The sequence below is a fragment of the Lipophrys pholis genome (genome assembly GCF_963383615.2).
Source record: "Lipophrys pholis genome assembly, chromosome: 15".
Classification (NCBI taxonomy): domain Eukaryota; kingdom Metazoa; phylum Chordata; class Actinopteri; order Blenniiformes; family Blenniidae; genus Lipophrys; species Lipophrys pholis.
In genome coordinates, this window is record NC_137642.1 from 2,022,373 (window position 1) to 2,094,461 (window position 72,089).

Consider the following 72,089-nt stretch of genomic DNA (forward strand, 5'->3'; position numbering starts at 1 on the left):
TCATGTGCAAGCTGAATACAGCTCAAGAACATGATTGGTTTTGAGAAATCCGGAGCTCCAAACACTGGATTCTGTCTTGAACTGTGACCATGAACACAGTTGACCTTATTGAAGCTGCTTTCATCATGGAGCTCTTCTGACTGCTGGCGTCAGGTGCACTTTACCACAATTAGAAAAGACATTGCACAAATTTGAGGAGACATTGCGGTCCAAAAACAATATGAAACTTGACAGATGAGCACACGTTGCAGACTTCATGCAGGCCGAATCGTTGCAGTCTCTTTGATGGCTTTAAGTCATAAAAGCTACGAGCTCTCACACAGAGGAACTTCTTTTTTTCCATCAGATAAATGTGATATTTTCTCATTATAAAGATTTCAACACACATTACATGACTCTCAGGTAGCTTTTATAACTGTGGGCATCAAAGTGCATGAAACTACAGGTAAATAGACATATCCCTGTTTGGACTTGCATGAGATCAGAGTGTTAAATAAACGTTAAAATTACAGTGAAAATGCATTATTTTCCTCCTGCTCGTGTCATATTTGAGAAAGCTTTTTTTTTTTTCAGCTGTGAAGTATTTCATAACTGGAGCATCTGATCTGAACAGGAAGCTTGGAGGGTCAAAGTTCAGGTAACTACAACCAGAAAGACTGTGGTCTTAGACCTGCATAACATACCGGTAAACAATACATTCTGACAAATAGCATCTAGTTAAACCCATCTAAATCCTCAATATGTATGAATCTCTTTGTGTTGACTGTCACCTGTGTTGATAAGCACCGTTTCAGTGAGGATCAAAAGTTTGATGATTGGTGGGGATTTACTTCCTCTTTCACATCTATGTGCCTGCCAGAAATAAGTGAAAAAACTAAAGAACTGAATCCATAGATACAAGAACAGACGTCTCCTTCGACCAAAAGAGTTTCACAAACAACCAGGCGATGGGTTTTAAGAGCTACTCCCAAAAAGCGCAATTATATAGCCAAGCTAATATGTCATCTAGCACACTGGTAAAAACAATGTATTCCTCTTTATGCTCGCTTTACAAATAAAACATAGCATCTGTAATAAGATAAAGATTAAATAATTATTATTTGATCATGAGAAATTACCTTCCTTAACAACATTTAATACAATAGAATAAATAAAAAAAAAAAAGAACAAAAGAAAGAAAACATTGAGGAGCGACCTCTCTAGGCTGTTAAAGTAAAAAGAAAATGAAAAAAATATTGTAAAAACAGGAATTGAAAAAGTGGTTACTTTGAAAGGCACTCGTCTGCTAAAAGCCGTGTGTGTGTGTGTGTGTGTGTGTGTGTGTGTGTGTGTGTGTGTGTGTGTGTGTGTGTGTGTGTGTGTGTGTGTGAGTGTGTGTCTTTCTGTATCTGTGAGGAGCCCCGATATGGACAGCGTGATTGCACAAACAATCCAGAGAGTTTCAATTCTTCTACTTACAGTTGCTCTTCCAGGGTTAAGGCGTGAACCTTAAAATGAAGGGTCGTAGGGACATTGATGGATTTCCTCACAGGTAAAGAAACACAAGTGTAGTGTGTGTGTGTGTGTGTGTGTGTGTGTGTGTGTGTGTGTGTGTGTGTGTGTGTGTCGGTAACTCCATTTCCATACTTGGAAAAGCGACCACAGTGCATGCACAGTGTTGTGTAGAAGTAGTAATAGTTGTCATAGTAGTTCTAACTGACATCACCATCGATGTTTACAATTACCGACCTTTGAAGAGAGTTTAAAGAACAAACAAACAAATATAGCAAAAACAACATCCCAGATTTGTCGTTCCAGTCTGAGCTGGGAGTCAAACCGTGTCTCCCTCAGAGATGACATGGAGTCACGACCCCACCAGCACCTCCATAATGTGGTCCAGTTCTGTGAGATCGATTTTAAAAGGCTGATTGGTTGAGACCTGGGGGGCGGGCCCGCTGTACGGCGACGCTAGCGACTTGAGGAGGTCATCCGCCGTCACCACCGGAGACAGCTTGGCGAAGCCACCGCCCGCCGCCGCGCTCACAGCCCCTGCCGTCGTGCAGGGGTCAAAGTCATACATGGACGTATCGATGTCAGCAAACAAGACATCATCCAGCGCCAAGTCTGAGAGGAACCCCGACGGCGAGGCGAAGGAGGGAGGGGAGGAGAGTGAGGGTGAGACGTCTGCCAGACTGGTGGGGGTCAGCGCCATGGGGAGAGGGTCCAGCGGCCGGAGCTCGGAGCAACGACCTTCCACCAGGAAAACGCCCGCCGTGTCTGTTTTGGCCCATGTGGTCCTGCAGTCTCTGGAAGGGGCCAAGGGGAGAAGGGGAAGGGGGAGGGGGAGGGGGGGCAGGTACGACGAGGGGGCAGTTGGCGTGAGAACTGGGGAGGTAGTCAGGGTCATAGTATTAGCTGCTGCGGTCCTTGTTATGGCTGAGGGTGGACCCGACTCCGTGGGGAAACCGTCACTGTGGGCAAGAGGCACGGGGACACCGGTGGCTGCATGACTCAGAAGTGCTGAAGGAGGGGGCGGGGTGGGCGGCGGCGGCGACAGAGGAGGAGTGGGCGGGGACGGAGCGCAGAAGGCCGACTCGCCGCTATCCTCCTCCAGCAGAGATGCCGGGGTGAGGCAGGCCTCCAGGGGGGGCGGACATGCCTCCAGGCGGCCGGGGAAGGCCGGGGGCGCCGGAGGCACCATTGGGTGGGGGGAGGGCGGGGGTGCGATCACCGGCATCAGGAGCGCAGAGGGTGGGGACGCCTGTGCCGTCGCCGCCAGGACACCGAAGGATGGTGGCGCCTCGCGGAAGCCCTCGTCCATGGGATCGTCAGGCGGTGGCGAGGGCGGCAGCAGCAGCGGGCGCAGCGAGCCTTCCTGCTTCAGCTCGTCCTGGATGCGGCGCAGCATATTGTTGATGAGCACACGGCGCTCAAGGCTGGGCTCGCCCAGCGGCCGCTGGCTGTACAGCTTCATCAGGGAGATGTTGAAGATGGTCTGCCGCTGCAGCGTGTACGACACCTTGGAGAGACCCTCCGGGACAGCGCCTAGTCCCCCTCCCACCACCGCTGCCTCCAGCGTTTTGCCTTCCAGCCCCTCTTCATCCTCGTCCAGCTTCCGCTTCGCACCTTTACCGAACATATATCTGCAAAAGACGGGAGAGAAGAGGATGCTCAGAAGACACAAAGACTGAAACCAGGTCGGTATTTTCAGTGTGTTGGACAGAAAATAATAAAAGATCAGTTTCGGTTTGTCGGTACAGTAGAACCTCTGAAAAGCAAACCCAGTAAGAGCGGACACGTCACTGTGCACGGTCGCATATTTAACTGTGAACACACCGTAATGAGCGACAACCTGCTTAAAGAGGACAACGGACAGGCTTTCCTGGTAAATTTCAAACTGAGCGACACTAAGACAGCCAAAATACTTGGGCTGGACCCAATTATTGGAATATTCAGACGTTGTGGTGTCAGGAGATTAGTTTAGAGATCTGAATAATCGCTGCTTCCAGGCAGTGGAGGGTGCGGTGCTGTAAAGCTCCTCTCCGTCAGCCCCTCCATGATTTCCGCATTGCGTATCAGGTCGCGGGTGCTACACGATTGCCTCCATACTACACTCTGGGTTCACTTCCATGCGCGTTCCATAACACAGCGTAACAATCCTGAAAGTATCTCCACTTCTGCTGCCTGGTGTTCTCCACCTTTCCTGAAGTAGTTTATGTTTCACTTCAGGAGTTCTGAGCTTCTGGCTCTTTATTTGCTTTTAAATTGTGATTGTTCAGACGGGGAGACAGACAATCTCCTCACACAAGCGCCCAGTAGGCTCTGGCGCACATATCGCACTGTCAAACAATTTGGGCTGCACGGTCGACCGAAGAGGGTCGGAGCCTAGCGCACAGGGGTGGATAATGATTTGATGTCACGCGTCCCCTGCAGAGGACATAAGGCCCGTGGGCCAAAACAGACCTGCAAGAGGCTCTAATCTGGTCCCAGAAACCCACCAAGCAAGGTTGTTATATAGGATTTATACAAGTTTTATTTTGACATTTCATTGTATTTTGCAGCAGAATGTTTCATTCAAATTTACTTTATGTTGAGATTGTAGTCACTTTCAGTACTAACTGTTTGATCTTACAAAAATAAAGATAATTCCATTACATACACTGTGAGCACAACAAAGGAAACCTTTCAAGCGTAAATTTAAAGGTTATTATAGCAATATTTTATCAGTCTGGTCCACTCAAGATGAAACTGGACTGTATGTGGTCCCTGAAGTAAATTAAATCTTATTTAATAATTATTTTGTACACATCTAATGTACATGTCTATATATTGTATACATATTGTATTGGTTCAGTTATGTGCTTTAAAATAACCATAACATATTTGGTGTTTGGTTCCTTCAATATCAACTGGTCCTACAATTTGTCCTTGTTACCCAATCGCTCCGAAGAGAGGACACCTGTCTTCAAGGGACACGTCCCCTTGGATTTTAGGGTGTCCCTACATCAGAGGTTTTACTGTAGCTTTAAAGACCCAGAGTTCAGTTTCCATCATGACATTGTTAACATGAACTGTGTTTAATTCTGTTTTATCACGAGAGAAGTTTTTAATTTTCCAGTTTGTTTAAAGTTGCCATTACCTGGAATGTTCCAATTCATTATTTTCAAGTAAGGGACGTCACTTACGTTTGCAGCTACGACATAATTGGTGTGTAGCGCCATTATTTCACAGATTTATCGATTACAAATCTATAATGACTTTGTCCAGATGATTCATATTTCTGATTCTATATTACTAAATTTCCCAAATTCTCAAAAGTTCAGGATCCTTCTATCCATTACTCAATCCGTTCTGAGATCTGCAATCTTTAGAATGTAATAAATACCGTAATATAATAGAAAAAACTTTATAAAAATATCTCTCAGCAACATCAGGCTAACTCTGCTGGTCCAAATGTCTCCGGTTATTGAGTTGCTAGTGTTGCAAGAACTATCTTTCTCCTCCTCTTGATATTTTTCAGAAATATAATTTACAGTGTGCGTTACTTTCGTCATTATCATTGATATTAAAGAATCTCCAAACTGCTGACATCGCTCGTGCTCATATAATTCAAATAACACTGAAGACTTATTTCAAATGAGAAAAATAGAAATGTCAACTGGTATAAACTACGGCAATTCTATCAAATATTATATAACAGTTATTTTAACAGGATTTAAGTGCCAAAACACTGAATAGCTTATACAAAACAGTCAATTAAAAAAGCAAACTAAAGTAACTAAGGTTATTTCATTTCATTACATTTTTTGTTTTCAACTTAATTAAATTGAAATATCAAAATCAACAATGCACACCAATGAACCATAGATATTTAACCAATCAGTGACTTAGTAACAGTAAAATAGAATCATGTCTAAAAAGGAGTGGGAAGAAGTAGAACTTATTAAATCCCACCCCTTCTCCATAAATAGTTAATTTTTCTTAGCACTATTATATTAAGGTGAATTATCTATTGAAAGGGTATACATTACACACTTTTTAAAAAATAGAATTATATATCACATACATATATAATATATAGTATAATGTACAGTCATGTTTATGGAATGATACTATTGTAAATATAACAAATAAAGACAGATACATGTATTCTACTACAATAGACTACACATCCACTACCGACATGTAGAAGCTGTCACATCTGCTACACAACTGAACTTCATCTGAGGTTTTCTCTTAAAGTGCAGCGATTTAAATAATTAAACTCCAATGTCGAGAACCTGATTATTAAACATCCAACAGCTTTAGAACATTTTACTGCTCAGACATCTGACAGTTTTTCTCTCCTGAAAAGGAGGCGTATTATGACAGATTACATCTGAACCGTGTCTGTTCACGGCAGCTACGGGAAAATCATCGTTGTTTGTGTTTTGTCGTCCCAAAAAAGCCAAACCGTTTCCACAAGATGGATGTGGAGTTTTTTGTGGGACCAAGTCCCCGTTTCTCCTTCAGCTATGCCTCTTCGCTACATGACCAAAACACACAAGGTCGAATTGTTTGGTTGGTCAGGTGCACATGAAACTTCTGTGCGTCAGCATAGAACTGCAACATATAGAATGTCTTCTACAGACGATTCTGCAATCTTTCTGCTTTGTCAGGTCATCAACACGTTCTAACTGTATTAATGCATCCCGAAGCATAACAATTCTTCAACATCCAGTGGAGACTAAAAACCTATTGAACACCTTTTCATACCTTTCACTTGGACTTCAAGTAAAACCAAATGAGTCTCACTTGCTCTAGCAAGTGAGTTGTTACAATAATCTTCACTTGTTCCAGCAACATTTTCCAGGTTTACCTTGGAGATTGTGTGCAGATTTTCCTTCTTTTGTGTGTTTTCACGCAAACTTCTGCAGTTGTTACATGATTAATTCACTCGTTTTGTGTTTCAGTAAAACAGGGAAACCAATCAGACTAATGGTACAATATTTACACTTTAAACCCACAGTGTTGAACAATTTACAAAATCGAGTTTTTACCAAATCTCTCTCTCACACGTACACACAGTTATGTAATAGCAGCCTTCCTTACTGTAACACAAGATCATAGCCCAACCCCCCCCCCCCCCCCCATACTGGAACTGCACAGAGAGAGAGAGAGAGAGAGAGAGAGAGAGAGAGAGAGAGAGAGAGAGAGAGAATTGCTGCTGTGCATTTGACTTTAATCCAGGATGACAGGCTCTTGCAGCCAGTTGCTCTCCACACACACACACACACACACACACACACACACACACACACACACACACACACACACACACACACACACACACACACACACACACACACACACACACACACACACACACACACACACACACACACACACACACACGTTTCCTCGCAGCACACACAGGAAGTGTGGGCTGCAGGCCCCCTCACCACGACTGGTTGGTTGCCATGACAAACAGTCAGCTGGGAATTCACCCAAACAGATGACAAAGAGGAGGAGGAACAGGAGGAAGAGGAGGAGGTGCAGCTGGGCGGGAGGCGAAGGAATGAAGAAGAGGGAGATGAAAAGGAGGTGAGGTGACAAGAGGAAGTGGAGGAGGAGGTGAGAGGAAAAGGTAGGAGGGGAATGAGGAACATCATTTCCTCTCCCCTGTGTTGCAGAGCTGCCGTCGAGCAAGGCACCAGGACCTGAGATTTACGAGTCTCACACACACAGTTTGATTCCAACCAGACCGCCTTTAATACCACCACCCTCCTCATGGAGGAGTCAGGAAGTGATGCGGTACAAGTCGACAACGGAATTGGAAATTTCCAATCCAACCTGCGGAGGTTTTCCGATCCATGAAGCCTTGTGTGCCCCTGTGCTTCACTGTCTGCTGAAATGACTACAAGTGTTTCCCTGCTGCTGCTCTGCTCGCTGGCTGCAAAATGTGGAATGGATTTCCTGAACGGAGGCGGGTCTCAATAAGAAGCAACAGAAACGTGCAATGTTTGCAAAGCCGTTGTACAGTGAAGCGGCTTCTCTGCAGCCAGATGTCATCGTTTTAAAACGCCAGCTCACCGAGAACGACACTGACAGCGGCATCAAAACAATGAAAAGCAGCTCCTCCAGGCTGTGGCAGGCGAGTCACACCTCCGTGAAGCTGCGTCCTACTCCATGGAAAACTCGGTGAAAATAGTCCCAATTGTTCGTGCTGCGTCAGTGCTGGAAATATTGCTGTTTATGCTGCTTTGCTACAGAATTTCCCCAGGGATTAATAAAGTGATTCTGAGGTTTTAAAGATATAACAAATTTATTATGAGATGATAATGTCATGCAGACCTCCACATTGTCCAAATTGAAGAAAAATAGTTTGTACTGCTTCCTTTTCTGAGCTTATACTAACCTCAAGTGGCCTATGGGGAGAATACATGCATACGTTCGTACATTTCATACTTTCCTGTAGAGAGGAGTTTATTACAGCCTCATGATAATAATAATGTTAAAGCAAACAGAGCTCTGGTATCGGAATAGTATCAGTATGGGCAGATATCCAAATTCAGGAATCGGATCGGAAGTGAAAAAATTTGGATTGGTGCATCCCTCGTGGCGGGCTATAGTTAAATGTTAATACCTGAGTTTTTTGGATGTTAAGTCTATATTCAGTGTATGTACCAAATCTATCAAGAAGATCCAAAAGGACAGGAAGGCCAACATTTGGATTGCAGACATAGAGCAATTCGTCATCCGAATACAATGCTATTGTATGTTCCCTGCTGTTGACCAAAATTACCTTTATATTGGCGTCTTCTCAAATGTTTTGGGCCAGTGGTTCTATATAGAGGGCTAAAAGATTTGGCGAGAGTAATTGATCTTTCTAATGTTATACAGTCTGGTGGACAGCCATTTATTTTCACTCTTGCTGTAGGGGCAGTGTATAAGGTTCTAATGCTATCAATTGCTTTTTTGGCAAAACCAAATCTTTCCAAGACCAAAAATAAGTAATTCCAACTAACGCAGCCAACATCTAGACTGGCTAATCCAGCATTTTGTCCTGTTTTGTTGATATCGTGGATTATATGGTGTGAACGTCTCATACTGTATTATCCTGTGTTTGGCGACCTCGGACAAAGCCAGTTTGGTCATAGTCAGTTCAGGCAAAAAGGAATCCAATCTCCCTGATAAGATGGATGCATACAGTCTATAATCTTGATTTAGCATAGAAATCGGTCTGTATAAGCTACACAGAATTTTCTTCTTTCCTTCTTTTGGGATAACTGTAATAATGGCCTTGCTCCATGAAGGAGGTATTGACATTTTTTCATGTGTCCAGTTAAAGGAATTTAGGAGTGCTTTAGAAAAATCTTCTTTTTAATTTATTCTGTGCAGCGTCTAAATCTTTTTTCTTGTTTTGGTTGTGAATAGAGAGATTTTTAATATGTTTGAAATGCAGCATCAATCTCATCCAGGTTACTGTGTGTTTGTCCTGTTTTGGGGTCTGATAGTTTATATATTGATTGGGGAGTTTGTCTTTTTTGTATTTTTCTTTCTAATAATTTTGTATTTGTAAATAAAGTTTTTAAAGCAGTCATATTATGAAGCAGGACCTAATCCTGCTTCATAATATGACTGCTTTAAAAACTCTTTTTTTTTTCCAGCTCCTCTTTATACATATCTAGGATTTGATTTCTGGTTTCTTTAATTGTGGCCAATACTTGGGGATCTTTTTTTTTTTTTTGCTGTGCTTATTTTCCAAGTCTTTTAGCTTATTTTCAAGTTCTTTGAGTCTATTTTCTTTTGCTTTTTCAATTGCTGTGCTAAGGGATATCAATTTTCCTTTATGTATCCCAGAGTATGTTTGAATTCACTTCTCCATTGTCATTAATCTCAAAGAAGGTCCTGATTTCAGATTTTATTTGTTGTATCACTGTTTCATTGTTAAGTAAGCTTGTATTGAGTCTCCAAATTGTTTTCTTTGGTCTACTGTCTAAATGCAGTCAGATAAATTGGTGAGTGGTCAGAGATATCCCTAATTCCTATCTCACATTTTGTAACTCTATGTCTTTCATACTGAAACTAGGGCTGCCACGATTATGTCGACTATTAAACGTTAACAGTTGTGAGCACTGAGCACAAAATGCACTTATGTTATATTTGAGTCAGTGAGACCAAAACTTTAATAATTCCTTAGTTACAGGTGCCTACCTCATCGTTACTGTTTGATGCCAAAGGCAAATTAAGGAAAGAAAGAACCTAAAAAATAAACCTGAAGTATATATTTTTGTGTTGTTTATGCAAGTGCCTTTTCCTTATCTTATTCAGCTGTTTGCACTTTATGCTCCACAGTTAAACAAGTGTTTGTTGCTATAAGCATATATAAGAGCAGCTTCATGCTGGTGCAAGAAGCTGTATGTTTTACACTCAATTTACATATGATCCGATTCGTCGACTAATCGAAAAAATAATCTGTGATTAGTCGACTATCAAAATAATCGTTTGTGGCAGCACTAACTAAAACATTAAAAAAATGTCTAGCTTTGAGTAAACGCCATGGGGGCCAAGTATAAGGTATATTGTTTGTCTAATGGATGTAGGTCTCTCCAAACATATAGAAGTCCCCTTTCATCCAAACCTCTTCTCAAAATCCTACTTTAGGGGGATGTTTTCCTATTAATATTACTTGTATGCCACTTGTCATTTATCATTGTGTTGAAGTTCCCAGCACACATCATTATACCTTCAGATTCTGTGGTTATCAGTTGAAGAATTTCTTTATTTCATTTTGGTAACTTTGTGTGGAAAGGTATACACATAGAAAAGTGGCCAGTTTATTCTCTATTTTTAGTTGTATTAATATAGATCTGCTCTAATAATCCCGTATCTCTTTAATCAATACAGAATTAATAGAATTGAGGATTAATATCGCCACCTCTTTTATGATCTCCTTTATATGTACTATAAAAAGTATTCCTATATTCAATTTTTTGGTTTTTTTTCATGCTTGTCCTGCGAGAGATGGGTTTCTTGTAGAAAAACAATCTTTAGCTTTTTTTATTTTTGCCATCACTTTGCTTATTTCCACTGGGTTATTTAGACCAGGGGTCTCCAACCCAGGTCCTCGAGGGTCCCTGTCCTGCATGTTTTAGCTCTCTCCCAGGTGCAGCACACCTGATTGCAATGAGGGGCTCGTTATTGGGCTTTTTCACAACCTTTGTGATGACATCATCATTAGATTCAGGTATGCTGAAGCAGGGAGAGAACTAACACATGCAGGACAGGGGTCCTCAGGACCAGGATTGGACACCCCTGATTTAGACCATTCATATTCCAAGTTACTATACTAAAATTGTTGTACAGGGCCTCATGGTCCTTCAGACTTTTTGAATTTTAAGCAGGAGGTGTCAGAAAAGTTACTACAGGGATAACTAGCTTGTGGCGGCCAAGCGTTCATCACAACGTCGCTTTTTGGTATTTCGTTGTCGGCTCTTCCTATCATTGTGAAGCAGAATTCACCAAGTGTTGGATTGCACTGTCCCAGGAGCGGGTCACTTTTAAGTTTTAACCTTTGCACTTTTTTAAGAAGTCCCTTTTCATCTTGTTTGGCTATTACTTAATAATAATAATGCATTGGTTTTATATAGCGCTTTTCTGGACACAAGATCCTTTACATTGCATTATTCATTCACTCCATACTCGATGGTGGTAAGCTACGGAGGTAGCCACAGCTGCCCTGCGGCAGACTGATGGAAGCAAGGCTGCCATTTTTGCGCTATTGGCCACTCACTCACCCTCACACTGCATACACACAGGCAGTTTGGGGTTCAGTGTCTTACTTAGCCAGGAGAACCACATTGAGAGTAATAATCTCTTTTACAAGTGTGTCCTGGAGAGCTGGAGAGTGCATGTTTTTTGGACTGTGGGGGAAACCAGAGTACCCACACAGAAAGGCCCTGTAACTCACGACCTTCTTGCTGTAAGGCGAGAGCGCTAACCACTGCGCCACTGTGCGGTGATTTCACCTGTTCCTGCAACAATAACACATTGACTGTGACAATAGCGAACAATGTTAACAATTTTTTTTACAAAAGAAGTAGAAAATAAAAGGAAAAAAAAAGAACTGTTGACTTCCAACCTCAGGGACTTACACTGCCCTCCCATCATCACAAACCTGCACCCGGCCCCTGGAGAATCAGACCCTACCTGCTCCAAGCAAAGTCTCTCTTTCTTTGAGCTGAACAGTCACATAGTCTCTTCCTGGTAAGTTCTATTTTTTCATGGATGCCCAGTGCTCAATGGGGAAAGTTATTATCCATATTGCAAAAAAGAAAAATTTGTAAAAAAGAAAAAGGGGGGCAGAGTGAGATTAAATCCACGGATAATAAATGTTTGTGTGCCTGTGCGGCAGGGTGTGTACCTTATAATTGTGTTAAATGTACATATGTACCATCTCTAAAAACTTCAGAGCCTCTCCGATCCTCTCTCCGGCAGCGCTACGTGCGGTCTCCGTCTCTCCTACTCCACCTCTGGTGAGCCTCTTTTCTCAGTTGGCGTCTAACATCATGAATTTTCTTCGGACGCTTCTGCAGCACTGTTGTCCCAGAAAACTCATTTTAGCAAGGTATGGCATCTGGAAGCGTACTTGTTTGTTTCTGACGATTGTCTATATTTCTTTGTATTGTCAGAGATTTTTGTTCACCTTAGTAGGTAAATCGTGCGCAAACGACACCACTTTCCCCTCATATCTGATCTTCTTTTCCCAGGCCGTTTTCAGTATCTTGTCTTTGATGTCGTACCTTTGAAAATTGACCAGGATGGATCTCAAGACCACTTTGTTTTGGAGTTTGGGGCAGATTGACAGGTGGGCATGTTGAATCTGCAGATCCATGTCTTTATCGAGTTGTAGCTCCGTCTTTAAAAATTTATCAATGAAGATTTGCATTGAGGTCCCTTCAGTTTCTTCTTCAATGCCGTATATGCGTATGTTATTACGGCGTAACCTGTAGTACGCTCACTGTAAGTCCCTATAGCTACTTTATTATTCGTCCTCTAGTAACAACATCTTACATGTTGCACAAGCTACACACCCCGAACTCAGACCATATCTAGTATTGACACATTGTGGTAAGCGACTGTGTATTGGGCGAGGAGCTGTCAGCACGGCTGTTTGCGTTTGTAGCTTCACCCTTCCCAGAGATGACCTGTCAATCAGAGGCAGAGCCAGACAACTTCAGGCTCGGCTGAACAACGTTATTAAGGGTTTTGTCATTGGCAATGCGAGCAAAAAGTAGAAACGTGTGAGCTTCCACATTTTCTACAGTTGCTTGAGGATCTTCCAGGAAAATGGCGAATCGGGCGAGAGAGAGAGAGCAAGAGCGAGAGAGAAACAGAATGAAAGAGAGCGACAGAGATAGTTTCAAAGCAGTTTGCGGGTGTGTGATTGAGAGCCGAAGCAGCTGCGCATGTGTGACTCACTCAGTCATGCGCACGGCACGCGTACACGCACGCACAGACAGACAGACAGACAGACAGACAGACAGACAGACAGACAGACACACACACACACACACAGCAGGGCTGACATACCAGAGGTGCCCCACCCCTTACATTCCACTTCATTATCCTCTTCTTCCCTTTCCTTCTCTTCCACCTTCTCTCCTCTCTGCTCACACTTTCTTTTTGTCTCTTTAATTTAATAATTCTCATCCTCCTCTTTTTACATCACCTCTCTTGACACTACCCCTCATCCTCCCTCTGACTGTCACGAGCCCGGGGGTCCAGAACCGTCCTACCCTTCACCGCCTGGCAAAGATAAAAAGACTGAAAATGAGAGTAAAGGATATAAGAGAGAATTTTGCTCCAAAAATTAAGTCTTTCAGTCAAGGGCAATGTTACTTAATGCAGATCGCTATTCACAGTCTTGTGAGGTAACGTAAGGCCTAAAAATTTGATTGTTCCCTGAAGGTTAACACATGGAGGGTATCCTCAGTCATAATTGGTCACTTTTTTTTGAATGTCTATGTGCACGTCTGAAGGTCGACGCCACAGATTTGTTTCGTCTTCCTTTTTTGCTTGAAAATGGCCTTTTACACACAGAAGGTGCAACTACTGTGACTCAAGAAAACTAGTCCAACTATTTACAGAGAAGAAAAAAACCCTTAGAGACAGATTTACACTGTCACTGAATAAACCATCTGTGAATATAAACCTGGGCTGCTGATCATGTCGTGCTACGGACTCAGATCTTTACGATGGCCCAGAAGGGCCAACGGCACAACAAAACAGCAAAAGCCACAACACAACAAAAATAAAGTTGAATTGAAACTGATCAATCACGATCATTTAAGATTGGGGAGGTCATTTTTCAAGAGATCTGATTGGTCAGGAGGCAGAGCTTTACACTGAGATCTTATCGAGAACGCAACCTGCTCTGGGCCAGGTTAGACATTCAGCATAAATTGCCGGGGTGATTTATACCAGTGAGAAGTGAGCGAGTGTTGTGGTACGGAAAACCCAGAGTTACTCGTTGAAGTTATCTCGAAAAGAGAAAATCCAGTGTTGTAGTACACCCAGGTGTTGTGCCGGGGGAAATTGTGGCTGCACCAGTTCTCTTCACTAACAATTATTTTCATTTGAGTGGCAGGATCTTAGAAACATCATCACGGAACTGGAAAGATTGTGTCAAAACACTAATAGCAAGATACACAAGTCATGTTGTGAAAAAAACCCAACATATGTATAAAAACAGGTTGCAGCATCTAAAGCGATTTCCCAAAAATACCCCCAAAAGTTTCAGAGACCTGTGAGTTTTGTATTGATTTTAGCTCACACCATAGGAAAAAACCCTTGGTTGAGTGTGTTGCTCAAACACACAGAGGACCTGTTTATACAACATTTCCAGTGAAAACTAATGTGTGTTTTTTGTTTTTATTTTTCCAGAAAATCTTCGGTTTACAAGGCAATGCTTTGAAAACAATATCCGTTCACAAGGAGAAACGTCAAAAACACGGAAAACGATGCAGTCAACATGCCAGGCCAAGAGTTGGTGCTGTTGGTTGTTTTTGTAATTAAACCTCAAACACACATGCAAAGAGAACAATACGCTATAAACATTAACAATGGTAGAACACGGACATCTGTTTAGACAAACGACCAAGTTAGATTGTTATTACGGCGACTGCCAACTATAAAACGACCAAGTCACGGAGAATATGGACTCGGAGTCATGACACTGGAGGAGCATGGTTGTTATGGTACATCTACTAATGCATGTACAGGAGAAATATTTACTACGGCCGTGGTGTACGTACGCAGGAGCGCTTCTGCTGTGTACACAGTGACTGAGTCCAAGCATTTCCAAATAGCTGTGTTTTCATTAGCTCAAAACCCCAAATTCTTTGAAAGTTTTGAGTTTTCTCTTTAAATCGCTGTCGTGGAAAAAGGGCTATAGACACGTGGTCAGACTGAGGGTGGGGGGCTTGTAATGCAAAACCATGGCACAGGAAGACAATCTGCTCTATCAACTGAGCCACAGTGCGTCCAAAAGTGTGTCATCAATCAAACAATCAATACAGAGCCTCTGCGTTGTTTACGGTCGAGTGACTCAAAACATGACAGGAAATATTTTTAGAAATAAAAAGCCTTCTCTGACTTCGCCTGCAGCCTCACATATCAGCAAAGTCCTCAAATAAAGTAGACTGCGCTGCCTCTGCACGTGTATTCTCTCCATGATGAGGGACACAGCTAGAACACACGCCGCCAGACCAGAGGCCGGTACTACGAACCGTGATCAACATTTCCAGGATCTCTCTCCGTTTCCTGGGTTGACTGATCCAGACACGTGCGATCCTGATAACCGATTCTACGAAGCAGGTTCAATTCGCTACTTCAACTCAGACCTATGTGTGCACATTCACATGAAGGGGCGGAGTTTGCAGCATCTGACCAATCACACACACAGAGAAACTCTGCAGCGCAGTTTACATAATGGAGGAGCAGTTATTCTCAGAAAATATGAAGAATTCAAACACATCCAACAGGCTAAATGCAGCACTACTGCTGCAGCCAAAGCCAGAACATTCCTGACTTGATAATGCTGACTTGGTGAGATTATACCAGATTAATTCAACAGACAAAATAAATTGACAGCACGGCACTGAAATCTTTATTACAGCAGAAATGTGTCGGGCAGAGCTTCCTCACTGCTCTTCTTTCAGTTTAGATTTTCCATCCAGTTGATTTGAGGCTGAGTTTTTCTTGTGTGTGTTTTGTGTTGGAATATTAATTCATCACCGTGGCGGCACAAGTAGTTCTGCGCTCCATGAAGTCATGTTTCTGCAGTTCTGTCAGCATGACCATTATCATTAACCTCAGTATTACAGATTAACCCTCGTGGAGCTAAACAGACTTGGATCAAGTCAAGAACAAGAACAAATACATCTTTCAAAGCCTCATTGACCAGGATTTATTTTATCATGTCAAAAACATTGTTCTAAATACCCTTTCGTTTCAGCTGCTCCCAGGGCTGAATCTGTGTTGTATTTGGTGCTATATTAACCAAGTTGAATTAAATTGAAACAGTGCACCAATCACGTTCATTTAACAACGGGCAGGTCACTTTCCAAGACATCTGATTGGTCAGGAGGCGGAGCTTTACACTCACTGTGATCTCATCAAGACCGTCACCAGCTCGGGAGCAGGTTAGACATTCAGAGCAGAAACCGGGGTGATTTATCCCGGTAAGAAGTGAACGAGCATTGTAGTGCAGAAAACCCAGGGGTAATCCTTGAAATGATCTCGATAAGAGAATATCCAGTGTCGTAGTACAGGCCACTGGAGATAGGTTGTTGTGGCTGAGTGCTTTGTAAACAAAGCGGTGATGCCTTCAGGGAAGTGGGACCTTCGTTGTCAAATTAGGACCAACGGAGTGGGAGCAGCGAGCATGAATGAAATGTAGCTACACAATCATGGCAAGGAGTGTTTTCCTCTTCAGAAGGTGAGCTCAGGTGTGTGTGTGTGTGTGTGTCAGCCTGACAACTGTGCCTGCAAACAGACATGTGGGTTGAGCATGCTACTCCAGAAGCAGGCTGTGTGGTGAGTGTAAGTGTGTGTGCAGTGTAGTGGTAGTGGGCCAACGCTGCACTGATATTATGATCCTGTAACCGGAGACGCTGGTTTCCATGCCTGAGTCACACACACACACACACACACACACACACACACACACACACACACACACACACACACACACACACACACACACACACACACACACACACACACACACACACAGGGCTATTTCAGGTTCTTTGGATGCAGTGAGGAGGAGGCACAGGGCTGTGCAGCACACTACTGCTGCAGGAGTGTGAATGCAGCAGTACTGTGCTGCATGCTGTGTGTGTCTGCACACTTGCAGTCATGACCGTGCTGCTGCTCCTCGCTGTAATGCACCCAGCTCCACACATGAGGATGACGAATGAGACTTCCCAATCCTAACTCACTCGTGTGTGTGTGTGTGTGTGTGTGTGTGTGTGTGTGTGTGTGTGTGTGTGTGTGTGTGTGTGTGTGTGTGTGTGTGTGTGTGTGTCTCTGTCTGTCTGTCTCTCACACTCATTGTGAAACGAGTAAACACATTCCAGACCGAAACCAGAGGAAGAGTGTCGTAGCCTGAACAGACCAACACAATCACAGCTGTTTCCACACTAGGGTTGTTCGGTATACCGGTACTGTATTGGTATCACGGTACTGATGCCTTTAAAACGATACTATACTGGGCCTGGCTGGTATCGGTATCTTTTTTTTATTTTTTATTTTAACGTCGCCGCAGAGCGTCACTGTGTTGTAATTTGCACCGAGGAGAGTATTCAGTCTCTCTGTGGGGGACTTGTTTTGGATGTTTTGGACAATCGAAAGTGCGGAAAACAGCGCTCCAGTTTCTTTTTTTTTTGCAATTCAGTTTCTCCGAGACGGGGTGCGCGAGCGCTCCCGCGCTCCGACCCGAGATCCGCAACTGAATAAGCGCTTCACTCGACCGACACAACTTCAAAATAAAATTCAAAACAACGTATTTTCAAAACAATCTTCTCCCAACCGAGCTTGTACTTTGAAAAGAAAATGGATGTACATGCGTAAGTGACATGACGTTGGCGTCCACGTGAGAGTGCGAATGCGTAACTGATTAAAACGACCCGTGGAAACTGCGTAAAAAGAAATAGAGTGCATCACTAACAGAGAGAGAGAGAGAGAGAGAGAGAGAGAGAGAGAGAGAGAGAGAGAGAGAGAGAGACTGCTGATACATTCACAAGGCCGTAACTTGTAGAAAAAAAAAGGTGCTAAAAGTGCTATATAGAAGTACTTTGGCTTCAAAACAAATGAGCACGGTGTCGCCATTAACACCGAAGCACCAATGTGCAAACAGCGTTTAAGAACATATCTGGCCAAGGGTGGAAATACTACTAACCTGGCTAAACACCTGAAGGACCAGCACCCAGACCTGCATAAGGAGTTCAAAGAACGACAGGTAATAACTTGTATACCCATGAAAAAATAGCTCTGGAAAAAAATGTAAGCTATTATAAATATTAGTATTATAAATATAATAAATAATATAAAAGAATATAATACGAAAATGTTTTATTTTAGCCATTTAATGTTATAAAGATTACGGCATATTAAAATACCATTTAAAGACATTGGTCCTACTTAAGACAGACCGTATCTAATGACATTTTTTGTGCTCTTTTTTTATTTGGAAAAGTATCGAAAACTATCAAAAGTATTGAACTACATGGTGGTATCGGTATCGATACCAAAATGTTGGTATTGTGACAACACTATTCCACACACAACTAAAGATACTGTTACACCCGTTACTAGGCCTGTCACGATAACAAATTTTGCTAAATAAAAATAAATAAAATAAATCGTCCCAGAAATTATTGCGATAAACGATAATATTACCGTTTTGATACATTTTTTCCACTAATATATTAAAAATGGTATAATAATGCAAGTATACCCTTTTAAAGATAAACAAACTTTTATTTCTTAAGAATATTTAAAATTGGAATTGTATTATGAAAAATGACATTGTAAAAATCCAAAATAAAAAATCAAAACAACCTCTCTCTCTCCCCTCATGTCTCCCTCTACTCCTCATGGGGCTCTCATGCTGCACTCAGGTGTGCCAGGTGCCCCGCCTCCCCACACAAGAGTGATTGACAGGCAGTGTTGGGAAAGTTCAGTTTCTACATGAACTAGCTCAAAGTTCAGTTCACAAATTTTAATATGAACTAGTTCAGTACATAATTCTAAATTCATAGTACAAAAATGAACAAGTTCATAATTCTTTTTTTTCAATATATTGTTGCGAGCATTGGAGTTACGTGATGCACCTGAACGCATCACCAATGTATCAGCAGCATGAAGCTTGTTAACCCTTAAAAAGTCGAGTCGTCTGCCACAGGGTTCAAAGCATGTAAAAAAAAAAAAAGTATGGAAAGTACGGTAACCATACGAAGATGAAGTATTAATGGTGGAGACAGAGTCTGAGGTAGTGCTGCTGTCTTCTATTTGTTTTTGTCGTGATGCTTCGTATTTTGATGACGTTTGCGGCGGTGCGACTCTGGTGGTTTCTGTTGCCATATTGGCTGTTTTCCCCCTACATGTTAAGGCCCGTTTGCAGTGTGCCTTACCCGGGTTTTCCACTGGAAGGCTCAGAAATCTGGCAACTCTCTAAAACATTAAACTGTGAGAGCGCTGTTCACTAACACCAGAATGAGCGCTGCTCACAGTGACGTCTTTGGTAAATGAAAAATTATCAAGCCTGCCAAACTTATCGAGGTCATTTTTAATAATCGTGCAATTAATTGATTTATTGATTATCGTAACAGGCCTACCCGTTACTACTACTATTCAGGGTTTCCCCTACATTCATTTGGGAGTGGCAGGCCGCTATTCCTAAATCCTCGCCCGCGCTCCTTGAAATTTCTCTCGCTCTCTGTTTTTTTTCCCATTTGACGCAAATACAGCACCGCCACAATTCAACCACCGTCACAGCAGAGTCCTGACCTGCAGTGTGTCTGGTACTCGCGATCATGTCCTCCGATAGGGGACGGGGTGCTCGGTGGAACAGACTGAACGCGCAGGCAGTATTTTGGCTGCTAAAGCCAGTTTAAGTAGTGCACAGAGGTTTTAATTGTTAACACACTAATGAGCGGACAGCTTCCAGCAGCACTGTGCTGTGACTCCTCTAAGTTTCACTTTCACTTTACACCGGGAATCAAACATAAGGCCCGTGGGCCAAATCCGGCCGCAAAAGGCTCCAATCTGCCACTACAACCACCGAGCAAGGTAGTTATATAGGATTTATAGAATGGGTTTTTTTTACATTTCACTGTATTTTGCAGCAGAATGTTTCATTAAAATTGACTATGTTGAGATTGTAGTGATTTTCAGTAGTAATTGTGTGATCTTGCAAAATTATAGACAGTTTCATTAAAACTTTCAAGTGTAAATTTAAAGGTTATCATAGCAATATTTTACCAGTCCAGCCCAATCGAAATGAATCTGGACTGTGTGTGGCCTCTGAAGTTCAATTTTATTTAGTATTTATTTTGAATACGTCTTTGTATATATGATATTCATGTATATAGATTGTATGCAACTTTATATTTGTTCAGTTATGTGCTTTTAAATAAGTATGCTTATTCCATAACATATTATTTGGTGTTTGGTTAATTCAACATCAACTGGTCCTACAATTTATCACATCACAATGTAGTATTTTGTAGTCCACAATGCTTTGGAATACACCATTTAAGGTCTATTTTTTCCAAAAGTTTATGGGGGTCTAAAGCAATTTTGTTTTGCTTCATTTATTTATTTTTAATTTATATATACTTGTTATGTTATGATTGTATAGTAATATGACCTGCAAAATCCTAGCGGAAACACTGTTATTACTATTAATCCTACTACTACTGCTACTACTGTCATTATCACTACCACTACTATAGGTACCACTACTACTTGTATTACGACTACTACTACTCCTGATGTAGAATTTCCGTTGCTTTCCCAGTCATGCTCAGGTTCAGAAGGATGAATGTAGAAGAGACATTGGATTCGATGAAAGTGACTTTATTCAAGGGAACTGTCAGAGATCTCACAGCACAATCAGACAGACACATCATGGACACCGACAAAAAACACACATGGACAGAGAACAGACCAACAGACAGACACGGACAGACTAGTCCCCTGAAGGACCCCTCTGCTCCTTAAGACACGTTCCCCACACAATGCCTGCTGGCCCGGCTCCTCAAAGTCTGACAATAACGTTTGTTTTACTTTGTACAAGGACACACAGATGCACCAGTCGGACAGGGAGCCGTTGTTAGATAGTCAATACAACCCATCCTCTTAGTCAGAGGTGCCAGCTAATCAACAGGAAGGAATAACAAACTGGGGAGACGCGAGGACAGCTGCAAATACCTCAGTTAATATAATATAAAGATGTCTCAGTAGGTCTTCAAATTGTCTCCGACACTCCTATTACTAGTACTACTTCTACTGCTGCTACTCCTATTACTACTGCTACCACTATTATTACTCCTGCTGTTACTAGTACTACTACTACAACTACCGATACTACTCCTATTCCTTGAACTACTCCTACAACTACCACTCTTACTCCAATTAACACTTATTCCTCCTCTTACTATTTCTACTTTCTACTTCCTCCACTACAGCTCTTTCATAGGTTGATGCTTGACAGTTCCACCATCAATCTATTTATTCTTTTGCATTGGTATGCAATAAGACAAGCAGATCGGCATCAGCAGACTAATAAAGTGTTTGTATCATATCTCTGGAAGCATGTGTGGCCCTCGAGAACTTGAAAAGCAAAAGTGACAACAGTGAACTGCTGGAGACTCTCCGTCAGGACAATCAAGGTTATGTGATGTAAAAACGTGGTAGGAGAGGTCGTTGGATGTGGGTGAGACAGAACGGAGCGAGCTGCAGAAAACTATCTAAGAAAGAGCTGAAACCATAAGAGTTCTGACCCGAACCTGTGCTGCAAGGCACTTTCGCTTTGGCTGAAATATGTTCCAATGTGTTTCAAAGTCGCAACGAGTAGAGCGAACAGATGGAGAAGGTAAAATAAATGCGTGCCACGAACATGCGTGCGTGCGTGGGGGATCATTAATGCTCACGTGACCAGAGGTCAGCAAGGTATCGGACTTGAGATTCACTTTGTTCTCTTACATAATGACGGACATGGTTACAAAACCCTGCGGCTCCTTCCGGGCTGCGCCCCAGTAACAGAGAGGCTCTGTGGATGCAAGCTCACGTTTGGACGGAACTACTTGGAAAGGTAGTGTTACTTTTAACTTTGTAAAAGACGAAGTTGAGCCGCACTGTTCAGTTCACATCTGCAGCACGCTGAGAGGAAGGAGGGGGAAAATCAGAGACAAAGAAACAGCGTCTGACTCAACCCATTTTTTTCCCCGAGTCACGATTAGTCTCTACAAAGCTGTGAGACAAATGGAACTTTTACAGCTTTGCATTTTCAATCCACCCTCAATAAGAGGGCCACACTGTGGGAAATGTAAGAGTAACTTCCTCCAGAACGCAGCACTATTTAAATCTGCTTATTAATGGCATGCGTAATGGATTCAATGGTTCTCAGTAAAGTATTGAAGCATTTGGTTTGCCCTGCACTATTCAATGTGCCCTTATGAATAGCATTTTTTCAGTTTTGCAATTAATTTAGCATTTATGCTTTACAGACCACAGTGTGTGTGTGTGTGTGTGTGTGTGTGTGTGTGTGTGTGTGTGTGTGTGTGTGTGTGTGTGTGTGTGTGTGTGTGTGTGTGTGTGTGTGTGTGTGTGTGTGTGTGTGTGTGTGTGTGTGTCCGCAGACCAAACCAGCCTGCTGCACAAAGGCCCTCCCCGCAAGTTAATGTCCAACCACTGTTGTGGCTCCGCCCACAACTGGAGCTGGCGAAAGTGACGCTAGCCTCACACACAGCACCTGAATATCGCACGCTTGGTGGGTGTGGTACTCGCGGGCCACTAGGCAGTGTCTACAAACAGGGCTGTCTGCTCTACTACGACGCTCAATTTTCTCTTATCGAGATAACAAGGATTAACCCTAGGTTTTTCATACTGCGACGCCCGCTCACTTCTCACCAGGATAAATCACCCTGGCAACTTATGCTGAATGTCTAACCTGCTCTGGAGCAGGTTATGCTCTTGATCAACGATGAGAGCTGCGCCTCCTGACCAATCGGATCTCTTAGAAAATGACCTGCCCATTGTTAAATGATTGGAATTGGTGAGCAGGTTCAGCGCTGAGCTGCAGACTGGAGAGGAGAGTAAAAAGTATTTAGAACATTCTTTTTGAATATAATCAATTGAATCCTCGTCACTGAGGCTTTGAAGGATGTTTTTGTTCTTGACTTGTTTCAAGTCTGTTTCGCTCCACGAGGGTTGAGCTGTAATAATGAGGTTAATGATCACACCTGACAGAACTGTAGAAACATGAATTTATGGAGTGCACATCTTCTCATGCCATTTTAAAGCTAAGTAATGCTAACGGTGGATAGCATTAAAGCACCGCAGGTTTAAACTTTTTTAGAACATAACGTAAAGTAACTTCGTATATCCAACGGGCAAAACAGTTTGTAAAGAATACAGCAAGCAATAAACCCTCCATGCAGTAGCTAATGCATTGCAATGAAATAGAAAACAGGTTTTTCTCAGCTAGTGAACGTTTTAGAGATGCGTGGTTCTCACAGGACAGCCAAAGTATCAACATATAATGTATAGCAACATGAGTAATTACTGTAGTTTAGATTAGTATGTAAAGTTGTTAAAAAATCACTCAATCTTAATCAGTTGTAGTAAAGAACTTAGCATATATCAAATGCAGGAGTAATATCAATCCAGCAGCGACTGATAAAACTGTCTGCTATTAAATTTTCTCCTTTATTTTTTATATGGGTATGCGTTTATATTTCCCATGTATTCCATAGGGGAAAAGCATTTTTGTGATTGATTTCTATGACATACCGACATGACGACAACCAACAGCCTGCAAGACATTCAAAACTTTACCTGTAAGTGTACCATGTCATACTGATTTTCAATAAAATCATAATTGTTAAGCATTTTCACTGTTTTCATTCAAAATATTCCTTTATATTGAACCACGCTGCAGTCAAAGATGCCATTGTGGTTCCTGTGTGGAAACCTGCTCACTCCCTGCTCTCTGTAAGTAATGATGCTCACTGTGACATATCACTTTTATAGATAAACATTATCGAATGTTCATAAAAAAAAAAAATTGTTTTATTTAAGTTGTGTTGTGCTGTTTTGTGTTGTCTTGTTCTTTCACACAATGTTGAGTTCAAATGTCTGTAAGGTTTTGAAGCCAACAATGAATCAATCTTGAAATGACTGATATAATGTCAGTGTGGATTACTTAACAACCCTAATAGTGCCTTGCTTGTATTTGAATATTGAAGCTGATAATTTTATTTGTTTATGTGTGTACAGTTGAGGAAATAATTATTTAATCCCTCACTAATTTTGTTAGTTTGCTCACTGACATAGAAGTGAATGATCTATCATTTTAAAGGTAGGTTCCTTTTAACAATGATCTCAAGGCAGCTGGGACCACAGTCACCAAGAAAACCATTGGTAGCGCACTATGCCACAATGGATTAAAATCCTGCAGTGCCCTGCTGAAGAAGGCACATGTACAGGCCCGTCTGAAGTTTGCCAATGATCACCTGAAAGATTCAGAGAAGTCTTGGGAGAAAGTGCTGTGGTCAGATGAAACCAAAATCGAGCTCTTTGGCATCAACTCGACTCGCCGTGTTTGGAGGAAGGAAAATACTGACTATGAACCCAAGAACACTGTCCCCACTGTCAAGCATGGAGGTGGAAACATCATGCTTTGGGGGTGTTTCTCTGCAAAGGGGACAGGACGACTTCACCGCACTGATGGAAAGATGGACGGGGCCATGTACCGTGAAATCCTGAGTGACAACCTTCTTCCCTCCGCCAGGGCGCTGAATATGGGTCTTCCAGCACGACAATGACCCAAAACATAAGGCCAACGCAACAAAGGAGTGGCTCAAAAAGAAGCATATTAAGGTAATGGAGTGACCGAGCCAGTCTCCGGACCTTAATCCCATAGAAAATCTGTGGAGGGAGCTGAAGCTTCCAGTTGCAAAGCGACAGCCTCGAAACCTTAAGGATTTGGAGATGATTTGCAGAGAAGAGTGGACCAAGATTCCTCTTGATATGTGCACAAACCTGGTAATCAACTACAAGAAACCTCTGGCCTCTGTGCTTGTCAACAACGGTTTTGCCACCAAGTACTAAGCCATGTTTTGCCAGGGGATCAAATACTTTTTTCACTCGATAAAATGCAAATCAATTTATATCTTTTATATAATGTGGTTTTCTGAATGTTCTTTTTGATATTCTATCTCTCATTGTTAAAAGGAACCTACATTTAAAATTATAGACTGTTCACTTCTATGTCAGTGAGCAAACTAACAAAATTAGTGAGGGATCAAATAATTATTTCCTCCACTGTATGTATGTTTGAAGAAGAGCAGTGCACTAATGTTTCTTTCAGATTGGACATCACTCCACCAGGGGGGAGTCAACAGTGAAAGAGGAGTCTTGTTTCACAGTCTCTGTCTGTCAAATACTATTGATGCAGCATTGGAAAGATACTTTTTCTGTCTGTCTTTTCCATAGGACACGTGTTAATCCAGGATTGTTGGTGACTGCAGACATGCAGCAAAGTGGGTTCAGGTGAAAATGCACCTATTTACTGGCCGAGTTGACCTGCCTTTAGTACTGGACATGAGAGAGCAGGAACAGGCCCTTTAGTACTGGACATAAAGCAGGAACAAGCCCTTCAGTACTGGACATTAGGGTTGTTACAAGAACCGATACTTCGGTACTAATTCGATGCCGGCACGAAAAAAAATAAATTCGATACTTGCTTTTTTCTGGTAACGTCAGAACCGAACATACAACTTTTGTCTCTGCAAGTCGTGTCGATTCTTGGCGGAACTGACGGGGGCAGTATATGCTCGTGAGCAGCACAGAGCAGTCAGCGGCGCTGAAGAAGAAAACCTGCCGTCTTAGAAAAAATTACTTCAGCAAGTGAGAGTGAAAGCACTAAACGTCGGCTCGTCGACAAGACAGTTACCAAGAGTCGCGTGTGGAAATATTTTGCATTCGAGGCAGATGAATACGGAGCAATTCTAGAGTCAAACAGGACGACATGCAAACAGTGCCTCAGACGTTTTCAAACGAAAGGAGGAAGCACGTCAAACCTGGCCAAACACCTCAAAGACAGGCACCCCGACTTGTTTAGAGGATTCAAGATGAGTGAGTTTCCGTTTACTATCACTATCGTGTCACGTTATACATTAACCCAAATATGCCTATTTTGCGTTCCGTCATTTGGGTATGACAGTCAGCTGGGGTGCAGCCTCGCAGGCTTCTACTCTCTCGCTCAGTCGGTCCCTCATGTAGATGTTTAACGTTAGGGCTGGGCGATATGGCCTCAAATCAATATCACAATATATTGAGCAGTTCACCTCGATAACGATAAATGGGACGATAACTACTCCACTGCACCCCCTGCGCAAAACAATGTTTGGCCACTAGATGTGGCAGTTATATTGATAGTATGACTCCTCTGGATCTATTTATTGCCACTTCAAAGGACTGTAAAGGACTGTAAAACTACACTGAAAATGTGAATTAAGTACTTTTAGTTGAGATTTATCGAAGAGCTGATAAGCACAGATTACAAAATAACTTAAATTTCCTGCAAACACAAAGTATTAAAAATACAATCTCTTATGAACAAATTCTAAATATGGATATTACAAAGAGCTTAGTCGAAAATGGCCACATTCAAGATGTCAAGAGACCGGCGCAGGAACTCATTAGCAACGGGGGCACAGGTATGTACTGCACCTGAAAATAGGGGATTTCTCCACAGTTATATGAAAAAAGGCTTACCTAACCTAATTCTCAGGGAAAAAGTTACGGGGTGGCATGGCTCGGTTGATAGAGTGGTCGTCTCCCAATCCCCGTTGCAGGTTCGATTTCCATCTTTGCCTGCCCACATGTCGAAGTGTCCTTGGGCAAGACACTGAACCCTGAACTGCTTGAACTGCAAAATAGCAGCCTCGCTTCTGTCAGTCTGCCCAAGGGCAGCTGTGGCTACCTACGTAGTTTACCACTATCGAGTATGGAGTGAATGAATAATGCAATGTAAAGCGTCTTTGAGCGCCAAGTAGGGCTGCAATATTCGGGGATTTTTCAAAGTTGGAAACTTTCCATGGGAATAAAACAGAAAGCATTAAACAACCAGATTTAATGCTTGTAAGCTCCTCAATCACATGGGCTATTGAGGCCACGCCCACTGCATGCACTGTGCACTCCTCTATCACATGCACAGATGATTGCTTCAACCCTGGAGGCCACACCTTTGAGCCCAAAGCACAACTCTATTGAAGCCACATGGTGAGCCTGTGGATTATATAAAGTCAAGTAGGTTATAAATAATATTATGGGGTAAATATATCTGATCTATAATGGTATTACTGTTTAACTTGCAAAAAATAAATAAAAATGTATTCATACAGTGGCTAAGTAAGTAAGTTAGGTGCTAAATTCAAGTTATTTTTCATTTCATTGACCATTTAAGAGGCGAGCTTATTATAGCTACTTCAAATGTGATGCTGTTTCTTCTCTTTTCATTGAAAATTTTGAATGGGACTTTTTTTGGTGGTGGGGGGCATTTTACTTTTTGATTGGGTGGGGGAGTTCATGTTTTTGTTGTTCATTAAAATAATTGATTGTTCATTGTTCAAGAATTAAAACTAAAGTTCTACTCAAATAAATCTGTTGAAATGTCATATTTTTAAAATTGCATTATTTTACATGGATGTTTGCTTATGACAAAACACAAATACTTACATTTATGTTTGTATATGATAGTTTGTTTAAATGAAAAATTTCCAGTTAATTCCCATAAATTGCCAATAATTCCCATAAATTCCCTTAATTCCCATAGAAAGTTTCTAATTTGGAATATTTCCAAAATTGCCCAGCTAAACTTCCCATGGAAAGTTTCCGGAAATTTACCGGAAATTGTCCGCCCTTTTGCAACCCTAGTGTCAAGAAAAGTGCAATATAAAACCAATGCATTATTACATTTTGTGCGTAAAATGAGTTTTCACGTCGAGCCCCAGCGGACAGAGTAATTAAAAATTTTATTTAATTTAAAAGTAAATACTCAGTTCGTGAATAAAACATTATTTCCTGATATCCCTACCATTTTCTTTTTTCTGTTGGTTGGTTATATGCAGCCACCGCCTAGCTCAGTTGCAAGAGCATGAGACTCACAATCTCAAGGTGGAGGGTTCATGTCCCACGCCGGGCGCTCACGTGAGCTTACCACCTGCAGGAAAGGTTCTTAATCGGTGCAATGTGATCTGGGTGACAGAGCTCAGACTGCCACCCCTGCGACCCAGAAACAGATAAGCAGGAGAAAATGGATGGATGGATGGGACGGTTGTGGGCGCCATGTGATTCAGCGAGCGAGGGAGGGGGATCATAGAAACTGTGATTGATCATAAATTGTGCACAAATTAATTTAAAAAAAAAAACGTCTTTTAATGACTCCAACCGCTCACCGAGCGCAGCCGACAACATCACGTTTAGTTTTCATCATAAATCTGGTTTTACTTGGCCTATCAACACGATCTAAAGACTGGTATGAAGCTTATAATGTGCTCTGACCAGATCTGGGGAAATTGAGTCTCAGCGCGCAAGCACCGTCCCGCTACGTCATAGTAAACTAGGCATGTGAAGCGTACACTGCACAGCATATGTGGTGCCACAAGGGTTTTTAAACACTGAATATACCGAAATGGGCAAAACGACGTCGGTCATTTTTGCAAATTTCGGTATTGGTAAATTTTCGGCTTGTCGCCCAGGCCTACTTAACGTAATATAACAATATGGTCTGCGTCATTATACATAAGGTGACATGATGAGATACTGTCTGACAGTCTCTTACCTTATGTTATTTAAACTAAATGTTTTGGGGGTTTTTTTCCTTTACAGTACCAATGTGAGCCAGACCAGGAGAAGCAGGAGGAAAGTCACACACTAACATAGCCAAAAATCACTGCAGCTTTTGAAAGGCACAGAAAATATGACTCAAATTCAAATGAGGGGGGGGGGGGGGGGAGAAGCTGAATAGGGCAGTAGCAGAGTTTCCGTGCATGGACCAAGTCCCCATCTACACAGTAGAAAAATATGGATTTCACCAGATGCTTGAGCAACTCAACCCCAAATATCAGTTACCAAGCAGAAACTATTTCATGTTCACAGAGATCCCCAGAATCTACACTGAAGCTAGAGAGCTCATCACCCAGCATTTCAAAGAGAAGCCATACTATGCCTGCACAACTGACCTGTGGACAAGCAGAACTGCACACACCTTCATGTCTATCACTATGCAGTACATGGGAGATGCACTCATGGTGTTTAGGCTGTAGTGGCTTGGACACAGATCACACAGGTATGTAATTAAAGTACTTACTCAGCTTATTAAGCATTTTAAAACAATACATGTTTTGTTTGAAATAAATACATTTTATAATTATCATTTTTTAATCTTTATCAATTCAGGTGAGAATCTGAAGAAAGCCTTTGAAGAGAAAATAGAGGAAGGGAAGTTTAGCATTTCAAGAATGGCAGGCATAACAACAGATGATGCCTCCAACAACAAGAAGGCCTTTAAAGATGACTTCACGTGGATTCCTTGTTGTGGTCTTACTCTTCACCTTGCAGTCAACAAAGCCATTGATATTGAAAAGCTGTCTGCAGCATTGTCAAACCTTTGTAAAACAATATCTGCCTTCACCAGATCACCAAAACTTCCACGTTAACTTCTCAAAAAACAGAATGAACTCTCATTCCAAGAACATAAGCTCATACATGATGAACCCACTCGTTGGAATTCATCATATGACATGGTAGAGAGATTTCTGGAACAGCAGCAGGCTGTGTGTGCAGTGCTGGCAGAGGACCGGAAGAAGTGGCATCTGATGCCCAAAGACACTGACATTACAATTTTAGAGACGCTGAAAGGCTGTTGTTTTGTTATTTATTTGCATATTTATAAGAAGAACAATATTGTTTGTTTTATATACTTGAAGGCTCCACGCCACTGCTGTTCTTTTTTGAACGTAAAATAGTTGACTATTGTTGTTATTTATGACCATAGTTATAAGCACAGTATTGTTTGTTTTTATACTGGATGGCTATAGGCCACTGTTGTTTTTGAATGTATAGTTACCTTTTGGCAGTTGGCAGCTGGTACTGCAATTTAAATTCTGTGCAAAAAGATGTTGAAGCACAGCGGTGTTAAATACTTGACAGTTTAAAGCAGTTTTCAATAAATTTGTGAATTAAAATTACATGGGTTCTGTTGTTTGTTTGTTTTTAAATTGTGTTATCGAATTAGTATCGAGAATCGTGGAAATTCACAGGTATTGGTATCGACTACTAATATTCTGGTATCGTGACAGCCCTACTGGACATGGAGCAGGAACAGCCCCAGGTTGGTCTGCAGTACAAAGTCTCGTGTAAAGAAGCAATCCTGGACGAGTCGGAAAATGAATCACTTCTCGAGCCATTTAAATTTGTTTTCTACAATATTGGAGATGTGGACATTTTGTTAAGAAATCGTTGACAAAAACATATTAAGGGATACTGCGAATGCCACACAGATGACTGAATAAAGAACAATAAAATTGTTTTGACTTTTTGTGTTTTCTCCTTTGTATATTTGCTTTATGGAGTACTTTATATTTCACTTCAATTGTACCGTGGACATCTGAGAGTTAAGGTAGTATATATATTGACATTCCCCCAGGTGTAAATCTATGTGCTCCAGCAGAACAAGCACCAAAACAGCACAATAATTAAGACCAAATATGAAATGAATAATGGCCACTAACACGGAATAAGACAAAAGAAAAGATAAAATGGAAAACGGAGCAATATACATTAAACTAAAGTAATAGTATATACAGTTTAAATGATAACAGTGAAAGTACATCATATGTATGACATGGTAGAACATTTTATAACAATAGGTATGATATGTTGGTTTATGAAATTTTAAGAAAAAGAGCACTTTTAAGTGACTGGCCTCAAGCTGATTTATAATATAAACATACCTGAGCCCCATATAACATAATGTATCTTAGAAAAGTGATGACACCTCTCGCATTTCTGTGAACTTTTAAATGTTTCAATGGGACAACACTAGGGCTGAACGATTAATTGCATTTGCGATAATATCGCGATATGATGAAACAGGATTTTCTAATCGCAAGGGCTGCGATTTGACTGCTCACGTGATCTGGTCACGTGACAACTTGCGCATCCTGCGCGTGTCATCTGCCCACCTTGTCCTAACGGGCTATTGGTTTTAGGGATGGGTTCCGATATCAACGTAATTCACGGATCGGAAATTTCCGATCCAACCTGTGGAGATTTCTGATCCATGGAGCCTTGTCTGTGCTTCACTGTTGCTGAAGTGACTCCACAAGCATTTCCCTGCTGTTGACCGCGGCATCAAGACAATGAACAGCAGTTCCTCTGCTGTAGCAGTCGATTCACACCTCCATGAAGCTGCATCCTACTCCGCGCTAAACTCCCTGAAAATAGTCCGAATCATTTGTGTTGTGTTCGAGCTGGAAACACTGCTGTTTGTGCTACGTTGCTAAATAATTTCTCCAGGAATTAATAAAGTGATTCTGAGGTTTGAAAGATAGAACTAGTTTATTATGAGATGATGACATCACTCAGACCTCCACATTGTCCAAATGGAACAAAAATAGTTTGTAATGCTTCCTTTTCTGACCTGATACTAACCTCAAGTTGTCTTTTGAGAGAATACATACATACATTTGTACAATCCATAGATTACTGTGGAGAGGAGTTTATTACAGCCTCATATAAAGTCAACAATAATGAGAATAATAATATTAAAGCAAACAGCTCTGCTATCAGAATCGCATCGGCAGATATACAAATTTAAGTATCAGGATCGGATCGGAAGTGAAAAAACGTGGCTCGGTGCATCACTACTGCAATGTAGATGAGCAAACCACTCAAAATCCTTAAAGTCAAGCCCTGCATTAGTTTAGTGACCCAGCCTGGGTTTAGGGCTTTGATAAGCACAATGGACAAGCGGTTGGCTTGTTGTGGTGAACAAGTGTTCACCACAACACAAGACCGCAAGTCACTGTATTTAGTAAGTTTACAACTGTAATTGAAGTAGAAGATAAATAAACTATCTTTCATATTAATACATGTTTCAGATAAGCAGGAGTTTATCTTAACATAAGCCTCGCCCATAAGAAAGAACAATTTATAATAAATCTGATATTGTTTATTATAATACAGATTGATGTATTGCTTGTGTTTGTTGAAAAATACATGAGAAGAGGAACTTGAAAAAATAATTGCATATTAAATAGCAATCGCAATATTGAGAAAAAAAATCTCAATTAAATTATTTTCCAAAATCGTTCAGCCCCAGACAACACTGAAGAAATGTGGCATCTCTTCAGTGACACATCAAAAGATATAATTAAATATTTACAGAAATGCTAGGTGTGTACTCACTTTTGTGAGATACTGTACATATCATCCACTTTTATCTAATAAAAAATGAACATGCTAGTATTTATGGAGAGGGGGTGGGATTTGATAAGTGATACTTCCCACCCCTTTTCAGATCTTCAAACAGATTATATTGTTCTGCTGTTAGTTATTCAGTTTGTTTGGCGAGATATCTTTTGATTATTATGAACTGTTTATTTGATTTTATGCATGTTCGAAATAAACCACAAAATTTATGAAAGATTAATTCCGAAAAATGCCGAAGTATATACCTATGATTTTTCACATCATAATCATAAACTGTTCAAGTCATGAGCTCTGATTTTCTATTCATTTATATCCTAAGACTATATGAGCTGCATTTTTTTCATCTCAGAAATACTGCATGTTTAGCGTTTGTGGCCATAAATGATTGTATATTATACATTCAGAAATAGTATAATATGAGATAATTTATGGGCATAAATACTCAGGCTACACGTGCTATATAGATAAAAAGGCATAAAAGATATATACTGTACTACATTCAAGAAAGTAGTTTTTAATATTGCGTTGTTGACTACTTAACGCATTCTGAATTTTCCACGAGCATTTTGGCATTTCCTTCTGCCGCATTTTATTTTGAATGAGCACTTCCTGTCTGACAGTGGAGGGAGCCTGAGAGTGGAGAAGCTTGAGAGTGGAGGTCCACTAACATATAAACTATAAAAAAAATAAAAAAAAACTACAACATAAACAGTATTCAGTAAAACCAATCAGAATAACCCAATTCCACTTCAAAGTGTCTTTGACTGGTTGGGTGGAAAATAAGTCCTTAAAAAACTGCACAATAATAAAAATAAATACATAAATCTTAAACATAAATGCTCTTAGGCTCCAATGTAACTTCTTTGTGTATTAAATTTCAGTTTCACTTAAAGCAGTATGAGAGGTTTGAACTGAATTGTAACAAAACATTTACATTTCAATGTGAATTATAAACACTTAATTCCACTTCAAAGTGGTAAAACCTGTTTGGCAAAAGTAGTCTGAACATAGTTCTCTCAAAAATGTATTCAGAATATCCCAGTCTCCCTTCAAACTAGCGTAACCGTCTGGGTTGTTTTTTTTCACCGTATCGCTCCCCTGTGGGTACTAATCCTTTTTTTTTTTAAAGTCGGGAGTTTGCTTTTTCTTTAGTTGTTGTTGTAAACTGAGGGTACATCCACACGACAAAAAAAACAATCCTTTTTCTCCCTGGCCTTCTCCCAAAAAACTTCCATCCACACCTCACTATGAACACGGCTCAACATGAGGCTTCAGGGCGTACTACGACGCATGTTTACTTTATAGATGTCTTATCAAATTAGTTGTGTTAAACGAAGCTCTGGTGCTCCACCTCTCGGGACTGTGGTGAAGCAAATAGTACAATTGGCCGCTGGACTAGTTTCGTTATCAACCTTAAAATACCTCCAGACTGCTGACAATTTATCCACTCAATGGCTTTATGCTGCTAACGTCAGTTTATGGCACGTCACAAAAGGGGCTCGCTTTACAGCAGTTGACGTGAAAAAGTTTTGGGGGTTTTTTTGGGTTTTTTTTTAAGATCGGCGGGGTGATCGGCTGGATTTGCCGATTCCCAATCACTCACAAATCACCAACATCGGCCCCGATCCGATATCTACTGGTCTGATCGGGACATCCCTAGTTTTTGACAAACAAAAACACGTCACTTGTTCAATAATGTTACTGCATTAAAAACACAGTGTTGAATCGCAAAGTCCTGTATTTTCTTCAGCCCTCTTCAGCATACCTTTTCTAAGTACATTGTCCTGCCAGAGTTCAAGTATCTGTGGTGTCAGAAAGAATCATTTCAAGTCATTTGAAGCTGAAATTGCAGTGCGAGTGACGGCCAATGTCCAACAAGTTGTTGTGTCCTGTGTCCTGTCGAGAAGAAGAAGTCCACTTCTTCTACCATAATTCAGTACTGCCGGGGACATGTGTTTGTGATTCCCTGCCCCCTGCAGTTTGGGAGTGGGAGCTGCGTGTAGTATAAATGGCACGCACGTTCTCCCATGCTGATTCTGCATGTCTGAGTTCCGTACATCACGCCCGTGCGTCAAGCATAAAACAGCCTGCCTGCGCCTTCCACCCTCAAGTCCATAGTTGTCTAAATGGGCTTTACTCCCCTTGAAGATGTAGTGTTTTTTGTACAATCACTACATTTAAGCACAGTTTTCCACATATTTTGAAGAAATGCATCAATCAGGTCGAGTAACTGGGAAAAAAGCCAAGTATTCTGGTGGAAAAAAATACATTTATCCAGTGCTTTAGGTAGGCACTTTTAAATTTTACCTGTCAGTGTACCGGGACATTTTTCTAGCGTACGGCGCGTACTAAAACTTTTCATAATGTCCGGACTGTGAGCCGCTACTTTTTTCACACACTTTGAACCCAGTGGCTTAAACAACGAGGCTAAGTTATGGATTTTTACTGGTAAACGAGATTCATGCCGACAATACAAGGGTGATGCGTTCAGGTGCATCACGTAACTCTGCCCTCCGTGGCTGTGCTCCGGGGCTGACCAATCATCTTCAGAGGAAAATCTTCTCTCCTCACAATCACAATAAGCAAATACTTTATGACCAGAGATAAAACGCTCAGTGTTTGTGTATTTTTGCAGTAATTTACTTGCCCTCTCTTCCTCTCTCTCTCTTTCCCTCCAGTCCGTCCGTGGCCCCACCATGGAAGCAGTGTTTAAAAGTCGTTTATTTCTTTGAAAAAAAAAATAATGAAAGAAAAAAACCTGCAATCACACAGTGAAATTCATGTCCTATTACAATGTGGACACATGCTTTTAGACAAGTGCGGCCTATACTGTATTTTTTTTTTTCTCACACTATAATAATAAAGCAGCCGGTGGATCCACACGCTGCACAAGGTGCCTTTATTTTACACTAACCACCTGCCGTACAAAATGTCTGCTCACACCACTGAATATTATGTTTTTGTCCTATATTTGAATGAGAGACTGACAGCATGTCACCAAGAGGAGTACCAGCTCTTATTTTTTTTCCACTTAAAGCTCTGCATTTATCTTAAATTTATGTAGAAGAAAATGGAAAAACTACCAAATTCGCTCACCTTCCTGATCCAATGATCACAAGTATACAGGACCTCCATTAACAGGATTACATGTGCGATAGTCCCAAAATGTCCGACAATGATTCTTTTGGGTGTACTCGGTCTCGTGGCCATGCGTGTGCATATGTGTGTGGTGTGAGCCGACAGGTGCCTCATTCTTCAGGATTAAATTATGGCCTCGGTTAAAGGGACAATCCTTGACATTTCACATGGGGTGTCACTTTTACAGAATTGAACAATGACTCACAATGACACAAACATATGCACAGCAAGTGTGTGGTCATCAGTGCATTGACACGCGCGCGCGCGCGCACGCACACACGCACACACACGCATGCACACACACACACACACACATACACACACACACACACACACACACACACACACACACACACACACACACGTGAAGTCTATAAATAAAAGGCAGAAGAAGAGAGCAGATTTAGGTCAGCAGACGTGTCTACATGCTGTCGAGCATTCCCACTTTCCGTCGAGCCACCAGGGGAGAGAAAACAGCTTGACACTTTTTTCCAGCTGCAGGAATCCACGGCACTGATACGTCTGGTCACTACAGTACCAGCCTCCTTATTACTGCAGTATCTGCCTTATTAGTGCATCATGCAGCCGCTTGAGGCATATTTGGCCCAGTTACCCACGTAGCCCACCGGCTCTACTGCTGCGAGTGTCATCACTTCAGCTCCTGGACGACTTCACGATAATTCTCATCATTGCAACAAAAGAGCTACAGCCTGTGCAGCCACGACGCTACTACTCAAGCTTTGATCTGTTTTCAACTTCTAGATATCCAGTTTAGGGTATGCACCGATTGTTTGTGGGGGAAATGTGGCATTAGAAGTCAGCACCCATTAGAGGTTCAAATTATTTTAATTGCAAAATGCAATTTTTTTAATTGTTGCTGACGAGAAAGGAATTGTAGATTGGGATTTTTGCAACAAATCCACAATTTAGCTTGGATTTAGCTCATAAGAGCAGTATACTGTGAGTGCTGAGGCTGAAATCTCAGAAATAAATGTCCTGAAAGTTTTTTAGGATTATCAGCGACACCTGCCTTTGCACGGATCACTATCACCAGGTTAGCTTTACCAACAGAGACGGGCAAGTATTCTCTGCAGCCACTTCTGATTGGGCATATCATCCACAGATCAGGCTCTAGCAACATTTCAACAAGTACGTATCCAACAATTACTGCAAACTGCTCTGCTGGTGCATATCTTATCATTATGGGTGCTAACTCATTTTATGATCCATTATCGGCCTGCAATCGGTGACATTTGGAGAGCCACGTTTGGACTTTCAGTTGTGAATTTAGTCTTCAGCGTCCACGCCCCCGCCACCAGATCACAGAGCAGAAACTGAAACCTCACAAGTGACTCAGTTTAATCAATCATTCACAAGTAGCTAGCTGTGTTTATTACACAGATTTCTGTGGCATACCCTTCACATGAAGTGTGTCAAAAACAATTCGCAGAATTTGAGTGAAAAGCTGTCACAAACCCATCTCAAACATGTCAACGACTGAAAGGTTAAACATGGAGCTGTGTATATTTTCATAAACGATATACTTAAACGATTTATCTCAGGCATGACAAGATGGAGCAATGAGTAAATTTTATAAATGAACTACAGGAAAACTTGATTTTTGAGATGAAAATCACTGCGACTCCATGAACAGATATTTTTATGTTAAGTGCTCATGACTGCATTGTAACCTAATGTCTTTTCTCAAAGGTTGTGCAATAGCTACAACTAACCAGACCTAGTGTTTATACAGTTCTACCATCAGCCATATGGTGGTATCACAAGTCACTCCAGTGTCTATCTTCAGTTCAGGAAAACATGTACAGTGAGTTCATGAAGAAGTCGGAAGTGGAAAAAGCCTAATTTCCGAGCTGGGAAACAACACATCTGAACAATACCAAACTCAAAACTTCCACTTCAGAAAGTGGGAATATTTAGAGAGCTCTGATGATTTAGAATGATGGCATTAATGCATCTGTAGTAGAAATAGTAATTCTTAGTAAACCTTGTAGCAATTAAGACAAAAAAGCCATAGTTTATACACTTTAGCTAAGCAGTTATGTAGCAACAATTAACATCATCATATATGTTGACCATACAACAACAATCTGCAGATTTTCAAGATATAGCTAAAGTTTTTTTTCAGTTTTGAGAGAATTAACAATTGGTAGCCTTTTTTCAACAATTGTTTTGACCATGAACTCAATAACACAAGTGAAATTATAATTGTTGTGGGCTTATTTCTCTTCTATTAGTGTCGTTTCTACCTGGAGTTCAGGAACCAATCACAGGGTTCCCCACACACCAAGGACTTGTCCTTCTTTTGCCTCCTCAGCCGCGGTTATGCCACTCGTGTGCAGTTGTGTAACCCTGCAGCACATCTGCCTCACTCCTCAAGGTCCTGATCAAAGAAGCCTCAGCACTCTGTGGCAGTTGGCGTGTATAGACCCCTGCATGGGAGCTGCTGACAGTCAGGGAGCCACGTTACGAAACCAGAGGCCCACCGACAGCAGCCACACTGACCCCAGTCTTCAAACATCACTTTACACTCCACAGCAGCGTCCACGCATGGCGATGGCTCACGCAATTACCAACTAGTCAACCAAATTTCCACTTTATCTTCAATCATTGTGAATGATTATAATCATAGAAAATGTCATCCTCGGTCTAAAAGAGCCACATTGTGAGTGAACGCCTATACCGCAAATATATACATAACTTACTATGTAAATCTGATGAAAATAAACTAATAAACTACATTGAATCATCATGCATGTATTTGATATGTCCTACTTTTAAGTGCAATTAAGACAACAGTAATTATATTAAAGGTCTGAACAAGGTGTGAAATAGTTTTTACAAGTTTGGAAATTGGCTAGCCAATAACAGGTGCTTGTAATATAAGTACAATGTTATTTTTTCCCCAGCTGTTGTTGTCTACCTATAACTATGCAATACACCTATAGCGAAATACGAATAAGTTTCCATGAACTGTCAACACATTTGGACAATCAGGGAAAACAATTACTGCAGCAGATTTTGTTATTTCAACTCAATTTCTGGTAGCAACAGATCAGAAATCAGAACCAAGAAATCCCCCCAAAATAAAATTAATAATAATAATAACAATAATCAAGACATAATGATGAAAACTTCCCCAATAGAGTCAACAAATTCCTCAACTCCTGAAACTGCAAGAGGGAACTTCATACAAACGTGATCGACATACAAAAGTAAAAAAAAAAAAAAAACCCAGTGAGTGGTTGTGCTTTGTTAAAGTTAAAAGTCCGACATCTGTTATCTAGAAGTACAAACCACAAGGGCACAGACATTAAAAATGTGTTTGTTTAACGCGATATATTGCCATTAAGTACTCCGCGACATCATGGCTTTCGTAACTGAAATATCAGACTAGCAACCAGACTACGTAATTACGTGTTTATGTCACGATATGATGTTTACGATCAGGTGTATTTACCGCTTACGAGTTAACGTGACGATGTTTGTTACTTTCACGTGATATTTCCCGTGTTAGTCGGGTTAGGAGCATTTCTGAATGTTATTCAGCTAATGAAAAGTTTCTCGTCAACTCGCTGCCTCCGCTCCATGAACAAGAACAGACAGAGGCTTCGGTGGAAGTGCCAGGGAAGCAGGCAGCGACATTTACCCGCAGATTCACCACGGAAACTTTGTGCTTCAGAGCCCCTCTTCTGCCTCCACGGAGAGCCGCCGGCCGCCACCGTCTCTATTATTCACTGGAAACTCAACGCCGCGCAGTCCGTTCATCTCATCCTCACTTTTTCACGACCGAGAAGAATTCATATCGGCGTCTTACCACATCCAGGTCCACCGGGGGTCCACCGAGAAACATGGAGGGGGTATTTAAACAGTCCCGACAGAAACACGGCCCGTCCTCGCTCCCGGAGACTCTGACACACAATGGCGCTGATAGGAGGAGAAAGCTGCCTCCGCTCTCAGGAGCTGCGCTGCCTTCAAGGACCCTCTGGTCAAATCCTGCGACTCCGTGTCGTTTAAAGCCAAAACGTGCACTTTTATTTCGTCCAGCCTTAGTTATAGAAGTGTTAACGTAAATACTTAAATCATAAAAATGATTTGAACTCACAACGCTGTGTTGCTGCTTCGGAATATGTGTACGTACCGTATTTTGAATTCACGAAGAGAACTTGAAGGCAGCACAAACTGAGATGAGGCGTCACATTCGCCCGCCCACTCTTCCACCCACTTGCACGAGCACGAACAAACACGCACACACGCACGGTGTGTTCTGTAACAGTTTATCTCAAATCTCTCAAAACTAAAACAATTAGTGTAAGCAACATTTAAATTCATAAAACCTCCTACAGATACCTTCTGTAAGATGCTGTTCAATTTCTCAGTATGTTCTACTGTTATGAGCCCCCCTTTCTTTATTATCCTCACATCAGTCAGTAGGTGTGGATGATCAAAGGTGCCAAAATTAAATAAATAATTAAATGTGTTATTTAATTAAAATTGGAAGTAAACATATAAATGTGTCAGTAATTCATTAAAATGCCAATTTATCCGTTAAACTCGCCCATCAAGGTCAGTGGGTGGGGCTGCCGCTGAACTAGTCAAACCATTGCTTTGGTCTGAAGAGTTTCAACACATGACTGCTACTTTACCAGAAAAGCAGAAGCAACTTTCTGTCTCTTTTGTGAAAGATGTTTATGAGGCTAAAATATCTCTCACCACTGACACATTAAACTCGCAGGACCAAGACTTCCACTTGGTTTTTGTTGTTTGCAAATACATTTTTGCTAAATAAAGCATTCATACCAATGTAGAGATGTATGGTGAAACAACGAGAATTATAGTTAGTTATGTGTTGCTACAGGGATGTGTTAGTGTGTGACTCCTGGGATACCTGACCAAGCTGAATGGAACCCCACATGCAGAAGTTAAGAAATAAAAGTTGTACACCTGTGGAGTTTCCACAAAGCGAGTCTGGAGTTTTACAGTGAGTAGGGAGCACACTAACACATAGCGCCACCCAGCGTATCAGAATATGTTCACTAGCTCTGCATCAAACCATTATCTGTGATCAATCTGTTCTTACTTGATGTGCAAGAGAACCAATCAGGTGTTAGGATCCGTCCACTGAGTTTGATGGGAGAGACCGGATTATGAAATGATTAATTAAATAGTGAAATGATTATGTTTTTTTCCTTAAAATTAATTTGTATTCTATTTAATTAATAGCACATTTAATGACACATGTATGTATTAAATTCCAATTTTCATTAATTAATGACACAAATAAGTAATTATCTGGTGATTTTGGCCAACTAAGTCCTCCATAAGTAGGAAGAGAGTGGACTTTGGTTAATTAATGATGTTTATGTCCTGAATAGCTGTGATGAAAACACTGAAAATCTTACATTTGTGTAAGTGACTCCATTTGGTAATTTCTTCATGTTTCTTTTCAACTCATAATTTTACATTGATAACACTCATAATTTCCATGATTAAGTTGAATATGCAGAAATTTGTGATAATTGTTGCTGCAGGTAAAGCACCTTGTCCTGCATCTAATTAATGCATATAACTTGAAAATATAATAAGTAAACTAGGAAAATTTGATGCATACATCTAGTGCATGTTTTCAAACATATGTCTTATGCTTTAAGCGAGCCATAATTATACATTTTATATGCTATGACAGTGGTGCTCGACAGAAATTTCACAATAACTTGATTGCATTTAGCAACTGCTCAAGATAGAAATGATGAAATATTTGTGATTTTTATCCGTACAATACATTTTAACATGTTTTATTCTGTATCAATAGCATTTGAATAAATAATCAGTGGATTACGCTGACTTCATGTACTGAAATATGCTTATATAACCATCTGAGGTATTGATCTGGGGTACAAGTTGCCATATAAAGTGTTATATTTATGATTCTGAAGTATTTATTATTTCTGATGAGTAACAATAATATCAGATTACGATTACATTTAATCCATTTCCATTTAGCTGACCAGATTTAAATAGAACAGGGGTGACAAACACATTCCAGTTAAGGGGCCACATACAGCTTAATTTTGTCTTGAGTGGGCTGGACTAGTAAAACAGTGTCTTAATAACCTTTAAATTTAAACTTTAAAGCTTTTCTTTGTTGTGGCACAGAGGACATGTGATGAAAATGTCAAAATTAATGAAAATCAAACAACTACTATGGAAAATAACCACAATCTCAACATGAAGCCAATTTTAATGAAACCTTCTGGTGCAAAATACAGTGAAATATCCCAAAAACTTCTACAAATGTTCCATTATGGGTGTTTTTCCAAACTCACCCTGACAGCATGGCTTTGAGGCTAATGCTAATTTGCTAGCTTTCATGGCAGCATCACTGATATGTCAGCTCTGGTTTCAGTGTTGTGTTGTATCCGCTACTCATCATAAATTTGTTTGAAAAATCTGTGTTTCAATTGAAATTTTCACCATTTGCATGGTGGATTGGTCGACTGGACTGGAGCTTCTTGCAAGCCAGTTTGGCCCATGGGCCTCATGCTTAACACCAATGAGCTAGGGGAGGTTAACAGTATGGCTGCTGAGACTCATTACCAACTTCAAACTAATTAGAAAAAAAAGGGGGATATTGAAACCACTTTCCAAATCTGGACGAATGAGTTAACAGCTTGGTCCTGAATGTATTTCTTTACAATATTACTTTTCATAAATTAGATAAAGATAGCTCTCTGAAGCCCCTTAGAGCAGTGGTTCTCAAACTTTTTACACTAAGTACCAACCCAGAAAATACTTGGCTCTCCAAGTACCACCATAATGACCAACACTATACAGTAGCCTAGTAAGCCTAAGCATTCATCAAAAACAAGGCAGAGGTTTTATTCCTAAAGAAGTATATTTAATATTGTCAGCCATTGTAACATTTTACACAGTTAGATTAGTAACACTACGCTTAAAAATAGGAAAATAAAAGACTGTACTTAAATAATGATTCAATTAAAATATATTGCACTTATATTGAAGTGTCTGGGGCGAGGGAAGTCTGGGCTTCCTTGCTTAGACTGCTGCCCCCGCGACCCGGCCCCGGATAAGCGGAAGAAAATGGATGGATGGATGGATGGATGCACAGACAAGTTGAATAAACATTGTACTTAAATAAATGAAAAACAAATGAACAAAAAACAGTTCTTAAAGATTAAATAAAACTGTACTGTACTTAAATGTTAAGTAAAGAATGTACTGTACTTGATTAAACAAAATCAAAACAGGCTGTCTGAACTTAACACACTGCTGTATAGCTGCTTTCTGAACCAGATACACACACACACACACACACACACACACACACACACACACACACACACACACACACACACACACAGACAGAGGATGAACAATAAGATTAAGAATAAAATTATGATAAAAAAAGATGGTCAATGGATTCTAGCGAAGGTCTTTCTATCATTCTACTATAGATCTGGGATCCCCCCTCCCTTCTCGTGTCACATGGCGCCCCTCTTCGAGCCAATCAAAAATGAAACATGGCTGGCATTTCAGGAAATTATGTTTTCTTCACGGACTGAGTATTTCAGACGATAAACATTCTGAAGTAGATAACGGCTTTAGAAGCGATCGAAGTAACTCCTCTTCCACCCTCCAATTCATCCATATTTGTATTCAGTGGGCAGCGTTACTGCAGTGGCGGCACTTCGTGTCACTTCGTGTCACGATCGCCCGTAATGCTACGCTTAGCGACCCGCTAACCTCCAGGACTCGACGTGAAAAGTCATTTTACACACAAAATACTTAACTTTTTTCACAAGAATCCGCTTAGATAGGCCTTTTCTCACAGAGCTGGCTAAATCCCGTGTTTTCAGGTGCAGTACAGACTAAGTTACGGGTATAAACGCTCTACCGTGGGTTGCCGTGACGCGAACCCAGAAATGAGATCCTTTTGTCGGGGTGAGTCCACAGAAAGCACCGCTGAATAACCGTTTTCACATAAAAACTTTATTTTTTATAAGAACTTGATTGTATATGTCGTTATTCATGGTACAGTGGAGGAACTCTTGGAAATTCATGTTCAGAAACGTTGTCGGGAGCTGTATAGGCGGAGATGCCCACCTGTGCCCACCATCAGGTGGGCATGACAACGCCGACTGGCACAGCCTGTCACCCCGCAACCGATTAGTTCACGCGCCGGTACCACATTTTCAAGAAAAACCCTTTATATAGATAGATATGAACGTAAAAGCAACAGCAGTGAAAATAGTCAAAATGAGCTTTAGGGCCCAAAGGGTTAAAAACCTCTACCTCTTGCCATCAATTCTTGCCTGCTACTGTGAATAACTGTTGATGTCAGTGCATTTATATTTATTTCCCCTGATCCTTTGATGTACCACTAGAGGGAGCCCCGAGTACCACTAGTGGTACGGGTACCACATTTTGAGAATGACTGCCTTAGAGCACATGTGTCAAACTCAAGGCTCGCTAGATTTTAAAAGTCTGATTGTCTTAAAATAAATACCATATTGTTCCCAAGAGACGCGCAGTGCACGAGTGCAAGCCTTGGGGTGCGCATCTATTGGGAACATGTGAGCACAGGTTCAAACATTCTATAAAATACGGTAATTACATGTGCCTTTGTTGACACAGAAGTAGTTCTGCACTTGTGCATATCCAGATTAGCCCCTCCTTTCTCCTTTCTTATCTTCTTTTCCTTAACCCCGTGGATGACATCACAGGGTTAAGGAAAGGTGTTACTAGGCTTCCTAAAGGAGTTAGGGGAAGGCGATGACATTCTTGTGACAGTCCAACTGCACTTCTACGAGGTGACGTAATAATAATCTGCCGGCAGTGGAGGTTAGTGACACCTGCTGTGGTGAAAAAACTACAAATAAAAAAAGAAACGCATTTCTATCATTTTCCTCTGTACCTCTAACCGCTGATATAATCTCAAATATCACAAGGTTTGAATTGAAATCAAAGGAAAAGAGGCTGCCAGGCTACGAGGAACTAAAGTGAAACAGCTGCCAAGTGAATAAATAACCATTGCAAACGGAGGAAAGGCAGCACTGAGCCTCCTTTCCTTAGCTTATTGAAAATTGAAACGTTCCTTATCATGGCTGCCACTTAAACACTTCCGGGGTTAAGGAAAAGTGGATAGGAAAGGAGATAGGACAGACTATTTGGACGCACCCTTAGTTCAGGTAAGAAATGGAACCAACACAACATTATCATTAAACCTTAACATTGCAACAATAACATACTGCAGAGATGTTGCACTATTTTTGTAATTAAGTAAAAAGATATATTGGTCGGAAGCCCCCCCCCTTTTGTTGGCAAAACCGGTTGTCTTTTTTAGGTTAGGATGGTGGGGTGTGTTGTCGGCAGCTGCTGAAAGTAATTAAAAATTTAACTTGGAATCTAACTTGGTCACTTTTAAAAGCAAGTGATCAGTAAAGTGATGAAGTTACTTTTTAAAGGAGTAACTAGTAATCAGTAATCACATTATTTTTTTCAAGGTAACTGTGGCAACACCGTTCACCAGAAACATAAACCATGTGCACAGAGTGATTTGTGAGGTTTCTGGAGCAGGTTCAACTGAGTCAGTATTACAGCTTCATTAGTGCAGACTGCAGAGCTCCTGGAGACTTTGCTGGTCAGACACTAAAAGAGGGACACTGTGTTGTTCTTGGCAACAGGGCTGTATCTGAATCTATCAGCATCATGCAAACAGTTTGGATTGAATGAAGCCTGGGATGCAGTGTGGCTAACAGGCGGGATGGCCGGGAGAGGTGTGCACGTGAGCGTGAGTGCATAACGTAGCTCCCGCAGTGAATGAGATCTGATTTTAGTCCTGTGTTCATCGCTCTGGACTCCTGAGTTGACTCATGAATGCCGAGCAGAGAGGAGGGATGGCTCTAAATAAAGATTTCAGGTCAAAAACAGGAAATGGCTCAGTGAGCAGAGAGGGCAGGGCCATAGCAACACCAACTGGAGAGCTGCACCCACAACACCCCTCCCACCTCTCTCCATCTATCTTTATTTATTTCTCCCTCGCTCTTCTTTTATTCCCCTCTCTGTGAAAAATCTGCCTCTTCTTTGCTTTATTTTTCTGTCTCTAGCTCCGTCTTGCTGTCTCCGACTCTGCACTTTTCTGCCATTTTATCCAGGTTCAGTAGTCAAATTGAAGAATTTGCATTGAATTTTAGAACCCTAAAAACCTAAATGATTGCTTAAAAAAAAGAGCACATGTGAATCCCGGTAAACATTTGTGATGCCTGTGTCTTGGTACAAGTATCAAATTGTGTGTGTGTGTGTGTGTGTGTGTGTGTGTGTGTGTGTGTGTGTGTGTGTGTGTGTGTGTGTGTGTGTGTGTGTGTGTGTGTGTGTGTGTGTGTGTGTGTGTGTGTGTGTGTGTGTGTGTGTGTGTGTGTGTGTGTGTGTGTGTGAGTGTGAATCTGACTCATGATGTGTTAATTTGTCCCAATCATCAGCGGGCTGCATGGAGCTTCCTGTCATCCATCATTCAGTCTGTGCTGCACTGTTGAGTGGTAATGTTCAAATGTCTCTGAATTAATGTGACAAAACAACCACTGCATTCATTTCACGCTCATGTGCTCTCGTTACTCATTAGCTTTGCTTACATTAGCAATGAATGGATCCATACTTGTCAAATTATTACTCAGTATCGTAACAATTCTTGAATCATTCTATAAAACGTTTATTAAATTCTAACTGCAACAACTATCACTTTCAGTCGTGGTGTTTGTGGCATGCACAAAGTTTTCAATTATTCAGAGAACCTTGTGGGTTCCTTTTAAATAACTGAGTGCAATTTCAAGGGACCTTAAATCTTTTTGAACAGCAGAACCCAGGGGATGATGACATTTGAATGGACAGACAACCAAGATGGATTGTTATTACGGTAACTGTCAACTATAAAACTACCAAGTCCCAGGGGAATATGGGAGTCATAACACTCTGGAGCCAAACATTGTTGTTATTGTCCATGTATATGTGCAGAAGAACTATTTATGACGGCTATGGTGCAATAGCAGCGCTTCAGCCTTTTCAGACAGTTGTGCTTTATCCCGTTTCCAAGGAGATAGAGTCAGAGTGTTTTCAAAAAGTTCCACCTTAGGAGTCATATTCAAAAAGTTCTGTCTTCAGTGGCTCCAAGCACCTTTGGAAACCCAAACGCAACTAAAGTTTAGCATTTTCAATTGTAAGCCTGTTATAGATTTATTTAGTACTTCACTACCCCTGCAGGTCTGAAGTGGGTTTAAAGCAGGTATAAAGGAGGTCTACAGCAGGTTGAATGCAACTCTAAGAGTATAAAGTATGTTTAAAGGTACATAGTAGGTCAAAAGTGCGTATACATTAGGTCCAAATGTTAAAATTGGTTTAAAGCAGGTATAAAGCAGGTCTAATGATCTAAAAGTGGTCTAAAGTAGGTCTAAAAGTCTAAGGTATCTCTAAGGTATGTCTAGAGCAGGTCTAAAGCATTTCTAAAGACAGTCCAAAGGTCTAAAGGAGTCCTAAAGCATGTCTAAATGACAAAAGTAGGTTGGAAGCAGGTATAAAGCAGTGATTCTTAACGGGTTACTCTCCAAGACGGGTTGGCGCCCTGCAACCCCAATACAGTAAACCTGCACATTTCAGAATTTGCAAAAATCCTGCTTATCAAAGTCTAATCAGCATCTTGATCTGTGTGACCTCTGAGATGGATAGACTATCTTGGCAATGGAGCAGTGCTTACTAACACAGATTTAGACAAATTTGTGAACAATATTTGAGACAAATAGGCCTTTTGTGTACATAAAGAAATGCTTAGATCTTTAAGTTCAACTGGTGAACAATGGGAGCAAAAACAAGTGTTGCACGAGCAGTGTCTCCACAGTCTCCACCGGACAGAACCTGAGCATTTCCAGAAAGAGTCATTTTTGTGTTGTTTCCACATAGACAGAGTTCTTAAGCGTTTTTGAAAAGTTCAAACCTTGGTAGACATTTTCAAACAGTTGCGTTTTCAGTGGCTTCAAGCACCGTCTGTAAAACGGACACCCAAAACACAATGAAAATTTTGCATTTTGACTTGACATCCTTGTTATATAAACAGTGCTTAATGCCTTCGACAGGTTCTGGAGGAAAATAAGAGCACAAATAGAAATCTCACATATGTAAAGCGTGAACATGCAAACACCTTTAGAAAGGTCCCAACCTGAGATCCAACCTTTATAATAAGTTATTGTTATGATCCTTCTCATTGGCACCAATTCCACCATATCTAAAATTGACAGTTTGTCACTCTCCATTGACAGCTCTTCAGTTTCCCCCTCCACTCAGGTCTAGGTGTCATCCTTGTCATTTCAACCTCACATCAAAAACATAACTCAGCCGGCTACCTCCACCTGCTCACCATCAACCATCTCTGCCAATTCTTCATGCAACTTCACTGGCTCCCGGTCGATCAAACATTTATCAACAAAATCCTCAAGTACAAGTTCATCCAAAACCTGGCCCCTCCATAGCTCTCTGACCTCCTGCTTGTTATCATTCAGATCCTTCTCCATCCATCACACTATAACCTCTGCCCGCCTCAGCACCATGGGGAGCAGAGCTTTCAGCCGCTCTAGAACTCACTGCCATCCAACCTCTGTAACTCTACCACTCTCCCCTTCTTCAAAGTCCAAACTCAAAGCTCATCTGTTCAGACTCAGTGTAACTGCTTCATTGTCCCTCGTCCTGTGTATGTTGTTTATTGATCCTTTTTGAAATACCTGTATTTTATCTGACTTTTCCTATTTTGTTTTCGTACCTTGACCTTTGGTTTCTTGAAATATGCTTTTAAATCAAATGTAATTATCATTACTATAATTATTAATAAACCACCCACTTTCGGTACTGTTTTACACAACTATGTGTCATAGGAGCCTAGAGCTAATCCCAGGTAACAGGTAGCTAGTCCATCACAGGATAAACATTGAAAGACACACACACACACACACACACACACACACACACACACACACACACACACACACACACACACACACACACACACACACACACACACACACACACACACACACACACACACACACACACACACACACACACACACACACACACACTCGAGGTCAATTTGGAAACACAATCCATCCATCTTCTATATCCAAGCTGAAGAACAATTCAGCTAATATGGACGTTTTTTTGGACTTTGAAAGGAAACTGTAGTACCTGATGTAAGTTCACACATACACATCGAGAACATGCAAACTCCACACAGAAGGACACAGGTTCAAGCCCGGTGGCTGTGAAGCTTCTGCACCATGCAGCTGACGGCTGCTTAAGATGCTTTGATGTGCATTATGTTGGAGTAACCCTCCACACGAGTAACCCTCCTTCACAAAGGGTGATTTCACTTAAAATTTTTTAGCTTCAAACATTTCAAATCACTCAAGTTGTACAACGTCGTGATCTAAAAGGAGGAAAGCGTGTAAAGCAGCTGCATCTGCACTTCTGCATTTCTCACACACTAATCTTAGTGTGTGAGAAATGAATATCGTGACTGCTATAAGACATGGTTGTGGCTCCCAGTCCTTTAATGGAGAAAAGGAAGGGGCAGGAGGGAGGGAGGGAGGGAGGAAGAAGGGCTCCACACCAAAAGCACCCATCTGCTTTCCTTACCAATCTCTCCTTCTCTCTCTCTCTCTCTCTCTCTCTCTCTCTCTCTCTCCCTTTGTCTCTCCCTCCTCCTATTCTCTCCCATTGTCCCCTTACCAGTCTCGTCATAAGCCCCCCCCCCCCCCCCCGACTGTCCCGCACACAGCTGTTGCCTCTGTCACACACACCCACACAGAACGTTCTCTCCCTGATATGATGCATCCACAATTACCAGCGTCGCTCCTCTCTGCCAAACGCCCATGTGGACGCAATCGGGAGCTGGACACAGCCGGTCGGTGGAGTGGAGTGGAATCTCTCAGCTCGCATCACTTCCTTTCTCATTGTTGCATCGAGACTTCAAACACTTGTTAAGTGAATTGACTCATGCACTTCAAAAAGGGGAAGTCCACGTGGGCCTCCTATGGTGCTGCCATTAAAAACAAAAAAAGAAATCCGATCTATTTTCTTAAACTCAGTTGTACCGTTGAGCTTGACTGGTTTCATCTGCAGGTTATGAGTGTTCCACTGGATTTCTGCAGGGAAACGTCCCAGGTGCATCAACATTTAAACCATCCAAATTAGAGAAGCACCGATACTGATACCAGTATCAGACATCAGGTTTGATACTGCACACAGTAGTCGTAGTTATACAAGCTCCCAAAAACCTGGTGACCGCATGGTTGCAATCTTCACTGGGGCCAAGGGGCCCCCTGAGACCCCTCCTGTCAGCTGCACCCCTGCACCTCACCACCAGGGGGCTCCACCAACTCCACCACACCCAGAGGAGGAGATTGCTCTCTGAACCTGAGACAAGCGCAAGGAGATTGGTCAAAACATGGCCTGGTGCCACGGGGTGCCCAGAATTCAAACGTGGATCAAACACCATTCCAACTATCGCTCTCGGGCCTCTTCTCCCGAACTGCCGAGAGACACACATGTCTCTGCTGCATCAGAGGGAAAAAGAGCGCACAAAGTGGACCCACAGAACCAAACCAAGGTTCTGCCTGCTGGCGAGCAAAACAGAGTTTGGATTATCTTTTCTCTTTTTCTTTTTCTTCTTCGGACCCTTGGGACACCAGCGAGTTGCTCTCCTCACCACTATACAGTGTCCCAGCTGTTCTGCAGAGGAACGCTGTTACTGCAGCCTAACAAGAAGGACACCGCACCACCCGGTGCGAACCACATCACTGACTAACAGTAAGAGAGCTGTGTTTTACTGTGTCACTAATAAAGCTGCAGTCTGCAACAAAGTTGCTGTCTGCCTGTGTACACGACATTCACACGCACCATCGTGAGTACGAAACTCCGTTTCTTCACCTCAGACACCGGAAAAATTATTTTTGATAATTTATTAACTTTAAGCACTTAGTCAATTACTTTAGGAATTGTTAATGAGTGAATGACAGTTTACTTCCATTAATAATTTAAATTTTTCATAAAATTACTTGATTTATTACTTTCAGTAATCTATTACTTACAGTAATTTAATGCTAATACCCAAGCATAAATCCCAACACATGATAAAAGTCTGACTGATAGACAGTGATGCTGGTAGCGCGTTAATTAGTAACGTGTTACTCTTATATGAGCTATTTTTTCAGTAACGAGGACTCTAACGCGTTACTAGTTCCAAACCAGTAATCAGATTAAAGTTACTTATCCAAGTCACTGTGCGTTACGACTGTAGTCTCCCGCAGGATGAGTTTCTTGTCTGTAAAGCTGCTTTATTACTAAACTGAACTTCCTTCTCCTTCCTTCCAACTCTCTGTCTGTCTCTCTCTCTCTCTCTCTCACCCACACACACACACACACACACACACACACACACACACACACACACACACACACACACACACACACACACACACACACAGTGCATGAAGTCTCTGCAGGCTCATCTGGCCCGCCCCCTTCTCCACTCTCAGCCAATCACAGGCCAACTCGCTCTACCGGTTCAGGTGACACAAAAGAATCGGAACAAACAAACATAATCAATAAACCATATCATTACAACAACAACACAACTGCAGAGATGTTACACTATTTTTGAGTAAAAAGATATATTGCCAGGAAGCCACCCTATCAATCAATCAATGAAAGGCTTCATTTGTCCCAGGGGGCAATTAAAAGGTGACATAGAGCAGGCAGTGCAAAAACCTAAATAGATAAATAATGCAACAACAGACTACAACTACATCACTGGGTAAATAAATACCAGTAATAGTAAAAATCTGAAAATGAAACTGTGAGTCAGATATAAATACAACAAATAATGAAGATCAAAGGTTAATTTATGTGTCAGCAGGGTACATGAGGCCAGGCAGTGATCACCAATGAGTTTTTAGAAAAAACATTCTTGATTTTTATGTTGAGACGGTGGGAGGTGTTGTCGACAGCTTCTGAAAGTAACTAAAAAAGTAACTTGTGATCTAACTTAGTTACTTTTTTAAACAAGTAATCAGTAAAGTAAGTAAGTTACCTTTAAAGGAGTCACTAGTAATTAGTAATCATATTACTTTTTCAAGGTGTCTGTGGCAACACTGCTGATACACTCATTAAAAGCAAGCATGTCATCAAAACGTGAAGCATCGCGGCAAAAACAAATGTAAGACAGCAGCACTACCTCAGACTCTGCCTCCACGATTAATACTTCATCTTCGTATGGTTACCCTACTTTCAGGACGATAAGCCGCTACTTTTTTTTTTTCTTACATACTTTGGACAACTCAGCTTTTTGGGGGTTAACGAGCTTTATGCCATACATGGATGATGTGTTCAGGTGCATCACGTAACTCTGACATGTCTTTTTCTTTTTTTCCTTTTTAAATTAGGTGGGTGCGACTTATATTCAATTGTCTGGAAATCACAGTACTTAAAGGGTACATCTGAATTGTCCCTCCTATCTCCTTATCTATCGACTTTACCTTAGCCCTAAGGATTACGTCACGGGGTTAAGGAAAGGTGTTAGAAGGTGTCCTAATGGACTTAATGAATTGCGATCACGGTGGTGTGGCAGTCGGACAGCACTTTCACTTAGTGACATAATAACGGGACGGCAGCGTAAGTTAGTGACGTCCGCCATGGTGGGGAAAGAACTACGACTTTGCAAAAATGTACGAAAAAAGCGCATTTGAGTTTTAGATGATTTAAAGATGTGATTGAGAGCCTTTGGAGTCAGAACAGTTTTTGCTCTTGCAACAGGGAGAGACCTGGAGTCTCCTTCTGTTGCCTCCTCCATCAGAAGTTGGCATGGCTGCCGTACACGACCGGGGGGGGACGCACAAAGAGAGAGAGAAGAGAAGAGAAGAGAGAGAAGAGAAGAGAAGTTGAGGGGGAGGGGGGAGGGATAACATACAATACCCTTGTTGTGCTACATATATTATTTGCAGTTAACACACTGATCCAGCCACGCCCCCGCCCAGAAAGCACCAGACGAAGAATGAAGAGAGGAATCTCCCCTAGGCAAGAGGAGCCCACAAGAGAAGGATAAAGGCCACAGGGCCACAGGGCCCCAGGTCCCGACCCAAGCCGCCAAGCCAAGAAAAGGCCGGAGCAGGGCCCCTGGGCCGAGCGGGCCGAGAGCCCCCCCAACCCCGGCGACGAGGCCCGCCGCACCCCCGGGAATGAACTAGTTAATTTTAAAATTTGTGAACTGAACTATTAAGCTAGTTCACTTTACCAACACTGCTTGGAGTGACATTCCCACTTCAAATAAATAAACACTATAAATGACAGTTTTTATTTATTTTGCTAACTTACATAAATTGAAACAGACAATATGAGAATGTATTCACAGGTAAATTATTGCTCAATGTATTTTCTAATTGGAGGCTTTTTCACTGGCATGCAGGTCAAAATAGTCCAATCTCTCGCTCTGATGAGGAGCTACATGCAGATCCTGTGTTCACACTATTAAGTTATTTAAAATAACATAAAAACTGATCTCCACGTGCTGAATAGGATTTTACTCAAATAATTTTTTTAAATCCAAAAGTCTTTTTTCGGCGCCTGTCAAAAAAGTGCAATATCTTTTACAACCTGCTCACATGAAAATGTTATAAATGAAAATGCAGTTGTTGGGATCTCACAATTCCACAGAAAAAGTGGTTCATTTCTAAGGAAAGACAATCTTCATTGTCATGATATACAGTCATGACATGTGAAGTCCGACTCAGGATTCTGCCTGAGCTTCACACCCAGCAGGGGGTGCAGGGGCAAACACAGGAGTCCCATGCAACTCTCACCATGCATTAAAACTTTGCGGATACAGTGCATCCGCAAACTGGTGCCGTGTAAACGGACCCCCCAAAAGTGAAGAACGTTTTGCGGATACACTCTCATTCGTTGTCGTGTAAACAGGGCCTAAAGAAGCTTTGCTCCTGCTCTTCGACGGAGGAGGTGAGTTGCTGGCAGCATCTCACCCAGCAATACATCCTGCTAACAAGAGAGGCCTCCAAGAGAAGGCCTCAAATCCTCTTCTGACCGACCACGAGGGTCAGAGCTTCCCCTGGATCCAGAGACCCGCCCCCAGCATCTGATCTCCCATCAACCAGGGAAGACCAACCCATCTCCCCAGGACGAAACCTGGACACGACACCTCACAGAATCTCTGTGCTTTTTCCTCAACAAGCAGGAAAAACACGACAGACCCGAGCGACCAGCTCCTCCAGTTTAGACAAGGGAACAACCAGGACTCTGCAGAGACTGCTCCTGAATCATCAACTTTTTCGTTGCCTCAGCCTGCAGAACACAGCCAACCACAGTTAGCAGGAGGTTCTCACAGCTACAGAAGCCAGCAGCTTCTCTCCAGCCTGGACAACAACCAAACTCCTTCTTCAAAGACATCAAGGAAGTGGTAACAAACACATGGGATTAGTTCAACCCAGTGGCGGGCTGTCAGGGTCTGCAAGACCTTCTCTGCAGGCCTAGGAAAAATATCAGAATCAGACTGATGTTGATCATATTTGGTCCATGAATACTTATTAAATAATTCTGTCCTCTTCTTCTCATAGCTTTTCGCCGGCTGCGCTGCTTCCAGACATGTATTTCTATTTTTAACCAATCACATTTCAGCCATCACCTGTTGCCAGGGTAGAGAAATCTGCCTTAGGCCATCAGATTCAATTATGCAGGCGTCTGCAGTGTAAAACAAGCGTCTATCACGCTGCTGCTTCAACCAATCAGATTTTGATATTGGCAACTCAGGGCCTTCTAGAAGGCCTAGCGTGACATCAGTGTATTCAAGCCCCCTGATTGGATTGTCAGAGTTCACTCTCCAGCAGTCGCTGGACAAAATATATAGTTGTGTTGATTCAATAGCGGGTTTGTCAACCTACAATGGCTAAAGGAGAAGATAAAGACATTTGGTTTCAGATTTATTGTCAAAACAATTTGCAAGAAGGACTTTTCCAAGATGTCATTTAATGCACCACAGTGCTCTGAGCGCACTGGTGCAATTTACTTGCGTTCACAACAAACTCCATGGCAGGATTCAGGAATATAGTATTTGCCATTATATTATTTTCAAGACCATGAAAAGCATACGTTTGTCAATGTCCTCGACCCCCAGAAGTTTCAGGAAAAGCAGCCACTTTTTCATGCAGCTGCAGCAGAAGAAAAGATGTGAACTTGGATTTTTTTCATTCGTAAAGGTATTTATTCTGGCTATACAAGTATCTTATCTGTAATGCAAAGGCTTTTTATACTGCATTTCTGCATGGTAACATGGTTTTTGTAGCCATAAAAAAAGTTATTGAGGGATGGATTGACTCAGACCAGCACTAGTGAAGACCTAGGTCCGAAATGCATGGCACGCCACTGGTTAAACCTGATTCAATTCAATTAAATTTTATTTGTAAAGCGCTAAATCACATCAACAAACATCTCAAAGCGCTCTTACAATGATAGAGGACAACAGAACCCAACTAAACCCTTCCAAAGCAAGCAGATGTAACAAGCAACAGTGGCCAGGAAAAACTCCCTCGCATGGAGAAAAGTTCATAAGAACTCCCTCTTCAGGAAGAAACCGTGGGGCGGACCCTAGACTCTGGAAGGGCGGCCATCCGCCTTGACCGGTTGGGGGGAGAAGTACATGGGATAGGACAGGGAGAGAAAGAGTGGCAGACAGGCGAGATAAGTACAAATACTAAGAAAAGTATGATGAGCGTTGGTCTGACGATGAACCAATCTCAGTCTGGAGTTTAAGGGCCGTGCCATTGCGGTGGGGTCACGGTGTTGTGGTGGGGTCGGGTAGTAGGACCGTTGTAACTCCACTCTGAGTCTTGGGTCTGATCCCTTGTATCCTGCTCCCCTCCTGTCAGGGAGAAAAACAGACAGCGGCAGTATCTGGTGGCTACAGTAATGTTACACAGAGAAAAAGAAAGAAAGACAAGAAACAGTAGCTCCAAATGTAGAGTTACTCCCTTTAATGGGAGAGAGAGAATCCCCTCAGCAGTCTAGGCCTATAGCAACTCAACTTAGTGGTCCTATTTTATTCCTAATGATAAGCTTTCTCAAAGAGGAAGGTTTTTAGTCTACTGTTAAATAAACTAATGGTGTCGGCCCTTCGGACCGAGGCTGGTAGTTGATTCCAGAGTAAAGGAGCCAGACAGCTGAAACTCCTGTTTTACTTTGATGGACTTTAGGGATTACCAACAGTCCTGCATCCTCAGAGCGAAGGGCTCGTGGAGGGTGATACACTTCTAGAAGTTTCTCGATATAGGACGGAGCCTGGTGATGAAGAGTTTTATATGTGATCAGAAGGATCTTGAATTCTATTCTAGATTTTATTGGAAGCCAGTGTAAGGATGCTAAGACTGGGGAGATGGGCTCTCTTCTTCCAGTTCTGGTTAGTAAAAGTGCAGCAGCGTTCTGCACTGCTGTAAGATCCTAACAGAGGAGTTTGGACAGCCTGACATTAGGGAGTTACAATAATCTAATCTTGAAGTCACAAAGGCATGAATAATTTTTTCTGCATCTTTGAAGGACAAGAAGTTTCTAATTTTTGCAATATTCCTTAGATGGAAGAAGGCTGTCCTGGAGACATGTTTAACATGGGAAATAAAGGACAGATCCTGATCAAAAATAACACCCAGGTTCCTAATATCACTCTAAGAGGTTAAGGTAATCAAACCATCTGAAAAGTTATCCCTGAGCTTTTTAGGACCTACGATTAGAACCTCAGTCTTGGATGTGTTGAGGATTTGTCATGGGACGGAACTGAGGCTCAGGCGCAGACAGCAAAACAGGACACAAAATTTGGTTCACTGATTTATTTGAACCACAAGAGCGGAGAAAAAAAAAAACCTACTAAGGCAAAAACTAATACTAAAATTTAAACAGAAAACGATCAGGAAACTCCTGACGGAAAAGTAAATGCCACTAAGCAGACTCTGGGGGGCTAAACTAACCGCATAAAACATAGAGTACTAACGCAAAAAGAAGTGCAGCCAAAGAGGACGGACGGAGGAGTCTGGCACAGGAGTGGGGAGAATCGGCTGATGAGTGGGATGAGTAGAGGGGATCGTTGTTCCAGGCAGGCAGGAGGCAGACGAGAATCCAGCGACGAGGAGCGTCAGAATGAGGTAGGTTTACGGTTTGGCATCGATTAGTGGTCACCCGGTGTTTATGTAGAGGTGTGAGTAATTGCAGGTGGGGAGGCCACTCCCCGTCGCAGCTGGAAGCAGTTGAGGTGATTTTAGGTGAGAGGTCAGGCCAATGAGGCAGGGAGGCCACCAGATGGTGCCAACGGACCAAATTAGGTTGAAGAAGTGGAGGGCATGACAGCATGAAGAAGTTGATAGACATCCAGGACTTAACGTCCCTGAGGCAGGACTCTAATATAACAAGTTGGTCGGCCTGATTGGCTTTAACTGATGAATATAGCTGAGTATCGTCTGCATAACAATGAAAGTTAATGTTGTGTTTCCTAATAATATTTCCGAGTGGCAACATATAGAGATTAAACAATATGGGTCCGAGGACGGAGCCTTGTGGTACTCCACACAGGACCCGTTCATGCATTGAAGATTTGTTATTTACATGAACAAATTGAAACTGGTCAGATAAATACGATTTAAACCAGTTTAAGGCTATGTTTTTAATGCCGACGGCATCTTCTAATCTCCTTAAAAGTATATTATGATCGACGGTATCAAATATGGCACTAAGGTCCAGAAGAACTAAAACAGATAGAAGACCTCTATCTGAGGCCATTAGAAGGTCATTAGTAACTTTTAGCAGTGCAGTCTCTGTACTGTGGTTCATGCTGAAGCCGGACTGAAAGTCCTCTAACAGATTATTCTCGTGCAGATAATCGTTCAGTTGTTTAGCGACTACTTTCTCCAGAACCTTTGACAGGAAAGGAAGGTTGGAGATCGGTCTGTAGTTTGAGAGAAGGCTTGTGTCTAAGTTTGGCTTCTTAATGAGTGGTTTAATAACTGCTACTTTAAAGGATTGTGGCACATAGCCTATTGTTAGAAACTGGTTAATAATTGCCAGTATAGAATTATTGATTAATGGCAGTGCCTCTTTCAGAATTCTAGTAGGAATTGGGTCCAACAGGCTAGAAGTTGGTTTAGCAGAAGAAATAAGGGAATTTAGTTGGGCTAGTTGTATTTGCTGAAAGCATTCCAGATGACTGTTAGGTTTAACCAGTTCCTCTGTTATGGGGCTAACGGACGGTAGGGTTTGATGGATGCTATCCCTAAGCGTTGTAATTTTATTTTGAAAGAACTTCATGAAGTCCTCACTACATATATTGAAAGGAATCTCAACGCTATTTTGGTTCTTGGTCAGTTTGGCTACAGTACTGAAAAGAAACCGAGGGTTGTTTTTGATTTCCTCTATTAAGGATGAGTAGTAATTAGTTCTACTTTTACTCAGAGCTTTCTTATAAGTTTTGAATCTCTCCTTGCAGGCTATATAATCTATGTCTGTTTTTGTAGAACGCCAAGTTCTTTCTAATCTACGGGAGCGTTGTTTAAGCTCGCGGGTTGATGAGTTAAACCATGGGGATGACTTTTCCTGTTTTTTCATTTTCATTTTTTGAGGAGCTATGTCGTCTAGCGTTGTTTTTAGCATATCTGTCAGACTGTTTGTTAGGTATTCAATGTCTGAGTTAGCAACAGTATACGGGTCAGGAAGATTCACTACTGATTCTATAGCAGTGGGAATTCTTTCCTTGAATTTAGTTACTATGTTATCAGAGAGAGACCTGGTTAACACGGCTTTAACCGGAGGGTTATAACTATTTAGAAGTCAAAGGTTATTAAGAAGTGATCTGACAGGAAATCATTGTGAGGAGAGATGGTCAGATGCTCTATACTCAAACCATAAGTTAGAATAAGGTCTAGGGTATGTAGATGTTTATGGGTAGGCCCGTCTACTACCTGAGAGAAACCTAAAGAGTCAAGTGTAGATCTAATGCTGGCACTGAAACTATCATTTTCTACGTCAACATGAACATTGAAGTCTCCTACTATGATAACCTTATCTTTAGTCAGGGCTAGATCTGACATAAATTCAAAGAATTCAGTTAGAAAAGTTGAATAAGGTCCAGGAGGACGATAAATAATTACAAATTCTACAGAATTTACTATTTCATTTGACGGGTGTCGCATGGTCATGCTCAGACTCTCAAAATAACTAAAGTTGGATTTTGGGTTAATATTAATTAGTAACTGAGAATTATAGATGGCTGCCACGCCCCCTCCTTGACCACTTTCACCAGCTATTTGAGTGTTAATATGACTTGGAGGGGAGGCTTCATTTAGACTAACATACTCATCTTTACGTAGCCAGGTTTCTGTTAATCCAAAGAGATCAATGTTGTGTTCGGTTATCAGATCATTGACTGAAGAGCTTTGGATGATAAAGATCTAATGTTTAGGAAACCACATTTAATTTTTTTGTCTTGATTTTGTCTAGTTTCACACTTGATACGGATTAAGTTTTTGTAGTCATTAGACGTTGTTTTCCTAGGTTTAGATAGTTTTATACTTGTGGTGGTCCGAGGGATAGACACAGTCTCTATGGGATGTTTAACTAAGTTAGCTATGGTTGGTGACTGCCGAGAGGGAAACTCAGAGATGCGTGTAGGACTGCGGCTCTGTTGCCTGGTCCCCACTCTGGTACATCAGGATGGAGGAGCTAAGCTTTTAACTATGTTTCTAGATAAGAGGTACGCTCCATCCAACGTGGGATGGATGCCATCCCTCCTAATGAGACCAGGCTTGCCCCAGAAGGACTTCTAAATATTAATGAAGCCTACCGAGTTACTGGGACACCACCCTGACAGCCAGCGGTTAAAAGATGACGTGCGGCTAAACATCTCGTCACTGATGAGGTTTGGGAGGGGGCCAGAGAAAACTACTTCGTCTGAAATGGTCTGCGCATATGTGCACACTGACTCTACTTTAGCTTTGAGGACCTCAGACTTCTTCAGGCGAACATAATTTCCACCGCCGTGGATTACAATCCGTTTAAATCTCCGTTTACTCTTAGTCGTTAGCTTTAACTGGGACTCTATGTCGCCTGCTCTGGCCCCAGGAAGGCAGCTAACTGTGGTCGCTGGTTGTCCTCACTATAGAGGAGCCAATAACCAGCGTGTCCTTCTCAACCAGCGTGCTGCTGAGTGGGGCAAACATATTGGAGACACTGACGGAGGCCTGCGGGGTATAACGGGGGTGTCCGGTAGACTTCTTGCTGCTACGTTTACCCCTGGCAGTCACCCAACCGCCCTGTTCCCCCGGCTGCTTGAGGGCCGCTGAGGGGGAGCTAGAGTTAGCAGCTACCTGCGCTGCTAAGCTAGAACGCTCCGCTCCAGCTAAACCTAGCCTACTAGCTACAGGGCTAGCCCTAAGCTTGACAGAGAGGAGATGTTCCTCAAGCTGACTCAGCCTCGCCTCAAGTGCTACAATAAAGCTACACTTTTCACAGGTCCCTGAGTCACTAACTGAGGTTGAGGTGTAGCTAAACATCTGACATTTAGAGCAGGAAAAAATAGGAGGAGAGGAGGGAGAAGCCATGACTAAACAGGTGCTAATAGGAGCTAAAAGTAAAGCAAGCAAACAGAGCACAAACAGAGAGAAACTGGAAGGCAATCACCTTTTCGGTTTAGGGATCTGGTTCTTTCCGTCCAGTAGTTGGTTTTAGCCGCTCTCCACTCTGAGCAACTGAGCACCGCTCTCCGCTCTGACAACCTGATGCTATGCATAGAATTGTTTAACTTTTATGAAGATGTGTTGATTGTGATCAATGATTGAGTTCTATTGATAATGATATTAGGAATAGTTATCAACATGTAAACCAACGTTAGCTCTGCCATACACACACAGGGTCTGCATGCTAATCTTTGCTTTACTAACTTGTTAACTCGCAATCATACACATTTCACTTTTCATCAAAGACAACATCATCTGATGACTCCAGACGTTTTACAAAGCAAGTGGTGGGGTGTTGAACTCATCGTGTGGTGTTCATTTTATGCATGTTACGTATTGTGCGCGTTACGCCAGGTGTGCATTATGCGCAGCTTTTTTTTTTTTAATAAACGGTACACACTGTTTTTCATTAGTCATACACATTACATGTTGGCTTCTTACAAAACTGCTCACAATTTGAAATTGTCTGATCACCTTCTACCTAAACAAAGCTTCCCACTTGAGGTTGGGCACTACTTCACAGCTTGACTTGGCTTTAACATTTTCACAGCTTGGATGGTAGGCTCTTAGTTCCCATTTACCTGACAAAGGGTCCCAGGAAAACCCAAAAGCAGACTCGCTCAATGAACTGGCGTTTGCAGGTTTATTTAAACAATCAAGGCAGACAAGATTACGTTCGACGTTCAAAGAGGCAGTCCAAGTCCAGGCAGAGATCGGTACATGGGGGAATCCAAAACATGAAGAAGAACACGAGGAAAGGGCTGGGGTCATGAAGCTGAAACAACAATGATGATCGAGCACAGAGACATGAAGGAGCAGGTTTGAATACATGATGAGAAGGAAATCACAGGTGAGACAAATCAGGCACAGGCACAGACCCTTACAACAATGAAAACAAGTGTAAATGTAAAACTTTCTTCACATTTGCTGTTGCTAATTTTTGTAATGAAACCACACATACATGTGTGTAGAGAACAGAATGCTATAAACATTAACAAATTGAGAGAACCTAACATTCGTATAGACACATGAGGAATTGGATGCTATTAGAAGTGAATCTCAACTATAAAACTACCAATATGTGTTAAGTTCCAGAGAACGGAGGACCCAAAACTGACTTGAAGACAGAGTAAAAGGGAGTAAAAGGGTTACCGTGAGCATGCGCAGTAACAGTACTCTGTAACCCAGTCTCTGGTGGGGTGAGTGGGAAAGAATAGCCCCAGTCCCATTGCAGTATGTCGCGAAGCGGGGCGGGGTGCGCCGGACGGTAAGGAAAAGCGCACCCAGACCCAATTCTGTTGTGCAGTCCTACCACAGAGAGTATGGTTAAAATGTAGGTGGGGTTGTGAGCACGAGTGTGCAGGTGTAGGATGTAGACGTGTTATTTATGTGCTCCTCTCCGTGACCTCTAAATACCCACAAAACGGGTCAACTACCTCTCCTTCAACACGAACCATGCCGAAGACGGGTGCATCCTCCAACTCTAAAGCTGCCGACAACCAGCACACAGGAGCAGCTAGCAATGCTAATGCTAATGTTGGTCAGCACGACATCTCCCCTGCCACGTGGGAGGAGCCATCGGACAAAACGTCTTACTCTATGTGCGTCGAGTTATGCAGGGAGATGTCTGAGTCAATCCTGAGGGGCATTAATGAACACTTTGACACGTTTGAAGAAATGTTCGCATCACTGCTAGTCTCGCAGGTTACTTTGCAGGCTTGCATGTCCACTCAAGAGCAAGCAGGTCCAAACCAAAGTGCTAGACCTGGAAGCTTGCTCTTGGAGACACAATGTCAAGATTGTCAGGATACAGGAGGGTGCAGAGGAGGGCAAACCAACGCAATTTGTCTCCAAGCTCATACCAAATATGCTAGGAGAGAAACACTTTTCGCCGCCAACTGATGCTAAGGTCACCAACTGATGCCAGACCGCACACCATCCTGGCGCGCATCCACTACTTTCAAGATAAAGAGTTAATTTTGTGGCGCAGCAGGATGCAATCAATGGAATATAAGGGGAGTAAAGTCCTGAGAGGTGGTGGTCCAGTGGCGTGCTTTCCGTGACGTCCTGCAGACCCTGCGGGAACGAGGCGCCAGACACACCCTGCGCTAACCGATGAGGCTCAACATCCACCAGCATTACGGGGGAACACTGGTGATTTTCAGCGATCCGAAGAAAGCAGCAGAGTACCTGGAGGAGAGCTGCGCAGGAGAAGAGGTTTAGATATGCCAACATGAAACTTTTGTTTTGGACATTAAGACAGTGTTTCAAACATGACAAGGTGAAGGAATCATTTGATATATAGACTGTGTCAGGGCCTGATCGTGAGCAATATCAGCATTTGTTTGAAATACTTTATTTATTCACCCAATTGAGCTTCCTGGCAGTTTTGTTTTGTTTTTCCATTCACCTTCATATTGTTCCTATATTTTTTGTAACTTTGAAATTCTGTTATTCAGATAAATTATATTGTTTAGTGTCATGGGGAAGTGATACTGGGATGCTCTCGTACATATCTGTCCAGCAGCTCCTAACTAGATGACAGAGGGATGGGCCGTGTCAAGTTTGGGGGACACGTGTGTGTGTGTGTGTGTGTGTGTGTGTGTGTGTGTGTGCGTGCGTGCGTGCGTGCGTGCGTGCGTGCGTGCGTGTGTTTTCGGGGGTGGGAAGAGGGGGGTGTTCTTTCATAATTATTTTTTCTTCTCTTTTTATGACTCAGACATGCCAAGGTTTTCTGTATTTCTTTGTGGTCAAATAGCAATGCTTTCTTTATGAAACTGTGTGAAATGGTTACATTCATTTGGAATCCTCATTTTCTTCATGTTTCCATGCAGGGTTCTTCTGTTGGCTGTGGGGGGGGGGGGGGGGGGGGGGGGGGGGGGGGGGGGATATCACAATAGTGTCATGGAATGTCAGAGGGCTTGGTCATATTGTCAAAAGGGAAAATGTCTTCAGACATCTTAAATCTCTTTCAGCTGATGTGGTTTTTCTACAGGGAACACACATTAAACCAACTGAAAAACATAGATTGAGGTGTAACTAGGTCTCCCAGGTTTATCAATCACCTTTTACTTCTCATGCCCGAAGCGTGGCTAACTGATTAGAAAGCCTATGTCTTTCCAGCGTACTTCCTCAGTAACCGACCCTGGAGGCAGGTTTGTCATGGGTTCTGGATCCATCAACCAATTTCCTCCAGCTTTTCTCAATGTGTATGGTCCAAACATAGATGATCCTGTTTTTCTTAGAAAGGTTTTTTATATCTGGTTCCAAATATCAGCACGTATAATTTAATAATAGGAGATGACTTAAACTGCTATCTTGACCCTTATCCAGACAGGTCATCAACCTGTCCACCTCCAAATATTGTGTTGATAAAGGTCCTGAACAATTTACTGAAATCAAGAAACTTAGTGGACATTGTAGAATTCAACACCCCACTGACAAGAAGTACTCATTTTACTCCTATGTCCATAAATCCTACATCACGATCCTACTAGTACTACTTCCTGGTTGATGCTGACTTGATCCCTCATGTCACTAGCTCAAAATACCACAGCATGCTAATATCCGACCATAGCCCCTTGACGATGAAACCGAATATTTCACTTCCCCACAAGAGGTACCCATTGGCGCTTCAACCCAACTTTAGTTAGTAAGATAAATTTATGTTTATGAAGGACATTACGGACAAATGAAAAAATTTCATAGAAACCAATGGCAATGGTCAAGTGTCAGACTGCACACTTTCGGAAACCTTAAAAGCAGTTACACATGGGTATATAATCTCATATGAAGCTGTTGCTAAAAAAAACAGACAAAATCACCAGAGACTCTTCTTAAAGCTTAAGTATGAATGCAACTACATCCTTGGTAGACAGATTAACAACTTTCTTTGAAAGTTAAGGCAAAAACAATTTGAATTGGGAGACAAACCTGGAAGGCTGTTGGCACAACAACTCAAAGAACTCCAGGCATCAAGGTCAATTCACTGTGTCAAATCAAAGATGGGAAGTCGACCAACCCAAAGAAATAAATAATTGTTTTAAAGAATTTTACAGTAAACTTTACTCTTCAAAACTGAACATTATACAATCTAATTTAAATAACTTCTTTGACTCTTTACATATGCCAGTCCTAAATGAAGATGCCAGAGAAAACCTAGACTCAGAATTCACGTTAGAAGAAACAATTATCGGAGGGCTTCCGGTTCCGGTGGATGGAGTAGGGGTGTGATTTTCTAGCTCCCACTTTTTACCTTACATTTCGAACCACAAACCCTATTTCTCGCATTGAAACATCTTTTATGCGAGATATAACTTAAAGCAACGGCAAATACGGCACAAATATGTCGAAGTCCGGGAGGCAAAGGAAAGACACAGCTGCAGAGAGCTCCGCGGCTGGTGCTGATGGCGACGCTAGCTTAGCAACTGCTCATATAACAGAGCTACTGAACAGCACTGAGCAGCGCTAGCTTTGAACTTCAAAACATCGTTTGCCAACTTGGACACGAAACTTGACCAGATCCAGGCCACGGTTTCGGGGCAGGGTCAGCGCATCATCAATCTCGAGTCTAACGCAGAGGAGGTTAGCCAGCGTCTGGAGCAACTAGAAGCTACGTGTGCGTCACTCCAGGGGGACAACAAATGGCTGAAGGGAAGGGGAAGAAGCAGGAGACAGAATATTCGCATTGTGGGCTTACCAGAGTCTGTCGAGGGCCCCCGGCCCACCGCATTTGTCTCACAGTTTCTCCTCGACATCTTTGGCGATAAGGTGCTCACTTCTGCCCTGGAGCTCGACAGAACTCACCGCAGCCTCGCACCTAAACCAGGTCCTCAGGAGAGACCCCGTCCCGTCATCATTCGTTTCCATCGCTTCCAGGTGAAAGACTTGGTAATGAGGGAGGCACACAAACGAGGTGACCTGGAGTATGATGGCCACAAAATCCGCTTTTACGAGGACTACACGGCAGATGTCTTGAAGCAACGGACTGAATATAAAGATATTATGTCTGAACTTTTTAAAAGAGGACTCCAACCTTCTCTGCTCTTTCCAGCGAAGCTGCACATCACTCTCCGGACCGGTGAGAAAAAGTGGTTATCGTCTGTGTCTGAAGCCGCTCCTCTACTCCGCCATGATTGACATGTAAGAGACTTTTGACGTAAACTAAATCTGCTCGTAAATAATCGGACATTTGAGCTGTCCATTTCTCTTTTTCTGCATCTATTCTGGTTTATATTTCAATCAGTGTAGCCTGCTGCACATGTTCAGTTTTGTGCCTTAAATTTTATCTTAATCAACATCTGTCAAAGTAAGGCGCATATGTAGCTAATTAATACAGAGGATGCCAATATAATCGTGAATTCAGTCTTTCTGGTCTTATTATTGAAGTAAACGGGTAATGTTCAGATTCAAATTTAGGTTAACCTGTGGCTTACTGAAGTTGTTTACTTAACATGTTCAGTTTTGTGCCTCACATTTTATCTTAATCAACATCTGTCAAACTAAGATGCATGTGTAGCTAATTAATACAGATGATGTAAATATAATTGTGAATTCAATCTTTCTGGTGTTATTATTGGAGTAGACAGGTAATGTTCAGATTCAAATTTAGGTGAACCTGTGCTTTATTGAAGTTGCTTATATACAGGTGTTATGTTATGGTATTCTGATGTTATAGGGTTATCTGTCTAATGCATAAGTGGTAAATAGTTAATTTAGGAAGTATTTTTGGGGGGATGTTTGGGTTAGGACCTGGTGAGGTTTCTGACACTCCGTGTTCAGATCTGTATGTGGGAAAGGGGCTTGTGTGTGTGTTTTTTTTTTTTTTTTCTTTCTCGTTCTCTCGTTTTTGCTTCTCGGATATTTCTTTACTTTTGCAAGTATTTTCATTTTCTTTCAAAGCTACTCATTTCAGCCAGTTGCTCTGGAATTTTCTTTAAATGAAAAGTAATCTCAATTTCATTAGCTGGAACGTTAAGGGGTTAAATCATCCAGTGAAAAGGTCCAAAGTTTTTACTCACCTGAAACAGCTCAGAGCTGGGATAGTGTTTCTCCAAGAAACTCACCTACGTGACTCGGACCAGTGGCGTTTGGGGACGGGCTGGACGGGGCAGTTTTTTCCACTCAAACTTTAGGGGAAGGCAAGGGGGCGCAGCTATTCTTATTGATAAAAATATTCCTTTTGACCCATTAAATATTGTATTAGACAGGAACAGCCGCTTCATTATTGTCTCAGGCAAACGCTAATGTTTACGCTCCGAATATTGATGATGTACAATTTTTTAAAAGCTTTTTTTCCCAACTCCCTGATTTGAATACTCACTCGTTGATCCTTGGAGGAGATTTTAATTGTTTCCTGGATGGAGTGCTAGACCGCTCATCTCCAAAGCTCACTGCTCTTAGCAAATCTGCCAGTTGTATAAAATCTTTTCTTTCTGACTTTAGCCTTTCTGACCCATGGCGGTTTTTGTATCCCACTGGAAGAGTGGGATATACCCGGATTGATTATTTTTTCATAGATAATTCTTTGATTTCAAATCTCAAATCTTGTAGCTATGAGAGCATTATTATTTCGGATGATGCACCCATCGTTCTTACCCTGGCCTTCCAAGACTTTGATACAGCAAGGAAGCACTGGAGGCTGGACCCGCTGTTGCTTACTGATGAGAGTTTTTTGGCACACAAATCCAACCACATCAAATCATTTCTTAGCACCAATAAAACACCGGGAATTTCAAATAAAACAATTTGGGAGGCCATGAAAGCGTATCTGAGAGGCGTGATTATATCATTTGCAGCATAGAAAAAAAAGCGCTCAAAACAAAAGCAAACTGAAATTGCTCGTCAGATCTTGGATATAGATAGACAGTATGCAAATTCACCCTCGCCTGAACTGTATAAGAAACGTTTAAAACTCCAGACCGAATTTAATCTTCTCTCATCTCATCAGGTTGAGAGCCAATTACTGCGGCAAAGAAGCAACTTTTATGAACATGGCGAGAAGTCAGGTAAATTATTAGCTAATCAACTGCGGGGTCTGAGGGCGAAGCAGCTTATTGCTGGGTACGGTCAGGCAATGGTTGTGTAACATCTGATCAGAAAGCAATAAATGAAATGTTTCGAGTTTTTTACTCCAACTTGTATAATTCAGACTGTACAGCAGATGCAGATATCATGGCTAACTTCTTTAGTCATTTTGATGTACCATCCATTTCTCAAGAAGGGAGGATCGATCTAGAAGCACCTATCACCCAAGACGAAATTACTGCAGCAATATTATCCATGCAATCGGGCAAATCTCCTGGCCCTGACGGCCTCCCATCAGACTTTTTCAAAAAGTTTTCTGCTGAGCTTACTCCTCTTTTGTGTGTAGTGTTTTCTGATTCACTTGATTCAGGTGAACTCCCTCCTTCATTTAACCAGGCCTGCATCTCTCTTTTGTTGAAAAAAGACAAGGACCTGCTAGATTGTGCCTCCTACAGGCTGATATCATTGTTAAATACGGATGTTAAAATCCTTGGTAAAGCTCTGGCTCGCAGGTTAGAGAATGTTCTCCCCTCTGTCATATTGCCTGATCAAACTGGGTTTATAAAGAAACGGCTGTCTTTTTTTAATATTCGTCGACTATTCAACATTTTGTATTCCCCCAAACAGGGTCAGCCGGAATGTCTTCTCTCTGTCGATGCTGAAAAAGCATTTGACAGAGTAGAATGGAAATATCTTTTTTTAACACTTGAAAAATTTGGTTTCGGCTCTGTTTTTTGTTCTTGGATAAAACTACTTTATGCTCTCCCTCTGCTTCTGTACTAACAAATAACCATTACTCAAAATATTTTGACCTACACAGGGGGACACGGCAGGGTTGCCCTCTTAGCCCGCTTTTGTTGGCTGTCGCCATAGAGCCGCTTGAAATAGCTATTCGTAACAATAATAAAATACAGGGGATATGCAGGGGGGGAGTTGAGCACAAGGTTTCTCTGTACGCAGATGATTTCCTTATTTATGTTTCGGATCCATCATCGTCCTTACCTGAAGCCCTCTCCTTATTTGAACTTTTTAGTCAATTTTCAGGATATAAAATTAATTTTAATATAAGCAAACTTTTTCCAATTAGCATAGAGGCCCTGAGACTTAACTTTACTGATCATCCACTTAAGGTGGTGACAGATCAATTTTATTATCTTGGTATTTGTGTCACAAGACAATTGAGAGATCTGTTTAAATATAATTTCCTTAGTTTATTTGATCAAGCTAAGCAGATTCTGTCCAAATTGTCCCCTTTATCCCTGTCCCTCATTGAAATAATAAATTCAATTAAAATGACGCTTCTCCCCAAATTTTTGTATCTTTTCAAATCTCTTGATTCTTTAATCACGTCCTACATCTGGAATGGCAAACACCCTTGATTACGTAAAGCTTTTCTTCAACAGCCAAAACAGACGGGTGGAATGGCCCTACCTAATTTCCAGTATTATTATTGGTCGGCTAATATTCGCTGTATTTTTTATTGGGCGCACGTCTATCTTGATCCGTCATGCCCTGTTTGGGTAACGATGGAGGTCTATGCTAGTGCTCCAATTTCTTTGCCCGCCCTTCTAGGTGCCGCACTTCCACTAGCCTCTGCTTTTTGTAATAGTAACCCTTTAGTAAAACAGTCTCTGCTCATCTGGACCCAATTTCGAAAACATTTTGGACGACAAACATTTTCTTTGCATGGCCCAATTGCGGCTAACCACCTCTTTGTCCCTTCAAATTCTGATGGTGCGTTCAAGATTTGGCATAATAAAGGCTTAAAATGTTTTGATAATCTGTTTTTCGATAATCAGTTTGCATGTTTTTCTCAATTAAGTGACACCTTTGGTATCCCAAGAACGCATTTTTTTCGTTATTTACAGATTGGGTATTATGTACAGGGTTTAATTCCACGGTTTCCTTCTAAGCCACCTCTCAACCCTCTTGATACATTTCTCTCTGTCAAACCAATGTCAAAAGGGATCATGTCTCACCTATACAATCTTATTTTTAATTGCACTTTCCCTCTATGGCTGCTATTAGAACAGCTTGGGAACAGGACCTAGGCTTCACTTTTGCAGACAACATATGGGATTTAACCCTTAGACTCTTCCTCCTTATGTGCCCGACATGCTCATTTGCAGTTCAAAGTAGTTCATCGCATTCATATATCTAAAACAAAATTGGCTCGCATGTATCCTGATGTGGACCCTACTTGTGATAAATGTAAAGGTGCTCCTGGCTCACTCATTCACATGTATTGGTCCTGTCCTGCTTTATCCAAATTTTGGACATCATTTTTTCAAGCTATGTCAGAGACACCTCACCACCAATTTCAGCCAAACTCTTTGACTGCTATCTTTGGGATATCTCCAGATTTAAACCTGCCAAAATCAAAACTGAATGTCCTGGCCTTTACGTCTTTGCTAGCCCGGCGAGCAATTCTACTGAAGTGGAGAGACCCTGCCCTGCTGTCTTTTTCGCACTGGATAAGAGATACAATGACCTGCTTAAATCTAGAGAAAATACGTTACACTACCCAGGGAACAGAAAGGAAATTTCACAAATTGTGGGACCCCTTCCAGAAATTCTTTGAGAGACCCACGACTGTCATATCTCAGTAGCTTTTTTTTTTTGTCTAGGGTGTGTCACTGCATCCTATATTGGCCCATTACATGGCCCATAAATGCAACTCTGCTTCCTTTAGAGTTTGTAGGAAGGACTGCCCTTATCTGTATAGATGTGTGTATTGTCATGCTTGACATTTGCTACTCAGAATGTGACTTTTAGTTGCAGCTGTGGTGGTTTGTCTTGTCTTCTAGATTAGGCTTGAGTCATGTTTGAATGTTTTGTGGCTTGTGAGTGTTGTTGTAATGGGGGGGGGGGGGGGGGGGGGGGTTTCCCTGTACAGTAAATGCTATTTTCTGTTATTATTTTTCAATAATAAAAAGACCTTTGTAGGAGAAGAAACAATTATGGCTATACAATCTTTCACATCAGGCAAACCAGCCGGGCCAGATGGGTTCAGCTATGAATTTTAAAATGCTTTTGTGATATCCTGGTTCTGTAGAATCATAGAATGATACTAAACTGTAAACATAATAAATCTCGACCTCAAACATTGTATGAGGCTAATATTTGCCTCATATTGAAAAAAGGAAGGGACAAGACAGACCCAGTGAAACATTTATGTCCTGGGTTAAGTTAATGTATGCCAGTCCTACATGTTCCATCTTAACCAATGGTGATGGAACAACCCATTTCCAATTACATCATTCTGTACAGCAGGGGTGCCCACTTTCAACAGCTCTCTTTGCTGTTGCACTGGAGTCCCTTGCACTAAAAATACATGCCCACTTGGACATAGAGGGAATAGAGGTAAAAGGCGTAGAAGCACTAATTAGCTTATATGCAGATAATGTAATAATGTACCTGCAAAACTGTGAGAAATCACTCCCCATCCTCTTGGAGCTGATTACCTCTTTTTGCAAAATGTCTGGGGACACAATAAATTGGTCAAAAACTTTTGAGTTTATGTCCCTATCCGATAGTTACTTACGAAGTTTTATTGAAAGTTTGCTATTCAAACTATGCAAAGATCATATTCACTATCTCAGCTTGACAATACCAAAAAACTCAAACCTCATATTCACATTAAACTTTGCTGAATTTGTCTCAAAACTCAAACTAAATATATAGAAAGGGAAAGTTCTGCACTCGTCAATGATAGGCCGTATCCACGCAATAAAAATGATTTCCTTTCCAAGATTTATTTATCTTTGCCAAAACCTCCCAATATTTCTGACAACTGCCTTCTTTAAAGAATTAGACTCAATCATTTTGTCTTCTATCTGGAATTACAAGAACCAGAAATTGGGTTTACCACTATTTAGGTTTTACTATTGGGCCGCAAACACTCGGATTTGCCCTGGCACACCTTTGTGGCTCAGGATGGAGGCGAACTCTATAATAAATTCATCTCTGCCAGGAAAGCTATTTTCCAGGGTAAATGGGACTGAACAACGTAAAGGCCTTAACTTCATTCTGAAAAACTCTATTTTACCTTAAATCAGGTAAGAGGCTTTCTGAAGCTACCTTGGACCTCTGTGCAAATACCTTTCTTTTTCAACCTTTCATTTCCACCGTCACAACAGGACAGAATATCTGAGGTCTGGAGGAGGAAGGGCTTGGTTTGCATTCATTACCTTAATTCGACAGACAACTTTCATCATTCAATCAGCTAAAAAATACATTTGATCCCCCCCAGACACATTTTTGTTGTTACTGGCAAATTAGGTATTATATACATTCAGTAATTGAGAAATTTTAAACTATATCAATGGAAAATCCTATTTTTGAAACTTTCCCAAAGCCCTCCCGACTACAGACATCTCATCTCTAAGTATGTGTCTCTGTTCAGTTCCTACACTGCACCCAGTACTGAAAAGATTAGGAATGCTTAGAAGGAGAAATTGGGTGTGAGGCAGCAGAGCTCAGTTGGGAGTGCGGTGGTCTCCCAATCGGAAGGTTGCAGGTTTGATTCCCATCTCTTTCTGCCTACATGCCGATGTGTCCTTGGGCAAGACACTGAACCCCAAACTGCCCCATTGGAGTGACAGCGCCTTGCACGGCTGCAGCCTCCAATGGTGTGTAAATGGGTGAATGTGATGAGCTATGTAAAGCGCTTTGGGGCTGCTGTCTGCGAAAAGGCGCTGTATAAGTTAGTCCATTTATCATATCTGATGCCACATGGGACAGAAATGTGTGTTTGATTCAGGCCCCACCTTCAATTTCCTTGTGTTCCCTTGACCATTATTAAAATAAACCTGGTTTTTATTG

The 72,089-nt window shown here is 41.7% G+C and overlaps 1 protein-coding gene across 1 annotated transcript; it reads right to left on the bottom strand.

Annotated features, from left to right (window-relative positions):
- Positions 1-1,843: 1,843 nt before the first annotated feature.
- On the bottom strand, positions 1,844-39,323 carry sertad2b (SERTA domain containing 2b; the record flags this gene model as incomplete). Its single annotated transcript, XM_080481251.1, has 2 exons — positions 39,227-39,323; positions 1,844-3,122 (listed from the first exon to the last, which is right to left on the bottom strand). Exon 2 carries the CDS (start codon positions 3,116-3,118, stop codon positions 1,844-1,846), a length of 1,275 nt encoding a protein of 424 aa, XP_080337377.1. The 5' UTR covers positions 3,119-3,122; positions 39,227-39,323.
- Positions 39,324-72,089: the final 32,766 nt, after the last annotated feature.